The sequence below is a fragment of the Coenobita brevimanus genome, chromosome 16 (assembly GCF_032717465.1).
Source record: "Coenobita brevimanus isolate Jiangsu-jjx chromosome 16, ASM3271746v2, whole genome shotgun sequence".
In the NCBI taxonomy this organism is placed as follows: domain Eukaryota; kingdom Metazoa; phylum Arthropoda; class Malacostraca; order Decapoda; family Coenobitidae; genus Coenobita; species Coenobita brevimanus.
In genome coordinates, this window is record NC_136969.1 from 1,417,666 (window position 1) to 1,489,754 (window position 72,089).

Below are 72,089 nucleotides of genomic sequence, written 5' to 3' on the forward strand. Positions count from 1 at the left end.
TTTCTAGAGCAGCGCAATTTAGGTACTACCCTGTATTAAGGCACTGATGTAGTCAATTATCTGTTAATGTTTCGTTTATTTTTCACGTATGTTAGCTTTCATATACTTGTGTTTAATAATTATTCATATTTCATCCCTTAATTATATGGTCTGATTTATATACATAGTTATTATTATTATTATTATTATTATTATTATTATTATTATTACGAAGCTCATAAATACTCATCAGATGCACTACTCATCATTATGGCGAGGGATCAGTGCTGGATTTGTTATTAAGTATTATTTATAAAGCCGTAGATGAGAGAGAGAAAGGATAATAATGAGTAATGAAGGCAGACAAAGGCGGAAGCAAAGGAATAAATAATGGAAGGTGAATTAGAGAAAAAGGTGAAGTAAATACGAAATTACGGAGATGAAAGGCAAAAGAAAAAAAAAAAGAAAAAGAGTCGCAATAAACTGGGGATAGATAAACAGATAGATAAATAGACATAAACAGACACATATATATATAGATAGATACGGAAAAAGATAAGTAGACAGATAGATAGATAGAGAGATAGTGGAAGGGAGAGAAATGTAACAGAGTCAGCAGATGCCCGCAGCAGCCCTCACCACCACACCCCCTGCCTCTTTCAACAAAATACTCACCATTACTTTCTCTGTTGTAATAAACGAGAGAGAGAGAGAGAGAGAGAGAGAGAGAGAGAGAGAGAGAGAGAGAGACGAGTATGTGAATAATTTTTGAACAGCCTGATATGTGTGTGTGTGTGTGTGTGTGTGTGTGTGTGTGTGTGTGTGTGTGTGTGTGTGTGTGTGTATAATAGGATGTTGCCACTTCGTTTCACAAATTCCTGCTCGTCTGGAGAGTGACATCAGGGGAGTCAAGTGCCTAATATGAAAGTGTTTAGGAAGGGAAGCCAGCTTTCCTCAGCATCCCTTCACTGTTACCGCCTGCTATTAGTGTATGCATCTTGGCCTGGTTAGGGTGTGTGGGTGAGTTGCAGGATTTAGTAAAAGACCCCAAAATAATATAAAGAAAGAGTGTTTTTTTTTTTTTATCATACTTATTCTATCATTCTTCTGTAAACAGTTATTTTTTTCAATAGGACTGCTGTATTTTTCTTTATTTATTTTTTTTTTTTTTTGTAGTTTAAGAACAAAAATTTATATCTTAATGACCTTAGCATATAAGCCAGGAATTAATAGCAAAACATAAGTGAAAATAGCTGAGTATAAATAAAAAATCTGAGCCCTTGTTTGACCTGTTGTGTGAAGCTCTATTTTATTGGGCTTCCTTATTAGCTTAGTTACTTTATCATTTACCAGGGTCACAGACGAAGGTAGGGGATATAATTACGACAGACAAAAAGCATATACGGATGTGGGCAGGTCATGTCTTTTGTAGAACAGATAACAGACGGACAACCAAGGGTGGAGTGAGAGGAAGAGGCAGACAGAGGACGAGATGTCTAGGTGAGATTCGGGGATTCACTGGGACTGGATGGAACGGACTAACATCCAACATACCACAGTGGAAAAAGATGAAAGCAGCCTTTGTACTGCAGTGGACTGACTCAGCTTGTTGTTGTTGCTGCTGCTCCTGCTGATGATGATGATGATGATGTACCCTAGCTCCAGAAAGTATTGGTGCATACTCTAGTGTGAACGTTTAGAGACCAGTGAAGATAGGTATTGGGATGTGCCAGTTCTGTTAGCAGTCCTGTGCTCCTGTTGCGTTGCCAGCGTTTATGTATGGACAACATTATATTTTGTCGTAGCCATCCCATGCGTTTGTAAATACACAAATATCTATATAAAAACACCCACATATTGACCAATCCTCCCGACATGTCACAAGTTGAACGTATCTATTCGGTAGTCGTCGATCACACCCTGCACCGATATTTTCTGGAGCCAGTGCACATAGGCATACCGAAGAAGTAGAGAGAACAGGAAGACTATTGACCAATAACGAGGTTATCTGTCGGGAAAAAATGATTCCAAAAGATCTACACAACGTGTATGAGTAAAGGACAGAGAAGAGGAAGGCTCTCCCCTACTCTCCACATCATCCGGCAGAAACCGTCAGGAAAAGGATAGAAAACCACCAAGCTTGTTGAAAAGAACAAGCATAGAAACTTTTAGAGGATAGGCAGAAAGTGCTGGCTTCCAGTGGTGGCAGGGAAGTGCTGTCCATGGGGTTCGGGTAGTCAGTGTAAACTCACTGCATCTCCTTGTGTTTGGCCAAGAGCTTCTAGGGTTGGGTTGGTTCTCAATGTTGGGAGGGAGGTATATACAGTGCATGGTGGTCAGGCAGTCGATGTAAACTCACTTTATCTCCCACTGCAGGTTAAAATGCCCAGTCTCCCTCCACTAAGCTCTTAATCAATGGTAGTTGCCAAAACTTGTGATGTCACTTCCCTAAGCTCTGCTCACTACCCTAAACCAAGTGAGATGCACTAATGTTCGTGACAGTCACTTCCCTTGGCTCTCCCGCTCTTTTATTAGCCAGTGGGAGGTGCTGTCACGTACCTAAGCTCCACCAGCAGGATGGCTGCAAGTTTTCACACACAGATCGAGGTAGACACAGTAACTTGAAATGGATAGACTATTACTCTTACTGTGTAATGTAACTTTTGTCTCATTCCCGTATCCATTATGCATATCAGACTTCGCAACTGTGTGTGTGTGTGTGTGTGTGTGTGTGTGTGTGTGTGTGTGTGTGTGTGTGTGTGACAGTTATGGCGTGGGTGAGTCCGTGAATAAACTAGAAACAGCTGCTTGAATATACATGAATAACAAGAGACTGGACTAATGGCTGCAGAGGAAAATGCATATTACAGTACATAAAGCTGTAGTGCTAAAAAGGTGTCCGGGGTGTATTTTAGGTTACTTTAGTTACTGTGGTAGTAGAAGTTGTAGTAATAGTAGTAGTAGTAGTAGTAGTAGTAGTAGTTGTTGTTGTTGTTGTTGTTGTTGTTGTTGTTGTTGTTGTTGTATTATTGATACCGATATTATCATTATTATTAATTACATTATTTTTTTTTTTAATTACTGTTACTATTGCTACTATACCAATACTATTACTACTACCACTACCGCTCTTCTTTTGCTGCTAATATCATCATCATCATCATCATCATCATCATCATCATCCGGACCTCCTTTCCCACCCCAGGGCAGGGTGTGGCGTAGCAAGTCCAGAGAGCTAATATCACTAGTTATTTCTGTTACTATTGTCGTTCTTTAATAGCGGTAGTAGCAGCAGTAGTCATAGCAGCTGTAGTAACTTAGAAGTGGCTGTGGTTGTAGTATAAGTACGTTAGCCCACATAGAGTATTAGTTCTAACATTACAATAATTTTAACAATCAGTAAAAGTATTGTATCGATAGCACAAGGTGTCTCTCTATATATCTGGTTTAAATATCTACTTGTATATCTATCTACTGCCTAACACCGCATCTTGTGAGGGGTGGCCTGGACGAAGGAACTCTGGCCTTTCTGACCCCACTCATTAACGACCTTCTCCCACGACACGCCACCCTCCCTCATACGCCCTCACACTTCACCTCGTTCTCGGTCTGTCTCTCATTCTCTACAAACGAACCAGTTAGCTGGTGACGAAACAACAACAACAACAACAACAACAACTACAACTACAACTATGATAATAATAATAATAATAATAATAATAACGATTTCTGAAACTGCTGAAGCAACTCTCAAAGAACTCCACATTCCAGATGAAAATACTGTTATCACTGTAGACCTAATATTAAGGGACTTTTGTTATGAATCTAATTTTTTTTAAGGATTTTGACCTGTGACCTTCAGATCAAAGTCAAGGTCATTCATACTATGCAGATCACGTTCACTCAGGATCCACTACATTTCCACTGAGTTTGGTCAAAATCGGCCAAATATTTTCCGATTTACCACTTTCAGGCATGAGGCGGCCATTTTCATTTTCCTCAATATCTCAAAAAGTGTTTGTTGTATCTCAGTGTCAACTCCCAGGTGCACTAGTGTATGTTGACGACTGCATATCAGAACATTTGCAAAAGAACTCGATTTAGTGTCTTTTGCTGCGAAGGAGAGAGAAAAAAAAACAACATAGAGGGCGCTAATCTATCTATCTATCTCTTTCTATTGCCAGACTCCTCTATCCCGCTCGGGGTGGCCACAAACAAATCGCCCCCACGTCGCCCTGTCCCCCGCCGTTTCACTGACCCGCTCCCAACTCACACCCCCCTCTCTCATATACCCCTCCACCCCATCCCTCCATCTCATCCTCGGCACTAATGCTAGGGTAAAAAATGTACCAAAAGGAGCCTGCAATCAAGATACATCACTCCTGAAAATTTCAAGTCTCTGTCTCAAACGGTCTTGGATCTTCCCCCTCTCCCCCCAAAAAAAATCTACATTATCAAGAACTCCACAGTGATCCATCCCTCCATCATCCAATCCTACATTGCCCCATGAGGAGCATAGGAGCCCGGGGCTAGGCAAGTTGGTCCTGACATTTAAGATTAAAGATTAGAGTGAAGGAGTTCTTGGTAATAATAATAAATAATAACAACAATAATAATAATAATAATAATAATAATTATAATAATAATAATAATAATAATGTATAACTTACCAGGCAAGTATAAGTGGTGATATTAACAGCATTTGGGATGGGAAAATATTTATTCATTTGCAGCTGGTGTAAGGTGGCAGTGGGGATGGAACACTACAACTCCCCAAATACCCAATCCTCCCTTGTTCTGTGCAATTTTATAATCCCTAACCCTAATAGTTACTTTAAAATATACTTCTGTTTTCTAGCTTAAAAGGAAGAGAGAGATAGAGAGAGAAAGGGAGAGAGAGAGAGAGAGAGAGAGAGAGAGAGTCGTAGGATCAAAGGAATGTACTGGAGAAATGTTGTCAGTGTTGGTGTTGTCAGTGTTGGTGTTGTCAGTGTTGGTGTTGGCAGTGTTGGTAGTTGTGGTGGGGGTTGGCAGATAAAAGTCCGTTAATATAAACGTTTACGGCAGGGTAACTAAATTCCCCCTCTGTCGCGAGAACAAATGGAAATATATTTACCTAGGTGGAGGGAATGGCAATACCGAGGAGGGTATCGGAGGGGAGGAGGGCTGGGTAGGAAGGTGGGTATGCAGGAAGGAACAAAGGAAGGAATGTAGGTAGGTAGGTAGGAAGATTCGTAGGCAGGAAGGAACGTGAGATGTGCGGTGGGTAGGTAGGCTACGCGAGGTGGTAAGTAGGAACGGAAATGAGATTGATAGGTGGGTAGGTACTAGATAAGTAGGTAGGAACGAAGGATGTAAGGTAGGTAGGTACTGTATATATATGAAGAGGTAGGTAGGAAGGAAGGATAAAACAGATACGTGGGTAAAAAGGTAGGTAGGAAGACTGGCAGGTAGGATGAAAAGAAGGCTAATTAGGTAGGTAGGTACAGCAGGTAAGCAGGTAATGGGACAGAAGGTAGGGACCAAGAATGAAAGACCGTTTGATAGGCAGGTAGATGGGTAGGCAGGTAGGCATGCAAGGTGATAAGCAGGCTACAGGTAAGGTGCAGTAAGGTGCAAGGAAATGTAAAGGTGAGCCAAAGGTGATGGTTAGCACTGAAGATACCTAAGATGGAGATTTCTAAGTAAAGAAGAAAAAAGTATTATTTTAAAAGAAAATTTTGTAGAGATCATTGAACGGCCTGAAAACACGGTAAAAATAATCAGCATGGAGGTACAGGGTGGTTCATAAATAGCACCACACTAGCAACACGCTTGGGGGCGTAGTGTTACAAGGGCGGCTCAGTCTGCTGGTGTGGGCATGAGTGAGGCAGCGGGAGTAGGAAATAAGTAAATGATGCAAGTGAGATATTGATAGCGTTGACTAAGCCGTCCCAGCAACACAACAGAAAATGTGTATACGGGAGTGTAAGGGGAGAGCTATGTATGGACCACCCTGTATTTATGAATTTCTTGAGAAAATAAGACACGTCGCCTCTCTCTCTCTCTCTCTCTCTCTCTCTCTCTCTCTCTCTCTCTCTCCTTCACTCACACACACACACACACACACACACACACACACACACACACACACACACACACACACACACTCACACACACACACACACACACACACACACTCACACACACACACACACACACACACACACACACACACGTCTTTGGTTTGGTAAGGAGTGCAGAAGAGATAGGAGGAAAGGGAAAAGGCGTTATTGGAAGTCTGTGTTCATCTGACGGAACTGGGCCACTCCTATGAGGTTCAGTGAGCCTTTAGTTACGAGATATGAATGATTCTCCTTGGTTACTAGTCAAAATTTAACCGCCTGTCTGACTATATTTGGCATGAACTAGCCTGAATAGGAGTTGCGGAGGTTTGGCAGATGAGAAAAACGAGTTGCTCTCTCTCTCTCTCTCTCTCTCTCTCTCTCTCTCTCTCTCTCTCTCTCTCTCTCTCTCTCTCGGGTCTCACTGAGGAAGAGGTCAGCCTGTGAAGAGAGGTGGCTGTAGGGGACGCAAAAAAAAAAAACAAAAAAAAAAAGCGAAAAAGCAACTAAAATCAGTGGAAAACAAGAAAAAAATAATTGTCTAGTCCACATTATTTTGATCACTTTATATAGATTTATGCCTATCGACCAGACGTGAGTCATAAAGGCAGATAACCACTACTGAAATATACTGAAGATAAATTTTTGAGGATGAGAGACTGTGTGAGACCGTGAGATACCGTGAGATACTGTGCTAATTCTACCTTCCTTCCTTCTCTCACCATGACCGACAAAGGACGCATCTCAGGCAAAAGTCGCTGTCTCCCTCCAAGAAATCTCACAGTTATTCAAAGCCATTATAAAAAAAAATGTAATTCTGAAGTACAATAATGTATGTAGTGTACATGTACTGTAATTCTGTACAGGTAGTAATTTGTAATCTTAAAGAACGGGAAGGTGTGCAATTTACATGTACTTTGCGCAAATTATAACTTGTAATTCTGAAGAGGTGTAATGTGTAAGATATGGCTGTACTAATTCGGAGAGGGTGTACTGTGTAAGGACGTACGGGACTGTAATTTTGTGCAGGTAGTGGAAGGAAGTGCTAAAGACAAGTTGGGTTACTCTAAATATTACTAAGAGACTGAAAAGGGTCAGTAGAGGAAGATGGTCAGGAGATGAGGTCCTGGTGGATGGTAACACCGGAGCTTCTCGCCCTGCCTCTAGTACTCTATTGTGCGGGTGTGGTGCCCGTCTATCTCTTTTCTTTCTTTCTTTCTCTTTCTTTGTGTGAGCCAGCATGTAATATGAATGTGAGACCATGAGAGAGAGAGAGAGAGAGACGCAGACAGACAGACAAAGAATGAACACGGACGGATGGAAAAAGGTAAATAAAACACAGAGAAAAAAACTATCAATTAAAACAGACTACAATACCCACGTGTTCCCATACATACAGTCAAACACGTGTTACAGGGTCCTAACATTTATTCTTTTCATTTTTATCGAAATTAGTAGACTCGTGATGCAATGTAACAATTTATATGGAAAAATATTCATGCGGTTTGTAGACATTTTTTGGTTCATTTCATATTATACAGTATGTGAAATATTATTGAAACTAGTATGGTAGTAGTAGTAGTAATAGTAGAAATAGCAGTAGTAGTAGTAGTAGTAATAGTAGTAGTAGTAGTAGTAGTAGTAGTAGTAGTAGTAGTAGTGGTGGTGGTGGTGGTGGTGGTGGTGGTGGTGGTGGTGGTGGTAGTAATGGTAGTAGTAGTAGCAAAAATAATAATAATAATAATAATAATAACAATAATAAAAGAGAAACACCTGCACCCTATAGCTGATCTAAGGTCCGAGTATTTGACTCTACCGTGTGACCTTGATCTCTGACAGATTATTTTCAGAATCAAAATACCATATGCTTGGCTGACCCTTAACAGTTCCATGTCTAAACCGTACTGAATTTTGTGTTTTGACCTTAACTTTGAACTTAACGTGAATCTTTGTCCTTAACTCAAATTGCTTCATCCTTGGCTGACCTCAAACCCTTCCACCAAGTTTAGTTTAAATCGAATCAATACTTAGGTACAGAGACTTAAAACTGACCTTGCTCCGTGACCTTAACCTGTGAGTAAATGGTTTCAGAATCAAATCATTGCCTTACCCTCAACCCTTCCACTAAGTTTGGAGTACATTGAGTAAAATTTGTTTAAAATGATCTCTCACAATGACTTTTACCTTTGACCTAACGTTGTCATAAGCAATTGGTCAACCCCTAGAGTGACCCTGAACCCTTCCACAAGTTTGGCCAATATCGGATCAAACTGTTTATTTCATTCATTCACACACACACACACACACACACACACACACACACACACACACACACACACACACACACACACACACACACACACACACACACACACAACCACCCAAAACATTACACCAGCCGTACTTTCATCACGAGCAAGCGTAAGTTATCAGCCGAAATTTTCTGAACTTATCACACTGCCAAGGATGGAACAGTCCCTTGCTGCTTCCCACCCCACTGCACACACCCGGGTTAGGCCAATGTGAACTGAAAACATACCCTCAGTGCTATAATACTTCTGCTTTGACCTGGCGAAGATCCATAACTCCTTTTAGCTTAGTTGATGGCCAAGGAATCGCACTGAAGAGTCAGAGATTAAGGCCACATGTCACTCTCAACTTATGCTTTTAAACAGCTTTTATCCAATTAGACCATACTTGGTGGACGGGTTCAAGGTTAGGGAAGGATGATGCAATTCGATTTTGAGAACGATGGATCAAAGGTCAAGGTCACAGGACAAGTTAAAAGTTCGACCGTATGGCTAAAATAATCTTGATTCCATCTAAGCCAAAGCTGGTGGTCAGAAATCATGTCGTAAGTTCCTTCATTTCTTGCCTTACCTGGCCTTCTGACCTCATTAACACCTATGATACTCCACCTATCCTCTCGCAGTTCCTCAGGTACCTCTCGCAGTTCCTCAGGTAACAAAGTTCTACTCGCCAGAACGCGGTAAAGACACAGAATAATACAAAGGTCAGCTTCTAAAAATGGACTGATCGTAACTACAGATTTTTAGTATCCCTTGCCCTGGCCGGGTCTGCCTGCTTCCTCGGCCAGCTGCTCCAGTGCCATCGGGGAATACTTGTGGTCATGGGTTGCCTGGAATTGCAATGGTGGGTTACATGCATGGCTGCGTCAACACCTCGCATGGACTGGTTCGTGGTGACTTGGGCAGATGGACGTTTTAGCGGTTTTTTTTTTTTTTTTTTTTTTTAATGCTAGGAAGAAGGAACCAAAGGCCAGGAGCCCTCAAACTGTTCCTTCCAAGAAAAAAAACAAAAACAATACAAGAGAAAGCCAAATTCAAGATCAGATCGAGATGCCTGGACACACTGCGTTTGAAAGACTGGAGATCAATAAATGCGCTGGATAGGGACTCCTTCACGTGATGGCACCGTTATGACTGGGTGGGTTTCCTGCCTGGTCATACTAACGTCCTTTAATTCCCTCCCTGTCCCCCGAATGGAGGATGAGAGACTGCAGGTGGAGAGATGTAACTTCAGCCTGCTGTCCACTGGGTTCACGCTTAAGATAAACCTACAAAAACATCTACTACTACTACTACTACTACTATTAACACCAGTAGTTGTGGCCCCAGGTTCAGTCTAGATGTGAACTGGTTGGACTGCTCTTCCTATAGTCCACCATCCTCCTTTCAGGGGATAGGACACTGAGGGAGGTTTATATAACTAGACAGCTCCACCGCCTGGTTGTACCGGTGGCGCCACGTGAAGGCATCCCTCTCCAGCATTGATTCCTGACAGTTAACCCATCTAATGTAGTAAACCAGCACAGTATATTTTGCTTGCGATTTACGTGCCTTGTCCTAATGCCAAGACAGGATATCACATAACATACAGCCAGTCAATAGAGAAGAGTGTTCTGAACTGTAAACATATTATTACAGGGTAGTCCATATATAACCCTGCAATAGAAACTAATTTGGTGGTATCATATACGTTGCGAGGACGGCTCAGTCTGCAGGTCTGGGCAAGGGTGTGCCAGGTGGAGAAGGAAATGAATAAATGATGCTGGATAGACACTGATAAAGCTGAGCCGTCGCAGTAATATACACAAGAAATTGCCCGCCGTAATGGAAGAGCAGTGCTATTTTTGGACCACCCTGTGTTGTAGGGAGGAAAAGAGCAAAGAGAAAAATGGTGACTGAAAAAAACAAGAAAAAAAACAGAAAGAGGAAGGAAGGAGACACATAAAAGACAGAAATAAAGAGGAAAAAGAAGAGGGAAAAAGGCTAAGGATTAACAGAAAGAGGAGGACAGGAAACAAATGCTGAGAGAGAGAGAGAGAGAGAGAGAGAGAGAGAGAGAGAGAGAGAGAATGTAAGTATAACAAAACGTGTGTCCAAATTAAAGAATGAGAGCTATTTTTACGCCCACTAACCCTCGCTCTCAGACTCCCACTCTCTGTGTCTCTCTTTCTCCCTCTCACACACTCGCTCTCTCTCACACACTTCTCAGCATAATTTTTCGCCGTTTCTTCTTTGTTCTGAGCTGGTATACGGGACACACACACGCACGCACACAGGCTTCCTTTCACACGCACACACACGCACACGCACACGCAATGACACGATTTTCTCATACCGGGGTTCTTAAATATTCCTCGCTCTCTCTCTCTCTCTCTCTCTCTCTCTCTCTCTCTCTCTCTCTTTCTCCATTATTTGTGCTAATTGCTTTAATCACTTCCTTTATTATACCAAGTCTCTCTCTCTCTCTCTCTCTCTCTCTCTCTCTCTCTCTCTCTCTCTCTCTCTCTCTCTCTCTCTCTCTCTCTCTCCATTATTTGTGCTAATTGCTTTAATCACTTCCTTTATTATACCAAGTCTCTCTCTCTCTCTCTCTCTCTCTCTCTCTCTCTCTCTCTCTCTCTCTCTCCCTTCGTAATTGGGTCCGCTTTGATGTTATTGTATGTAATGACGAGAGAGGAGGGAAGGGAGAGAATAAGGAAAGGGAGTGAGGTAATGTGGAATAAAGATAAGGGATAGAATTAGGGCAGATTAAGGACAGATTAACGACAGGTGTAAGTCTGCCTCAGTCAAGTCATCCATCTCTCTATCTACCTATCTATCTATCCATTTATCTATCTCAATCAGTGTATGTATCTTTATGTCTCCCTGCATATCTAGCTGTCTATCTATCACTGTATCTGTCTATCTACCTATCTGTCTGTCTGTCTGTCTCTAAGTTTATGTTTTTGTGTAAAGTAACCCAAGGCTAGAGTCCAGCAAGATTGTTCCTTCCAAGAAAAAATGAAAATAAAATAACAGTGAGCCAAGTTCAAGATCCATTCATTTCGAGATGCCTGGACACACTGCGTTTGAAAGACTGGAGATCATAGGTAGTAGGAAATACAGACAGAGGAAGACTGTTCCAGAGTTGACCTGTTGCATACATGAAGGACTGGGAGTAACGGTTAACTCTCGCATTAGAGAGGTGAACAGAAAAGGGATGAGAGTTTGCTGCTAGACGGGTGCTACGCGCCCGCCGTGGTGGTGGCGAGATGCAAGTAGACAGTTCAGAGAAGCAGTGACCATTGAAGTAGCGACAGAAAAGAGATAAAGATGCAACAGTGTTGCGAAGAGACAGAGATTGAAAGGAGCCGGGAAGAGCAGAGAATGAGACGAAAAGCCTTTGACTTCACGTTGTAGAGAAAAGCTGTATGTATGGAGCCTCCCTACACGTGAGAGATGTACTCTACACAGGGGCGAACAAAAGTCGTGTAGTGTATAAAGTAAAAAAAAACTGTGCAGGGGTAAGGTACGGAGTCAGCTTAACACACCTAATCTCTTGGAAGAAGAGTTTACAGGAGAGGTAATTTTGTCTTTCCAAGATATATCCCGGGAGACTGAAACCCCAAGCATGTTCAAAGAAGATGCAGGATTGAGTTAGATGTAAATAATTAGAGGATATTCCTGCGGAAGATTCTGACGGGTTGAAAGAGGTAAGAACTGGGTCTTTTTATGCATTAAACACAGTAAGATTACTTTTAATCCAATCAGAGATATGAACGAAATCAGACATTTAAATGGGCCATAGCCTCATCCCTTGTTTGCTGAAGCAACTGCTGAGACGGATGCTGAGAGAAGTGAATGGCGTGCAGAAGGGTGGTCTTCAGCGTATGAGTGGATAGGGGTAGATATACAGTACAGCTCAGAAGGTCATTGATGTATAGGACAAACTTTGGTGACAGGACAGAGCCCTGAGGAACACAACTGTTGATAGATCTAGGAGAAGAAAGATAGCCGTCTGCAACAGCGGCTACAGAACGACCAGAATGGAAGCTAGAGATGAAGGCACAGACAGAAGGATAGAAATCGTACGAGGGCAGTTTGGAAATTAAAGATTTATGCCAGACTCGATCGAAAGCCTTTGAGATGTCAAGTGCAATGGCAAAGCTTTTGCTAAAGTCCCAAAAGGAGGATGACCAGGAGTCTGAAAGGTAGGTGGGAAGATCGCCAGTGGAGCGTCCCTGACGGAAACCATACTGACGATCAGAAAGATGGTTGTCATGGGAAACGTGCTTTATTTTATTTATTTATTAATTTTTTGTCAAGAATAAATTTAAAAACTTTATAAATATAGGATACTGAAGATATTGGGCAATAGTCAGAAGGCTGGGAATGGCCACACTTATTTGGGACTGGCTGAATGAGAGCAAACCTCCTGCAAGAAGGAAAGGTGCAAGTTGACAGACAAAGACGAAAGAATTTACCTAGGCAGGGTGTAAGCACAGAAGCACAGTTCTTGATGACAACAGGAGGGACTCCATCAGGCCCATATGCCTTGTTAGAACTGATGCCAGTGATGGCAGAAAATACATCAGCTGAAGACATTTTAATGTTAGCCATGAGGACATCAGAGGGGGGAAGTGATGGAGGAACAACACCAGAATCGTCTTAGGTGGAATGGGAGGAGAAAGTCTGAGCGAAGAGATCTGTTCTATCAGTTGAAGAAACATCTACAGAGTAATCAGGGAGGAAAAAAGGAGGGAAGGATGATGAAGTAAACTTGTTAGAAAGAATTTTGGCAAGGTGCCAGTAGGTTCGGGAAAAATCTAAGTTACAGAGTTCAGAGCTTTTAGTACGGATGAAACTATTTTTAACAGAGCGAAAAACAGACTTAGCACGATTCCGGGCAGAAACAGAAAAGATGTGATTCAGGGGTGGGTTGGCTCTGGTACCGCTTATAGGCCCTCTCCTTGTTGTGGACAGCATACAAGCGTGATTAAACCAAGGCTTTTTTTGTATTAGTGGCAGGATATGAGAAAGGAATGTAGCCTATGCTTTCATGTCTTTCTCTCAATGTTTCTATTTATTTTTTTGTTTCCTATTTTATTCATGCAAAATAATACCTATCCTACATCCATCTGTCTGTCCGTATATTTCCATCCTTCTCTTTACTGCAGGAATATAGACCCATATCCTTTATCTTTACCCACTCTTGTTTTAATTCTATCCACAAAAAGGAAGAGGCTTTCAATTGTACTGATGCCAACTGACTCCTGAATTATGCTTTATATTTCACTCTAGAATCATACTAAATGTGATTCCGTCTTCCAAAAATACTGTTACTGCTGTTGCTGCTACTATTACGACTACTATTACTACTACTACTAATGGTAATATTAATAATAATAATAATAATAATAACAACAATACTCCGTTCCAAGTGCTACAGACTCTCTCACACTAACTCCCTTGCTCCCTCAGGCATCTTACTAAATAATCTCAACAGTAACTTCACTTCCCTCCCTTTCCGACCTCTTTTCCACTCTGATGGCTCCGTTACTCTTTCCTCCGTCAAGAAATGTAATGGCTTTGCTGAACCCTTTGTCTCTCAGTCTGAGCGATTCCAGTGCTGTTTTTTCCATCTCTCCTTCCCTCTGATTTCCTCATTCCTATTATGGATAAAATTGATATGTGCTTTTCCGCCTTCTCTGGCCTCTGTACTATAAATTCGCATTTTTGATGGCGTCCTCCTCCTTGCTCTTCAGAACTGTGCTTCCGTACTGACACATACCTTAGGCAAATTCTCACCTTTGCCAAATTACACTCTCCTCCCTTCTACATGGAAACGCTCTCTCACTGAACTCTTTCCAAATAAGAGTTGCCATTCTCAACACTCTAACTATCGCCCAGTTGCTTTAAATCACTAAGTCCAAAGTCCATCAAAATATCCTCAATAGGAAAATACTGAAGCGCCTTTCCTCACAGCTTTTCTGACCGTCAGGACTGCTTTAAACAGAGGTGCTCCGGTGCTAGTTTTCTTTAATTCCCATCAGATCCCTGCTCATCCTCCTTTCGGGACTGGTAAAACTTCGACATTTTGCCTGACAAGCTTTCAACCGTTTTTTTTTTTTTTTTTTTTTTTTTTTTTTTTTAAAGGAATGGAGGACACCTGTAATCTGGCACATAGATTTTTTTTTTATGAATATGTTTTTCTTCCTCTATTCATCTTCTGTAAAATAAAATAAAATGAAATAATGAGTCTGACAAATCTCAGTTTTTCAAACAGCCGAGTTGCTATTTTTTTCCCTTCCATCTGTACCTTCATCTCCAGCTTACTTTCATCCTTCCATCTGCACCTTCATCCCCAGCTTACTTCTGGTCGCTCTACAGCTGTTGTTGTAATCGGTCACTGTTGTCCTCAAGCTATCAATTGTGGTGTTCCTCAAAGTTCTGTCCTTTCAACAACCGTCTTCCGCCTATTCATCAGTCATCTTCTGTGCTCCTCTTCCAGCCCATCCACTCATAGGATGATGGTTCCGCTCTTAAAATTTCCACCAGGTTCTCACGATGATGGCTTCTCTCTTTAAAAATGTCACCAGGTTCTCACAACGTCCCTGGCAGCACTTACGGTATTTAATTCCTTCCATCCGCTTATGTGTTTATGTTATTTTATTTTTTTTTTTTCATACTTTCAGATGATTATTTTAGCTCAGAATAGACTTTTTGAACTGGAGGGGGTCGATACAGCCATCCTGAACCCCTTCATTACGAGGGGTCGCACTTAAAGATGAATAAAATCGTCTGGGGGCTCCCTGATTAACATAAAAAATGCGTCATCGCATTGAAGGGGTCAACATTTAAGGGAAGAGGTCATGACACGCCTGGTTTCTGCCTTGCTTATTATTTTTTGTGGAGGTAAAAAAAATATATATACATTTTTAATAAATACAAAACAGTCCCTCCAGCTTTCAACTTTCCTAAATTTTCTACATTAATATCCATTAATATTCAACAATACACACCTCAGGCCTTCATTATCTCTCAAAATAACTGGGGTATTTTTCTCTAAGGATTTATTATGGAAAAATCACATCACTTTCCTTGCGAAATTCACTCTACACTGCACACTTCCTGGCTTTGTACAGGGGGCTTAGTTGACCCTGTGTGGAGTACTGTTCTCATGTTTGGGGGGCTTACCAGATGCTGCTCTTCTATACAGGGTGGAATCAATTTTTTTTTCTCTTTTCACCTCACCAAGACCCCTCGTTTTACTGGTTCCCTTTAACCTCTCCCATCACTGCTGCTAAATGTGTGTTGGCATCGTTCATCTGACTACGGCAGGTGTGCAGCATCCGTCTGGCAGCACACTCTCGCTTCTGATCCGGCCACCTCTCTAATGCAAGAGATAACTGACTCTTGGTACTTCGAGGCGGTCAAGTCTGAAGTGTCATAGTGTATCTCCCTGCCTGTGACCTCCAGCTTATTAAGTGCAGTTTGTCAAAGTACCTCGAAATCAGCGATCTAGATTTCAGTTCTCTTTGCATCTCTAGAAAGGGTAGTTACATGTTTTACTTTCTATGTGTCTGACTCTGGGCAAAGGCTTAGCAGTTCGTTCCCTTAGCCAACAGTCCCACGCACTTCACACCTTCCAGACTTTAGGTTTTTCTTTACAAATCTCAGGTCATATCTCAGAACAACTTTCCAAGACATTCACATCAGCACGAAAACACCGCCGAACTTCATGCTTTGTTAATCTGGCTCCGCACACACCTGACACGCTCCTCTCAGGTAAGTCATTTCCGCCTGTGCCACTCTTGACTTGTGTCCTTCCTGCAAACCCCAAGCCTGGAAAAATAACTGCTGTTTATTCGTCTTTCCATAAGCCATCAGTTCAGTCCATTTATCCAACTAATTAAACATGAATGATTCGTTCACCTTTTTGCCCATCTCTCTCTCTCTCTCTCTCTCTCTCTCTCTCTCTCTCTCTCTCTCTCTCTCTCTCTCTCTCTCTCTCTCTCTCTCTCTCAACCTTCCTTTTTTTAGCATTCATTCTTATTCCATTCACGTGCCTTCCCCCACTTTGGTGCTTTTATCCTTTTCTTTGTATTTTTCTCCAATTTCTCCCTCAATTAATATTCCCCTCAAGTTCCCGTTGGCTTTTTCTCTTCTTTCCTCCCTGTGGCTTTTCTCTTCGCTATTGTTTCTCTCCATTACTCTATTTGCCTTCCATCTTTTCCTCATCCTTTTAACACATCTTGCATTTTTCTCAGTTTACCTTCGTCCCCCTTCCATACCACACTTCATTTTACATTATTCTCTCATTTTCCCTCCGTTTTCTTCCACATTTTCATTATTTTTATTTATTACAAGTGTTTAATGTTTTTTGTCTGATCTTACACTTTATATTTTCACTATTCCCTCCACTTATATTTTGACTTTAGCTTTCCAACTACTTTTTCTCTGTATTTTCTTACCTTCTCTCCATTTTTCTCTCCTTGCCTTCCTTTAATTTGGTTTTCCTGTTTCAAAAATTAATCACCTACACTTTCTCATCTTTTTCTTTAGCCTCTCCATTTTCCCCATAATTTTTCCCTTTACTTCTGTTTTCCTCAGTATTTTCTTCCCTTTTCATTATTAACAGTTGTATCTTATATTTTGTTCTGTCTTTTCTCTCTTCCTTTTCATTTTTCTTTGCACTTTCTTCTGATTACTATGCACATCCTCCTCTTTTTTGCACTTTATTTTCTCCTCATGCCTCTTCCTCATCTCTCTTTCCTCCTTTACCTCTGTTCTTATTCCCTTCAAGATTTCGGTCCCTTTACTAATCTTTTCCTGGGCATTTTCTTGAAGTTTATTGCCTTCTCTTGTTCTCTCTCCTGTAACTCAGTCTGCTTCTCTCTCTCTCTCTCTCTCTCTCTCTCTCTCTCTCTCTCTCTCTCTCTCTCTCTCTTTACACAACCTCTTCTTTTCACCAGTAGCTCCTTAACTTTCTCTACTTTATTTTCCCAATTTTCTCTTTTCCTTTATTAAAGCTTTTCATTCTTTTTCCATTTCCTTCAATTACTCAGTGGTTTACTTTCATTCTCTCCCTTTCATTGTATTTTACTCAGCTCTCTCTCTCTCTCTCTCTCTCTCTCTCTCTCTCTCTCTCTCTCTCTCTCTCTCTCTCTCTCTCTCCTCTCCATTCATTTTTCTGCATCGTTTCCACATCTTTCTTTGCATCATTTCCTTCATACTTTTACCTTCTTTTCTGCCTTTTGTCTTTCTCATTCTCTTCCCTTCATTTCCTCATTAACATTTCCTCCCATTTTTTCCTTAATAAAATATGCCTTAATATCTCTAAACTCCCTCATTTTCCCATCTGTCTGCCTGTCTGTCTGTCTGTCTGTTAGCCTGTACGGTATGTCTTTCTGTCTGCGTTCTGTCTGTATGTTAGCCTGTGTCTGTCTGTCTGTCTGTTTTATATGTCTGTCTATCTGTCTATCTGTCTTATCTGTCTGTCTGTCTGTCTCTGTCTGTCTGCTTTGTTTATCTGTCTGTCTGTCTGTCCACCTTACCTTTTTCTTAGTTTATCTTCTATCCATTCCTCTTCTATAAAAATCTTCCTCCACCCACTTTATCTTTCAATTCTCTTCTTATTCCTCAGTAGCCTTGCCACTTTCTCTCTCTCTCTCTCTCTCTCTCTCTCTCTCTCTCTCTCTCTCTCTCTCTCTCTCTCTCTCATTTTTTTCCTCTCTCCATTTTTCCGTCCCCTGCCTGGCGTTAATTAAAAAGCGACACCAAGGACAGTTCAGCCGCCATACTGTCATGCTGTTTTTGTTTCTCTCTCTCTCTCTCTCTCTCTCTCTCTCTCTCTCTCTCTCTCTCTCTCTCTCACACACACACACACACACACACACACACACACACACCTGTGTTATCGTTGTTTTTGTTTAAGCTTCTCGCTCTTTTTTTTTTCCCCAAGTCTTTGTTCTCAACCCTCAAGTTTCTCTCTCTCTCTCTCTCTCTCTCTCTCTCTCTCTCTCTCTCTCTCTCTCTCTCTCTCTCTCTCTCTCTCTCTCTCGTTTGGGCACAAAAAATATATATTGGAGTTGATATGAAAAATGATAATTCTCAAACAAAGGAAAAAGAAGGAAGTTATATTAACATAAAAAAAAAAAAAAATCATATAGCCTAGGGTGGTCCATATATAACACACCCGTACACTCCGATCAGCGAATTCTCGTGTGTTGCGGGGACGGCCTAGTCAGCATTATCATAATCCACCCTGCATCATTTCCTCATTTCCTTCTCCCACTGCCACACCCACACCAGCAGATTGAGCCGTCCCCACGACACAAGAGACACCTTCAGGATCATTTTGCGTGCAGTGCAATATCTGGACCTCCCTGTAGACTCAAAATAATAGATAATAAAGTATCAGATGCTGGTGTGTATCTGGCAATCGGTAACTGGATAAATAATTTTGTTAATTCATTTTTTAAAGGGGTGATTGATTATAGAGAAATTCCTGTGATTATGACAATTTCCTGCTACTGTTTATGATGGAAAAAGATAAATAAATAAATAATATATACATACATACATACATACATATATACATTCATACTTACATACATACAAACATACGTACATACATACATACATATATACATACATACATACATACATAAACGCTTAGATTACTGCCTATCAACTGCACGAGCGGTCACCAAGGCAGGCACAATTCTCTCAGTACATCTCAACAGTCAGATTTACGAACCAGGTCCCTATTTCAGGTTTAGGTATGAAAAAGACTGCACGCCGTTCACTTTCACTGGGCGAAAAATTACCATCTCTCCATCTTGAATCCTGAGGAGTAAAAGTGGATTCACAGTGAAGTATGATGCTAGTCACGAAGAAGTGCTACGACAAGGATATATAGCTGTAGCCTTGTCTTTTTCCGCCAGTGAGCTACGGGGAATGGGCGGCAAATGGACGAATATCCCCGCCAAGTTAAAATGAACACACTAAAGGAATCGAACCAGGGACATCTCGGTTGCGGGCTGAGTGTGTTCCAGGTGGGTGAGTTGGGGGAAGGGCGGCCTGATGACGACGGACAAGGTTAATTGGAGGTGATTGGCTCTTGGCTACCGCTTCCGGAAGTGAGGCGTCTGGTTAGAGATAGATAAATAGTTGGGTAAACAGACAGGTAGGTAGATACAGACGGATAGATAAAGATAGATACGCAGATAGATAGATAGATACATAGATAGACTGTTGGATAGATAGACAAACAGACAGATATACAGATGTAAACAGATAGACAGGATTATACTTATCGTCTGCACGTGTCAGTAATGCAAGATAACCATCATTGGCGAAAGTTTTAAAGACACGAAATTCAGTGACCTTCCTACCTAACTCTGATCTGGTGTGGCTGGTTTTGAGTATGTTGTGTGTGTGTGTGTGTGTGTGTGTGTGTGTGTGTGTGTGTGTGTGTGTGTGTTCCGTGGTGTGTGGTCGTGAGTATGTCCGTGTGTGTGGGCGTATGTCCGTAGTGCGTGGGCGTGAGTATGTCCGTAGTGTGTTGTAGTGAGTATGCCCGTGGTGCGTGGGGGTGAGTATGTCCGTGGTGTATGGGGGTGAGTATGTCCGTGGTGTGTGGGTGTATGTTTGTGGTGTGTGGGTGTATGTTCGTGGTGTGTGGGCATGAGTATGCCCGTGGTATGTGGGCATGAGTATGCCCGTGGTATGTGGGCGTGAGTATATCCGTGGTGTGTATGCGTGGTATGTGGACGTGAGTATGTCCGTGGTGTTTAGGCGTGGTATGTGGGAGTGAGTATGTCCGTGGTGTGTAGGCGTGGTATGTGGGCGTGAGTACATCCGTGGTGTGTAGGCGTGGTATGTGGGCGTGAGTATGTCCGTGGTGTGTAGGCGTGGTATGTGGGCGTGAGTATGTCCGTGGTGTGTAGGCGTGGTATGTGGACGTACGTCCGTGATGTAAGCCGTGCATTTGGCAGGGATCCAGACAGCGAGAGACGTTCCCTGCCTCTCGTGTGTGTGGGCGTCCATCTTAGTCGTATTATCATGGGGTTTGCAAGCTTACTGTAATGTATCTTTTCTTCCCTGATAAACGTTCCTAACCCCTTCTGGCTTTGTGAGATTACGAAGCTTTCTAGAGTGTATTAATTCTTACCTGACAAACGCTCCTAACCCCTTTATGATTCGCTGGATTAGGAAACTTTCTGTCGTTTATTCTATCCTTGCAAACATACCTAACCTCATTCCGCTCAGTTGATGGCCAAGTGTTGTCAGATCGTAGAGGGTGATTTGACTAGTAACCAAGGAGACTCATTCGTACTTCATAAACAAGGCTCATCAAATTACACACAACCACGGCTAATTAGTCAAGGTGTGGGAGTGGCCCAGGTGTGTCAGGTGAAGACAAACTTACTTTAATTCCTTTTCCTTTGCACTGGTTTCTAATTATTACGCTTTAATTATTCTCATGTCTTTATTCATCTCTTTATCAGTACTGACGAGCGGTACTCCATTGGTTCTCGTGGGGCTGGAGAGGAACGCCTTCACGAGGTGGCACTGATATGACCGGATGGTGGAGCTGCCCAGGTATACAAACGCTCATTAATTTCCTCCCTATCCCCTGAAAATAGGAGGATGGTGGTCTGCTGGAGGAGGGCAGGTTCAGTCTGCGGTCCACTGGGTTCATGTTTCAGATGAACCTGGAGATGCAACACCAACACCAGCAAAACAACAACAATAATAACAATAACAATAACAATAAAAACAACAACAGCAACTAAATTACTACTGTTACTACTACTACTACTACTCCTACTACTACTACTACTACTACTTCTATTACCACCACTATCACAACCATGGCTTCTCGCTCTCTTCGTATCTTTCCTTCAGGGGCCCTTTAAAAAATTACATAGCCTTTTCCACTAAGATTTATAACCCCCACCCCACCGTAACACCGTAGGCCTAACACCAAGCCTACGCCCCTCAAAATATCACGTAACACAGCTCAGTCAACTCTGCATCACCCCCCACCCCCTACCCCTTTTCCTGAATCTTGATACAAGCTGAGTAAAATGCAGAAGTGAAGAAGACATTAGAGTTTGCTTTAAAGATCGTTTTTTTTGTGTGTGTGTGTGTGTGTGTGTGTGTGTGTGTGTGTGTGTGTGTGTGTGTGTGTGTGTGTGTGTGTGTGTGTGTGTGTGTGTGTGTGTGTGTGTGTGTGTGTGTGTGTGTGTGTGCGTGCGAATTTCCACGGAGCAAATAGTGTAAGAATAATAGTGATCGTCAGGTTCATTGTTTTAGGCGATGGTACGACTTCTTTCACCTTAATTTGGTCCAGATTTTCGTCCTTTTGTAGCTTATACCACGTAGCCCAGTGGCGGAAACAGACAATGCTACGCCGCTGCACCCTTCACATAGCTCCTCTTCACGACTAGCATCATACTCTAGCGTTAATCTCTTGTTACAATTCCAAGACGAAGAGATGGCAATTTTAGGCCAAGTTAAAGTGAAACGAGTATAGTAACAGGGTCGTTTTGCGTTGGGCTAGGGAGTACTGTTACCACGATCATCATATGCAGTAATACGGAATATCTGGATAATGTTTGCAGGAGTTTTGGTGTTGTGGCCAGAGAGAAGAGGATGTAATCTGTACCAGACAAGATTACATTCGATTATATAGGCTATGTTTACTGTTACAGAGCACTTCTACTTACGCCCCCCAAACCCCAGTAACACACAGTAACACCTGCCTTGATGACCCCACCACAGTAACACACACTAACACCTGCCTTGATGACTCCACCACAGTAACACACACTAACACCTGCCTTGATGACCCCACCCCCAGTAACACAGAGTAACACCTGGCTTGACGACCCCACCCCAGTAACACACAGTAACACAGTAACCCCACCCCACTCATCTTTCTCTGATCAAGTAGCGTTGTTTTTCTCTTTCATAGCTGCATAGCATTAAGCACGCGCTACTTTCATATACCTAACATCTTGCCACGCACCTAAAAATCAGTAGTAGTAGTAGCAGGAGTAGTAGTAGTAGTAGTAGTAGTAGCAGCAGGAGTAGTAGTAGTAGTACCAGGAGTAGTAGTAGTAGTAGTAGTAGTAGTAGTAGGAGTAGGAGTAATAGTAAAGGTAGTAGTAGTTGTTAATGTTGACCCAAGTTCATCGGAAACGTGAACCCAGTGGACTGCAGGCTGACGCTGTCCTCCTGCAGTCCACCATCCTCCACACCAGGGGATAGGGAGAGAGCTGAGGGATGTCTGTATAACCAGGCAGTGGAGCCGCTCGGTCATATCAGTGCCACCACGTGAAGGCGTCCCTATCCGGTGTTAGAACCTTGCATTTTTTTCTTCTAGATCTAAAAGTGTGTGGTGGCAGATACATGAATGGGAATGGGCATAATTCTTTTACTCATTATTATTATTATTATTATTATTATTATCATTATTATTATTATTTTTCTTTTCCTTCTCCTCCTACTTAACGTGGGTGGGAACGGAGCTTCTTCTCTCACGTCTGTTTTATATACTGAGAGGCGTGCAGTTGGGTGCTAGTGCTGGCTGCCTTATAATTAGAGTGTAATAAGGGTGCTGGCATCTTATTAACTGCTCTCTCTCTCTCTCTCTCTCTCTCTCTCTCTCTCTCTCTCTCTCTCTCTCTCTCTCTCTCTCTCTCTCTCTATGATGGGTGTGAGGAAGACAGAGAGAGAGAGAGAGAGAGAGAGAGAGAGAGAGAGGAAAGGGGAAAAACGAGGCAGTAAGATTAACACAAATGCAAGCCTTTTCTTAGTCTACTTTTTCATGAGAATAAAAAAATGAAAAAAAAGAATGAAAAAACAGTGCCATCTATTCCACTAGACAATAAATATTTTCCTCCAGGGGTAACTCTTCTGCTCGCGTCTAAATCGAGTACAGTTAATTCTGAATCGACACACAGCATTCTCACAACGTTGGGATTTTAAGTTAGTGTGTGAGTCTATTGCGGTGGACTGCTGTACTAAGGTGCTGGGGAGGGACGCCTTCATGTGGTGGCACCGATATAACTAGATGGTTCCACTGCCTGGTTATACAAATGTCCCTCAGTCCCCTCCCTATCCCCCAAATGGAGGCTGGTGGACTGCAGGAGAGGGGCAACTTAAGCTTATAATTCACTGTGCTCACATTTCAGATGACCCTGGGTCTAGAACTATAACTAAGCTACTACTACTAACTACAACCTCACTACTACTACCAAAAACTACAAGTATACTGCTACTACTACACTAAGTTGCCTAGCGTTAGTGCAGTATAATTGGAAGAATAACTTATCATACACAGTTTTAATTGCTGTGTATGTCCTTTATGACGCCGTCTGAAAGTAACTCAATACTTAGATTATAAGTAGAACACTCGGGATGATCTAAAACAGACACGGATTTAATGAGAGGGTGAGGCAATACCCCACGTTCACCGTTTTTCGGCAGACCAATGAAATTTTATGATATAAAATTAATGCCATAGGCAAAATATCTAAAGTAAATACGTAGTTTCACTTCCGTTTGCCCATACTAATGTAGTTCTAAGATTTAAAAAAGTAAACCTGCATTTATTTTCATTGTTTGAGTGTATGAAATGATAATCCTGGTAGGAATCACTCCCCCCCCCTTTTCCAAAGTGCTTGATGCAGCCTTGTAAAGGTAATTTCTCACCTTAGACTGCAGCTATAGTATGCAAAACACATAAGCTGCTTGTGTCTATAGAGCAGCCTTGACGACAGCAATCATGATACAAAAAACTGGCCTGAAAAACCTTAACATACAGCTGGCAGGTACAATTTGTAGTGTTATCTAATATTCTATTGGTAGATCCTCAGACAGTTAACCTTCCACCACTCCGCATCAAGTCTGGCATTAGGAGAAGCTCTGTAAAGGCGTTGAATGGTAATGGCAATGGTATCCAGAAATTCCAGTATGGTACCTCAGAGGGAAGTCTGATACAGAGATGCTGATGTTTAATTCAAGACAAGTATTTTCATTGGGCCAGAGATCCTATGCCTGGTTTCGAAAGTAAAGTAAACCTGCTTAAGTATGCAGTGCGGGAAACATTTATTTTTGCCGTGCATAACTCCCTTGGGAACCACAGACCTGAACAATACGGTGAGTTACTGAACAGCGTGCTGAAAGGCTGTTGGCTGATGGACTGTAGGATGTCTCTTAAAATGCACTTCTTAAATTCCAGTCTTGAATTTTTCCCCTTGATGATCTGGGTGAGGGAAGTGATGTGAAAGGCGAAAGGTTCCACCATGATGATTCGGTGACAGAAACTAGGTACCAAAGCCGGATCACCTCATGCAAAATGGGTGATTTGGAGAACAGTTCCAGGCACACATGCAAGAACAATTGTCTCGCGCATTTCCGAACACTTCCAAATGGCGCCTAAGCTGATTGCATGTTTGTCTTTCTTCCTTTATCTTGTTAAAGTTCTTAATTTGTATACTACACACTCTGCTCTTGAAAATCAATATCCGTTTGCTGAAATAAGGTTTACAAGCTATATGTACAGTATGGCAATATACTGTACAACCATAGTGAGTAATATAACATTCCAGGTATCATTAATGCACATACATATCTCGAACACCTGACGTGCTGCCTAATTCAGACATCAGTTATGCAGCCAGGGTCCCAGATTTTGTCAAGAACATCAGCATTTCCCTTAGCAGCAAGGGGGAAAAAAATCTTTGTTGTCCAGAGTAAAATCTTTACAAAGATCATCACCAAGAATGAAGATGTTGCTCTCCACAAAACTGTTTCATTCAGTCATTAATGACAGACCGGCATCTGTGTTACCATCGAAACCGGCTCAGCCGTGCAGCACACAGTGCTGAGGAACAGCATCACCTTTATCACTGGACATCCTGACACGACTACGACAACTGTACCAACAAAGAGTACAGTCAGTGTCAGCTGGACTCAGTCAGATTGGTTTGTAAGGTAATGTACCATCTGATGAAAACACAACTGCTGCCATTCCCATAAAACATAGCTTGTGTCTGGGTATAGATGTATCAGAGAAGTGTAGACCGCGAGTGAACATGCACAACCTGCTGCAGTGCTATGCCATGACTTAGTACTGGTGGACACCCGCCACAGCCGCCAGTTACCACGAGGCTGGCGAGGCAACTACTGAAATAGTAAGACCAGGTCTTTGTGACACTGGCAGTACAGAGGGTGAGGCTCAGAGGCTGGTGTGGAAGCGGTCGCCAACAAGGCAAGAGGCTCTTGTTAGACGATCCACTGACCAGTTCACCCTAATACAAAAGTCCATGCAAGATTATATATATTGAAACTTTACAAGTCATGCAAATTTCAGTGTAGATTAGAAAACGAATCTTCCTAATTCTGAAGCGAAAGTACTGCCTTCACAGCAGAAGTTACACAAATAATATATGGAAGATAAAATAAATAAATACTATCGGATATTCGTGATGATAAAAAGAAGACTTTAATACACTGAGCAATTAAGACGATTAAAGTTCTCATGTACGTATTAATAATGAGTTGTTACATCAGTGGCGATAATTCCTCCCTCCGATAAGCACTATGATGTTTGCTTGCCTTTTGCGGGAGGATCAAAGGTCAGGTGAGAAAGGAAGAAGTCTCAGAAACAAGAACAGACGGAACAGGTGTAAGAATTTTGACCAACACATACTTATCTGGCCTACTCAGGCGGTGGCTCGATCGGTGGAGAGGTGGCCTCGGTTCTACCGGACCCAAGTTCAAATCCCCGCTGGGGCAGGGAACAGTTTAAGGATTTGAATTTCATATAAAGCAGACTTTACCAATCTACCAGAAGACCCGCCGACATGTCGTAAAAATACCCCCGCTAATACCAATACACCAGTCCTGTATGAGACAGCCCTAGCATGTATTCAGTATGGACGGTGGGTGTTAGCGCCGAAGTGGTGACATGTAGAGGTGTATGATATGTAGGAGGACTACTGGACCTTGAGAGCAGCCTGTGAAGCCTATGCCCAGAGTCGAACACATTTAAAAAAAAAAAAAAAAAAAAAAAAAAAACTCACGGGTAAATAAGAGATAAATGACGACTATACAGGAATCCAAACATATACCCCAGCATTTACCTATAAAATGAACAAATAATGTGTTACGAAGATATACCGCAAGAAATAACACACACACACACACACACACACACACACACACACACACACACACACACACACACGCACGCACGCACACACAATCTGGTATACGTTTGTGGCGTGAGACTTCATTTCAAAGTACGGAAAACTAACAAACAAACAGGTATGAGACAGGTGAGTTTTGTCAATTATCAGAGAGTTTATTTCCACTGCGTCACTATCATTGTCGTAGTAGCGGTGATGGTAATAGTAGTAGTAGTAGTAGTAGTAGTAGCAGTAGTACAGTAGCAGTAGCAAGCCAAAGCTCATCTGAATGTGAACTCAGTGGACTACAGACTCAAGCACTCCTCGTCCTACAGCTCACCATCCTCCTTTCGGGGGATAGGGAGGGGAGTAAGGGACGTTTGTATAACCAGGCAGAGTTGCAACAGGGTTATATCAATGCCATTAAATGAAGGCGCCCTTTCTAACACCGCTGATATGGTCATGGAGTTACTAGGAACGGTGAATATTCTTTGATTCGCTATTATCATTATTTTCAGGAGACCAGACAGAAATTAGAGGATATTGCTGTTAGATGAGGGAATAATTGTTATGCTGTACACCACTTCACAGCACATTAGGGTGGAGTGGGCGTGGAGGGATGGGTGGTATCAGCTGGGTTGTGGGCGGTGAGGGCGGGGTAAGCGTCACACACAGTCGGCATCAAATTAATCCTCTCGCCGCGCCTGTAATTCCCCGCCGTGGATTTTATAGACCAGTGTGGTAAATCCGCAGAGACCGACGCTGATGACCATGATCTATAAAGTCATCAGAGTCCATTGTAGCGGACTCACGACACTGATTTTCAAAGTCCATGGAGAGAAGGGCAGGAAAAGACGATGGGCCTTTTAACGTCGACTGTAACGCACTGTGAAGATAGGTATTGTACGAAGACCAGTAAGAGGGAAGCTATGGGGCGGTGTAACACAAAATGGGTGGAGTGGGCGGAAGGAAGAGGGCGGGCTGGGTGGATAGAAGAGGGCGGGACACAACCACACCCTTAAACCCCTTCACCCCCATGACGCATCTTTATTCTTGCCATCTCTAGAAGACAAATCAGCTTACGAGGGAACTTTCCAAACTGCAGGGGTTAGATCTCCATTCATCAACTTCTTAACACACACCTTTCCAACGTTGAATCAAATCGACAGGTGGTGGACTAATATTAAAGGGAAGAATTCGTCGTTGAGGTGAAGTGGTTAAGGGAGGATATAGTATGAAGGGCAGTATTGGTGGTGGGAAGAACAGGGAACAGAAATTCGATGTGAAGGGGGAGGGGGAAGGATACAAAAAAGGGTGAAGTATGTAGAGAGCAGTGGGCAAAGTGGATTGTGATGGTGATGCTGGTGGGGGTAATACACCCTGTGAAGATGGGCATTGAAGGTTGGCCAGTATGAACGTGGAGGTGGCTTCAATAAAAACTGTCTCTAAGAATGACGAAAGAAAAAAAAGGTAAAAACACATTGCTTGGGTTTCTCTCTCTCTCTCTCTCTCTCTCTCTCTCTCTCTCTCTCTCTCTCTCTCTCTCTCTCACTCTCAAAAAGCCGTCCCCAAACCGCCCAAGACCTTATAGGAGCGGGGAGGAGCGGCAGCCAATCAGGACCCAGCAGCCAGTGCGGAAATCGACCAATCAGAGGGAGGCTTTCACTCGCCTGCCGCTCCATTGGCTCTTACGCTCGTTACAGACCACCAAAGTTAGTTGTGTGTGTGTGTGTGTGTGTGTGTGTGTGTGTGTGTGTGTGTGTGTGTGTGTGTGTGTGTGTGTGTGTGTGTGTGTGTGTGTGCGTAATTTGCTATATTTTTATGTATCTTTGCCCCTATTCGCATTGTTTTCGTTCTCTATCAACGTTTATCTGCTGTTTTTCCAGGTAATTTGCATTCCATACCTGTTTCTCTTAATTTTTTCGGTACAGTAGAGTATTTTCATCAACTCCTCCTTTTCTGACTCAGTTAAGATAGATAAATCGAAACTGAGAGTTTTAACATTGCCTCCATTAACACCTTTACTATAAAACAGTTTCCCTGAGCTGCCCAAAATAGATTCTTCGTCAATCAAAATTAGTGAAAAAAAGAGACAATACACTGAAGAGTTGAAAAGCAGATGCTTATACCCAAAATATCTTGCTTTTTTTTTTTTTTTTAATGCCATCTCACTGTCTGCCTCACTGTAAATGTCTGATCCAAAATTTTGTAAACATAAACCTGTGGATTAAATATATACGATAAGACAGATTGGAGAAAGTGAGAAAAACTACATAATATTCTTGACAGTGAGAAATAATTATAATATTATTTTCCTTGTGGCCCAGGAAAACTTATGGTGACCAGGGAGTGATTATGGAAGCTGTTCCAGGTGTATGATTGGAAGGAAAAATGCTGATTGCTATTACCTGTACTTATGAAGGTAACAAGGCACACGTTAGCGTTGATTGGTATTTAGGTAACTCGTACAGCATCAGTAATGGAGTGAGACGAGGGTGTATGGAGTATTAATTGGCTGGTCAGAATACAAATTTGAACACGGATACTAAAAAGGTCAAAGGTCAAAGTAAGAACGGCGAAGGCAAAGGGAAAGCTAGAGATTTTTTTTTTCAATACTTGGACAAATTTATTAGTTATCCTGTATTTGTTTATATTAAAATTTATTATTATTATTCTCTCTCTCTCTCTCTCTCTCTCTCTCTCTCTCTCTCTCTCTCTCTCTCTCTCTCTCTCTCTCTCTCTCTCTCTCTCTCTCTCTCTCTCTCTCAATACCCTAACAACTAGGGCGAGAGTATTTCAGGCCTCACATAAGTTAGATAATATTGCGTTGCTTGCCAACACTTAATGAAATCTTTGTACACTGCCTCTGAGCTATGTCTAAGGGCAGCAGGGTTAGAAGGCAAATGTAGATAAAATTAAAAGCAGGGTTTATAACACAGTGACAAGAGTATAGAATGAAATGAAGCTCTTGACACCGATTTTAATATTTCAGAACGACTCTCCCCTGAATGGACACAACAAGGCTCTATCGTGTCTTCCTTCCCTTGGTGCCGTCAGCCTCAGATTAATTGTTATGGTGTAGTACCCCCTTGAACTGCTACACCCTTGCTTATAAACACTACCCTCGTGGTGAATGTGTGGCTTTCTGTGCATACATGTGTGTTAATTTGTTATAACCTACTGTAAAACACACACACACACACACACACACACACACACACACACACACACACACACACACACACACACACACGAGAGAGAGAGAGAGAGAGAGAGAGAGAAAGTTTTCCTCAGTGTACAGTACTGCAGTTTGCTTCTACTCCTGTCAGGGGTATGGCTCAGATTAAGTGTTATTGGGTCAGTCAGTATTTGGGTTACGTTTGGCGACAGAAAGTACTGGAACGTGGTCTGGACTTTGACCCTAAACAACCCAAAAGCGGAAACTCCCATCCTTTCACAACCAACTCTCACCCTTCCCTGTCCAGCCGTCTGTTGCATGAGTTGACCAATACTCTCCTTCATTCATGTGTGCAGTAGGTCAACTCTGGAACTGTCTTTATCAGTCTGTATTTCCTGTAATCTCCAGTCTTTTAAACGCAATTTGTCCTGATATTCGGAAATGAACGGATCTTTTGGCGCTCTTCCTTTCTTTCTTTCTTGCCTTTTTGAGAGAACAACTGCGCGGGATTCAGCCTTTGTTTCTTTCTTCAGTGCGGAAGAAATACTGTACATTATTTCCTTTTAAAAATGGACTTCTGAATGCTAGCGGTGATATGCATTACCTGTACCATAATTAGTAGACATACAGGTATTTCCTTGCTTGAGGTGCATAAATGATACCTAATGTGGAATAAATGGGAGAAATTTATTGGTGTAATTATTTCTATTATCGCATGAAATCTGTCGTTTATATCATTGTTTTTACTGTCAATTAACAAATCTATATTACCTACAACGTGTCTTTACTGCTAATGTCAGCGAACCGAGTCATGCTTTACTGATTTGTGTCACGCGTTAATTAGATGCCACACATTCGCAATAATGCATGTAATTTTACTGACCGCTTTACTTTAGGTTAGCCCTCTCGATACGAACTTGTCTTTAAAGCTTTATTCTTCTTACCTTCAGGCGAGTTAATTGAAGTGTAGGGAAGTCCTTTGATGGTGATTTTATTAATGAAGGATATATTAAGCTCCTCCAGGTCAGGAAGTCTCTCTCTCTCTCTCTCTCTCTCTCTCTCTCTCTCTCTCTCTCTCTCTCTCTCTCTCTCTCTCTCTCTCATCCACATCAACCTACCTGTTCATCCCCACACCCACACCCACACCAATCCACCCACCCACAGAAACCCCCCCAAGCTACCCACACCCATTCCCACGCACTCACCCACACCCACACCCACCCACACCCACACGCACACAGTAGAGCACATAGGCTTTTACGGGCAGCAATGGGGAGGAGGGGTGCGTGGCGAAATATTAATGAGCGTCGAACCGAGCCATCTGATGCCCGAGTGAAAAGACTCATTTGTGCCCAGAATCAGTGAGGGAAAGAGACTGATTATTTTTTTGTTTTTATAAATGATACAGAGGACTCTTGATTGTGTGTACCTGTCTACCTGTCTGTCTATCTATTCCTCTGTTTATCTGTCTGTCTGTATCTATCAGTCTGTCTCTCTGTTTCTATCTATTTATCCATATATCTATTTTAGTTGTGTAGCGTTTATGTCGTGTCAGTCTTGAAGGGCGCCTCTCTCTCTCTCTCTCTCTCTCTCTCTCTCTCTCTCTCTCTCTCTCTCTCTCTCTCTCTCTCTCTCTCTCTCTCTCTCTCTCTCTCTCTCTCTCTCATACTCTTATTCCACAACCATCCTATTCCCTCATCTCACGCCTCCTTAACACCCTTTCATCCTTTCCCATCCATTCTGTTCCTCTCTCCACTTCCCTCCATTCTCACTCTCTCTCCACCTCCCACACATCCTCTTTCCCTCCCCCCTCCTTCTCCTCAGTCTATTCCTCTTCTTTTCCACTCTCCTTCCACCTCTCGTACGTTCCCATTCTCTCCTCCCCTCCACCTCCACCTTCCACCTACTCCATCCCACTTTCTCCATTTCCACTCTCCCTCCCTCTCTCACACACTCCAAATTCCCCCCTCCTCTCCTTCACTTCTCCCCCCCCTTCACTTCCTACACGGCCTCTCCCCTCCCCTCCGCTCTCTCTTCCTCCTCCCCTCCTTGTTACACCTCTTCTGCTCTTTATTCACTTCACTACACTTTCCTCCTTCCACACTCTCCCCTTTCCCGCTCCCCCAATCCTCAACCTACATTCCTCCCTCTCCCCTCCCCTCCCCTCCCCAATTAGCGGGTCGACAGGAGTGGACGGCCATCGATTAATAATTCACGCCGATAAAAGACGGGAAATGGCAAAAGCTTCCATTTTACACCGGCGCTCTTAATTTCTCCCTCTGACAGCTGATCAACACCTGCTGTCAATTTTTTTCTTTCTTTTTTTTTTTTTTTTTTTTAATTGTGATTTGTGTGTGTAGTTTTGACGTGAAAGTGGATCGGCGCCCCCCACCACTGCCCCCCCTATCCCTCCATCATGCCCGGCCTTCACGTGGTGGCACCGATATAACTGATATAGCCTATCTGGGTAGTGGAGCTGCCTGGTTATACAAACATCCTTTAATTACCTCCCTGTTTCCCCGTAAGGAAGGGAGGGAACCTGGGGATGCATCTACTACTACTACTACTACTACTACTACTACTACTACTACTATTACTACTACTACTACTACTACCAGTACAGTTCCGGACATAAATTACTGCTTAACTTCATTACGACAAATAAAGGAAAACTGAACAATGCCTTTCCACTCTCACTGCTACGATCTTCAGTGGTCATCAAGCCTCTCAGAATATTATGTAAGAACTTCAAACTGTTCGTCTGAAAACTGGAGCACTATTACCGTCTACAGCCATACTCGTTTAATTCACACGCCTAAGTCTGTGGTTTGTTTACGATGGTTGTGGCACTGGAGAGGGACGCCTTCACGTGGTGGCACCGATATGACCCGGGGGCTTCGCTGCCTGGTCATACAAACGTCCCTCAGTTCCCTCTCTATCCCCTAAAAGGAGGATGGTGACTACATGAAATGCGTATCTCAGCCTACAGTCCTCTGGGTTCACATCCAAATGAGGCTGGGGTTTCAACTCCTTGTACTACTACTACTATTGCTACTACTACTACTACTACTACTACTACTACGATGGCTACATAAAACTACTTCAAAGTTAGTTAATAATACTTACATACATTACCTTAAGCCATACCCACGTTAACTTTCTCCATTCTTACTATGAGTCATCGTTTCTTAAAATCTTCTCCCCTATCATTACTTTAATTACTTTCTCATTCTCTTATCAGCTTTGTTTATATGCATTTTCTAAACACTTTCATAATTCTCTTCTGAACTTTGTTTCAATCACTTTCCGTCCTCCTTATCAAATTCGCTTCTAAAATTTTCCTTTCTCATTCTCATATCAACTTTAATACCTGCCTTCCTTCTTTTCTTAGCTGCTTCTAAACACTTTGCTTTCTCACTCTCTTATCAGTTTTCCTTTAGCTCTTCCTTTCTCATTCTCATATAAATTTCACTTCTAAACACTTTCCTTTATCATTCTCTTACCAACTTTGCGTCTACACACTTTCCTTTGTCATTCTCTCATGAACTTTTATTCTAAGCATTTATTAGGCACATAACCTTATCATTCTCTTGTCATCTTTTCTTTCATCACTTTCCTTTCACCTTCTTTTATCAACATTGCGTCTATATAGTTTTGTTTCTCATTTCCTTATCAACATTACATCTAAACACCTTCCTTCCTCATTCTTTCTTCAACAGCACTTGCAAACACTTTCCTATAACCCTTCATTCGCAAGTGTTTTACATCCCAAACTACCCTGTCCATTGCTCCTAACTGCACCAATTACCCTCACCTACACTCCAATTAGCTTGTACAGTCATTCAGGTAATTACTCATACACTCCTCAAACAACTCAACTGTTCTCATTCGTGACCTACATTCTCTTAACACTCCCGCCTTCCAAGAGGGTGATTTTCTTGTCAGTCGATTCTAAGACCGGTTAGCATCTAGGACAAAGTTTGCTACTACCTTTTCCCTGTTTACCCAGCATTACATATGGGGACTGGATGTCTAGTAGTAGTAGTAGTGGTAGTAGTAGTAGTAGTAGTAGTAGTAGTAGTAGTAGTAGTAGTAGTAGTAGTAGTTGGCCCAGGTTCATGTGAAATATAAATCCAGTGTATTGCAAGTTAAATTCTCCTCTTTTGCAGTTCGCCATCCTTCTTTGGGGGGATAGGGAAGGAACTGAGGGACTTCTGTATAACTGGGCAGTGGAGTCACCTAGTTATGCCGGTGCCATCAGGTGAAGGCGTCCCTCTCCAACACCTGACCTGGATGTAGCACTGGGTATCATTCGTTGCATTGTAGGGAGAAGATTGTGACCTGGAAAAACAGATTATCTTACCTGTCTGGAAGGTCATTGTGCAGTTGACAGGTGTTAATCCAAAGCCCTCTCCTTCTATTTGTCAGGTATGAATGCATGTGTTTGTTGAGGATGGACACTTATTCCTTCTGAAATTCGCTTCCTCATCAGATCAACCTTCTTTCGTCTCCCTCCTTCCTCCCGACTTTGTGGCATTCTCCAGCAGCTTTGGGTGCTTTCCTTGTCAGTTACGCTTACGTCTCACCTCTGTAAGTCAGCTTCAGCACCAATACACCGTCATACAGAGGTTGTACTTTCAATGAGCGAGTGAACGAAGTCAACGAGTGAGAACACAGTCGGACATGTTGTAGGGTGTGGATGCCTATATACCAAAGACAGCCCAAAAATGTGTTATTCTGTAGGCTATTAAAGCTACAGCTCATCTGCTCACATCGTTGGAAAGCTTATGAAAACTGGATAGATATTTATTTAAGCGACTTGTCTCAAAATCAGCTGGGGTAGTGTGAGGTAAAAATGATAGGTAAGCTAGGGCACCTGAAAATGAAAGGGGTTGGATGTGGTGGAGACGGGTTATGGCGGGGTTATCCTACTGGGATAAAACTGACAGGAGACGTAGGGTAGAGTATGGCAGGATTTGGCGGGATGATGTAGGTTAATGGTGGGGTTGTTTGGGTGGCGTGGGGCAAAACTGACAGGTGAGGCAGAGTACAGCATGACAGGGTTGGATGAGTAATGGCGGGGTTTGAGGTGATAAGAAGTTGAAACTGACAGGTGAAGTAGGGTACCTGAGTTTGAACGGGTTAGAGAGAGTGGAGTGGAATTAAGCGGGTGTTAGTTAATTTGGTATGGGCTAGTAGTGACTGGTGAGGTGGGAAACACTATGATGGGGAGGGACTGGTTGAAGTGGAGTAACGGGGGCGTCAATGTGGTGGGTTTGGGGCAAAACTGGAAAGTTAGGTTGGGTTGCGTATGACAGAGTTGGATGGGGTGACGTGGGGTAACGCAAGGCTTAGTTGGAGCGGTGTGGGGTAAAACTGACAAGTAAGGTACAGAGCCTTAGAATGAATGGATTGGACTGGGTGGAGAGAGGTAATGCTGGCGTTGTGTGGGGTGGTATGGGGCGAAAAGTATACGAGTAAGGTAGGGTGGAGTGTGGCAGGGCTGACTGCGATGGAGTGGGTTTTTGTTGGGGTTGGTTGAGGAGGTCTTATACAAAAGTTGGCAGTTGCTGTTGGGTGGAATATAACAGATTTGGATATTATGGAGTGGTTTAACCCTGCGTTAGTCAGATAGCGTGTTTTGGTACCCCAGTTTTTTTTTAAAGGCTCATATTTCCTAGCCGGTAAATCGAATATTTCTCTCCGTCCCAGTACTCTTCTGATTCAGTGAGGGGAGGTAGCATGTGAACTGATTTAGTCCTTCCTCTGCTGTAGTGAGAAAGAGAGGCACTTCCCCCCCCCCCTTCACTTCCGGGGAGTCCAGTCACCCCACCAAACAAACCATTTAGATCATATTGTGATACGGATTGTTCTTTTTAATCTTATTTTCGCATATTGTTTATCATAATATTGATGTGAAAAATCACAAAATGTATTTTCCTGTGCGTGTTTGCCTGATGAATGAGATTTGAGTCCATTTGTTGTTTTTTACTGATAATACAATTTACTGTATTTTATTATTTTAAATTAATAAACACTAGCTACAAGGCATTCAATCTTTTCATTAGTGATTGCAGAGATATGCTGAAGCGGCAGTATGAATATGTTTTACATGTTAGTAACACTACATGTATTTTTGTATTGGAGTGTTGTAACACCCCACTGGACTAAGCACGTTTGAATACCCCACAGGACTAACGAAGGGTTAAGGATGATGTTGGTAGTGGTGGTATGGGGTAAAGCTGACAGATGAGGAAGGAGACACCATGACAAGGTTGGATGGGGTCAAGTAGTCTGGGGTACGACTAGCAACTGAGGAATGATTCTCGGTGTTGGATGGGGTGGAACTGGATATTGCACAGCTTGTGGCTTGTGTGGGTGGGGGAAATCATGAGGTAAACATTGACTGCTGATATACAGCAGAGAGTGACGCCGTTCGTTGGGATGGAGTTGGTTAATGGTCGGGTCACCTGGAGTGAAACATGATAAAAATTGCGGGTGAGACAGGGTGGAGGATGACAGGGCTGGGATGGTTATATTGGAGTAATAATGGAGTTACTTGAGGTGGTTTGGGGTAAAGCTGACAGTTAAGGTAGAGTGTCTGAGAATTAAGTGGCTGGATGAGGTGGAACGGGATAATAACAGGATTAGGTGGAGTGGTAAGGAGTAAAAGTGACAGGTCAGGTAAGGTAGTGTTGATTATGAAAGGGTTGGATTGGATGAAATTGGGGTAATGGCGGGGTTAGCTGGGGTGGTTTGGGGTAAAATTAACAGGTGAAGTAGAGTATCTGAATATGAAGGGGTTGGCTGCGGAGGGGTCATATGATAGACGAGATAAACCGGATAATACTGAGGAAAATTGGCCGGTGTTGAAGACTGATTATGACAGGGTTAGAGTGGATGGAGTGGCGGAATGGCAGGGTTAGTTGCTGTGGTTTGGATTAAAATTAACAAATGAGGAAAGGCACTAGAGTACTGACGGATGAGATGCTGGACGGTAAGATAATGGAGGGGGTGGTGAGGTAATGTGACAAGAAATTTGTGGGTGAGGTAGGGATGAGTAGGACAGGGAGGGATGGGGCGATGTGGGGTAACAGAGGAATTAGTTGGGGTGGGGTGGGGTATCTGCATGAACGGATTTGAGCTGTTGTACTGGGATAATGCCTGTGCTGGGTGGGTGGTGTGGGATAATATTTACAGCCATAGTATGAGTGGGTTGGATGGGGTGATTAGATGGAATGGAGAGGTGTAATGGCAGGGTTGGCTGTTTTTAGTATGGGGTAAAACCGAATGAGAAGTTCGTGTATTACATGGCAGGGTTAATAAGGGTGAAGTAGGGTTTTGGCGGGGTTATTTGAAATGGTGCAGTTTGAAATCGGCAGGTTAGTTAGGGGAGCTGAGTATGAAGAGGTTGGATGGGGTGGAGAGCGGTAATGGCCGATTTGTGTGGAGTGGTCTGAGGTGAAATTTATAGATGATGTACGGTAGAGTATGACAGGATTGGCAAGGGTGAAGTGGGGTAAGAAGGGGGTTAGATGAGGTGGTTTGAGGTAAAACTGATAGGTAAGGAGGGTACCTGACTATGAAGGAATTTAATGGGGTGGAGTGGGATAATGGCCGTTTGTCTTCTAGTGATATGGGGTAAAACTAACAGATGAAGATGGGTAGAGTCTGACAGGATCGGATGGGGCAAGGTGGGTTAATGACAGGGATAGCTAGGGTTGTATGGGGTAAAATTGAATGGGGAGCTAGGGCACCTGAGTAAGAAGGGGTTGGATGGAGTGGGATGGGATGGTATGGGCTAAAATTAACAGGTAAGGTAGGGTATTTTAGGGTTTAATAGGATGGGGTGGGTTAGTACTGGGGTTGGTCGGTGTGGTATGGGGTAAAATCAAAAGGTGAGGTTGGACAGAGTATGACAGGCGCGTGTGGGGTTGAGATGTAATGGTGGGGTTGGTTAAAGAGGTGGATGGGGTAAAGAGGTTGAAAAGCAGGGTTTATTTGGGTTGGCAGAGGGTAAACTTGACAGGTGAGGGTGCGTTGCTCAGAGTGAATGGGTTGGATGGGGTTGAGAGAGTTGATGCCGGGGTTGGTTGGGTTGGTGTGGGGTACAACTGATAGGTGTGGTAGGGCTGAGTATAATAAAATGAACTGGAATAAAGGCAGGGTTATATGGCGTGGGTAGGGGGTTGAACTGGCTGGGGAAGTAGGATTTCTGAGTATAAAAGGACTGGATGGGATGGAGTGGGATGACGAAGGATCTGCTTCTGGTGGTATAACAAAATTGCCTAGTAAGGAAGGAAAAGGTACGGCAGCATTAGACAGGGCTCAATGGAGTAATAGTTGTAATAATTTGGGGTAATAGGACAGGTGGAATTGGGTACCTGAGTATGAAGGGTTTGATGGGGTGGAGTGGGGTAATGTTAGGTTGGTTGGGGTGACGTGGGGTAATGTTGCGTTGGTTGGGGTGACGTGGGGTAATGTTGGGTTGGTTGGGGTGACGTGGGGTAATGTTGGGTTGGTTGGGGTGAAGTAGGGTAATGTTGGGTTGGTTGGGGTGGAATGGGGTAATGTTGGGTTGGTTGGGGTGAAGTGGGGTAATGTTGGGTTGGTTGGGGTGAAGTGGGGTAATGTTGGGTTGGTTGGGGTGGTTTGGTTAAAAACTTAACGTCAAGCAGAGTCCCAAAGAATGAAGAGGTCGGATGGGGTGGAGAGGGATAATGGCATGGTTGAGTGAGTTGGTTGGGGTAAAATGATATGTGAATTAACGTAGACTAGGTAAGAGGTGGTTGGGATGAAGTGGGGAAAGGGGGGGTATAACTACAGGTAAGGAAGGGTATGCTGAACATGAAGGGACTGAAAGGATGAACTGGGTTGATGGTGAGAAGGGTTGGGTTGATGATGGATTATATTGACAGGTGAGGTAGGTATGGCAGGGTTGAATGGAGTGAATCAGGGTAACGGAAGGGGTAGCTATAGTGGTATGAAGTAAAACTGAAGGGTGAGGCAGGGTACCTGATAATGATGGGTTGGATGGTGTGGAAAGAGGTAAAGGCGGCGTTGGGTGGAGTAACAGGTGATAATACTTATAGCCTAGATGAAGAAGACTAGGGTATGACAGGGATGGAGGGGAGGGAGTGGGTTAACAGTTGAGTTAGTTGGGGTAGTGTGGGGTGAAACTGATTGGGGGTGGGGTGCAGTAAGGCAGGGTGGGATGGGGTAGAGTGGGGTAAGGATGGGTTGTGTGGGGTCGGATGAGATAATGGTGAAGTTGGTTGGGATATTTTGGAGTAAACTGACATGTGAGGAGGAACAGAGTATAACAAGGTAGAATGAAATCAAGCTGGGTAATTTTGGAGTTCGTTGAGGTATATGAGGTAAAGCTGACAGAGTGAGGTTGAAACCTAAAATATAAAGGGGTTGGATGGGGAGGGAGTGGGGTAATGGTGGAACTGGGAAGGGAGTTAAGGGATAACACTGATACCTGACGAAGGGAAGAGTATGGCAGGGTTGAAGAGATGGAGGTAGGTTATGGCGAGGTTGGTTAGGGTGACATGGACTAAAACTGACAAGTAAGATTGGGTACTAAGTATGAAGGGATTCGATGAGTGTGAGAGGGGTAACGGCGAAATGCGGTGCCCTGGGTTGGGTGAAAATAATACGTGAAACAGGGTAGAGTATGACAGGATTGATGGGATGGAGGAGGTTATTGGTGGGGTTAGTTGCGGTGGTATAGACTAAAACTGTCAGGCGATGCAGGCTAGGTAAGGTAGTCCATGACAGGTAAATGACGAAATTAAAGGTGAGACAGCTGAGTATGAAGGGATTGGCTGGATTCGACTGGATTAATTTAAGGGATGATTGAGGTGGTGCAGGAAAAAAAAATTGACGAGTGGGGTGGGATGAAGCTGGACTGGGTGAAGTTGGGTAATGCTGGGGTTAGCTGGGGTGCTGGGGGTTCAAATTTACACAAGAAGAATATCTAAGGATGAGGGGGTTTGATGTAGTAGGAGGGGGGTAATGGCGGGATTGGATAGGGTGAACTGGAATAAAAATGACTGATAAGGTTGAGTACAGCATGAGAGGGTTGGATGGGATGGAGTAGGTTAATTTTGCGATTGGTTGAGGTGGCTGAGGTTAATTTAAAAGGGGAGGTAGGATGCAGTATGAGAGGTTTGCTAAGATGAAGCGGGATAATGGCGGGGTTGGCTGTGGTGGTTTGGGGTAAAATTGGCAGGTGTGGTAGGGTACCTGAAAATCAAGAGACTGGATGGGGTGTAGGTGGTTAATGGAGGGGTTGGTAGGGGTGGTGTTAGGTAATATATACAGGTGATGTAGCGTCGAGTAACACAGGTGATGTGGGGTTATGGCGGAGTTAAATGGGGTTGCATGGAGTAAAATTGGCAGGTAAAGTAGGATACCTGAGCATGAAAGGGTTGGATGTGGGTGAAATGGGTAATGGTGGGGTAATTAATGGTGCCCTGAGGTAAAATCACCAGGTGAGGTAGGGCACCGGAGGTATTATCTGAGGCTGACTGGGATAATGACGTGACTGACTGGGTTGGTAGATGAATTACCGTAGAATATAACAGATATAAATATGATGAAGTGGGATTGTGAAGGCGTAAGCTGAGGCGGTTTGGGGTAAAAATGACGGGTGAGGTTGGGGTGCTTGAGTATGAAGATGTTGGATGGGGTGGAGTGTGATAAAGGTGGTGATAATTAGATAGGTATGGGGTACACGTGACAGGTGAAACTGAGTATACTATTGCTGGTGAGGATGTGGTGAAGTTGGGTAATGTAGGGATTACTGGTGCGTTATGGGGTACCTGAGTATGAAGGTGCTGGATTTTGTAGAGTGGTGAAATGGCGGGGTTGAATGGATGGGATGGTATTGGTAAAACTTATATTTCAGGATGGGTAGACTACGACAAGATTGGAAAGGGTGAAGTGGAAGGATGGTGGGTTTTGTGTGTGTGTGTGTGTGTGTGTGTGTGTGTGTGTGTGTGTGTGTGTGTGTGTGTGTGTGTGTGTGTGTGTGTGTGTGAGGAGGGAGTAAAAATGACAGGTGACGTAGGGTACCTGTTTATGAAGGTGCAAATGGCGTGGAGTGGGATAATGGTGGGACTGGCTGGGGAATTATGGGGTAAAATTGATAGGTAAGGTGCAATGGTAAAAGATGGGGTTGTATTTAATGGTGTATGTTAAGGATGGAGTTGGTTGGGTTGGCATGGAGTAAAGCTGACAAGTGATGTGGGGTTGAGGACGACAGGGCTGAATGGAGTGAAGTGAAGAAACTGTGGGGTTAGTTGGGGTGGTTGGGTAAAACTGATTGACGATGAGGGCACCTAACTATGAAGGGGTTGGATGGGGTGAGAAGGGTAATGAAGGTCATGGATTGGGTGTTTGGGGTAAAACTGACAGGCGAGGTTGAGTGGATGAATGTGAATGGGTTGCATGGGTTGGGGTTGGATACTGGCGAGGTTGAATGGGGAGGGTTGGTTGCAGCTTATTACTCACCGAATGCCACTCAGGGGGTAAACAACTGGGTACTCTCACCTTACGATATGATACGTTATGTTAATACACTCACTCTCTCTCTCTCTCTCTCTCTCTCTCTCTCTCTCTCTCTCTCTCTCTCTCTCTCTCTCTCTCTCTCTCTCTCTCTCTCTCTCTCTCTCTCTCTCTCTCTCACCCATAATAGTACCTCCCAGGGTCCATGATCACCAAACCATCATCGCCAAAAAACGAAAATTTGACTTAGAAATAGCGTGTTTCATCCATTTTTCTTTTCTCTTACTTTTTTTCTTTATTTGGGGGGGAGAGGGGGTTAAGCGTCGCAATTAAATCTCCTTGGAAATTTAAAGCAACATAGGTCAAAGGTCGAGGATGGAGGTCAAGGTAAAGCTTCTCTCTCTCTCTCTCTCTCTCTCTCTCTCTCTCTCTGAAGGGGATTAACGGGGGCAAAGGTGTACGATCATCAATTCTCAAGGTAATTTGTACAGTAGTGTGTCAGTGTAGTGAGGCTGTGTGGAGACCATCTTGCATTCTCTTGGCAATTTTGGAAGTTTTTTATTCATGGGTTCATCCACACGTCCATTTACACATCCATTCATTTATTCATACATTCATCCACACGTCCATTTACACATCCATTCATTCATTCATACATTCATCCACACGTCCATTTACACATCCATTCATTTATTCATACATTAATCCACACGTGCATTTACACATCCATTCACTTATTCATACATTCATCCACACGTCCATTTACACATCCATTCATTTATTCATACATTCATCCACGCGTACATTTACACATCCATTCATTTATTCATACATTCATCCACACGTGCATTTACACATCCATTCATTTATTCATACATTCATCCACACGTCCATTTACACGTCCATTCACTTATTCATACATTCATCCACACGTACATTTACACATCCATTCATACATTCATCCACACGTACTTTATACATCCATTCATTTATTCATGCATTCACCCACACGTACATACATCCATTAATTTATTTCTTCATTCACACATACATTTATTCATCCATTCATTTATTCATCAACACGTACATTTACACATCCATTCATTAATTCATACATCCACACGTACATTTACACATCCATTCATTTATTCATCCACACGTACACACATCCATTCATCCATCCATCCACCCTATCTCCCGTTCATCCACCTCATCCACCAAAAGGAGTTGAAGAACGTGAGGCCATTAGATTAAGCACTGGAAAAAGGAGAACCGTCTTAAGTACCACATAATGACAAGGCAAAGAAGAGCAATTAAGAATGAGGGATGAGGCATAGCAATTAGGTGCCAGGAAGGGGAGGGTGCTGATGAGAGAGCCAGGGGTAATGAGATGGATACCTGGATAGATAAATGGATCGATGGGCAGACAGGCAGACAGAGATAGATAGATAGATAAGCATATAAGTAGATACAAGGATAGATAAGTACATCCACATAGGTTAATTTCTGTACCGCATCTACCGTACATATTCACTGCAAGAAAAACACTGGGGATTGAAAAGATCGTCACAAATGCTCACACCACACACTAACATGTCTTTATATCAACGGTGCTGTCTCTTTGCTCTAATTATAGCGAAAGAAGTTTGTACAGAAACTAGGCCTGATATTAATTGGTAACTGATAGATAAGAAGATGGATGGATGGATGGCAGACGAAGAGAAACGGATTATGGATGGATGGATTGATGAAGATTTAAAAATATAAACTAGTAGGCTGGTACGAGGGAGGACACAGAGACTGACAGACAAATAACAGGAGGAGGATGTTAGGTTACTAATCGTTGGAGTAAGTTAGACTTTGTTAGGTTAGGAAATTGTTAGAGAAAATCGGAAATCAGGTTAGAAATTGCTAGTGTAAGGAAGACACTGTTGGGTTAGAAGCTGCTACAGTAGGTTAGAGAGTGTCAGGTTAGGAAATGCGTACATCGACTGCCTGACCTGTGTGGCACCATGAGAGAATTTAAAAAGTGTTACAGAAAATAACGTGATGGGCAAAGGAATGGGTGGGATGGGAGGGGAGGCTTGGTGGGCGGTGAGGCTGGGGTTGGGGAGTCTACCCTGTTAAAATCAGTGCTGTAGGAACAGTAGTTTGTGTGTACTGAAGGTATATTTCCATACACCCCCCAACTATGAAAGTGTCTCGGGAAAATAAGGAAATGAAGTTGGGGGACGAAGAATGGATGTGATGAGCTTTGATTTATTTATGGTATTAATATATTTATTTGTTGGTGGTGGGTGGAGTGGTATAATGGAGGTATGCTCTGTGAAAATGGACGTATGCTTAGTTATATCAGTACTGTGGAAGTATAATGTGCAACAGTAAAGTATAGTGTGCAACAGTAAGATATCCCCGCGTTGCTCTCCTTTACCTGGTGTTGCAACGCAGGTAACAAGCACGAAGACAAATGGCATTACCACTTCATTCCAAGGAAGTGTTTTTCATTCGTGCCGCTTTTACGTTTTTTAAATTGAGTTTTATGGATATTATTCAAACTAGAGAGGTTAAATATACTCTGAATTCATCTCTTTACTACTACTGATTAATAAAGTAGTTGAATAAAATCGTCTGCAAGTAGTAAGGTTGAAAAAAAAAAACGTCATCGGACTGAAGTGGTACACACACACACACACACACACACACACACACACACACACACACACACACACACACACACGCAGATACAATAATAAAGATGAATAAATAAATTAAAAGTTATAGATACACCTACATGTAAAAAAAATAATAATAATAATGAGTGAGCAAAGTTTCAAGAGGTAAAGACAGCGGAACAGGTGGATAGGGAGAGGGGGAAAAAAAATTGATGGATGGATGATGAAACGTAGCCGGATGGATGGATGGAAGGAAGTTGGATGGGTGGATGGACGGCATATAGACGAAAAGTAAAGAGATATATATGGATAGACAGACAGACAGACAGACAGACAGACAAATATATACAACTCGCAACACACAAATAAAAGGAAAGAAATTGAGAAAGTACGAGAGAGCATGAAGTCTTCATTTGCATTCCATAAGTCTTGCGTTTTATCATTCTATCTCTATTACTCCTTCCCACCTCGTCCCATTATCTTCTCCAGTTTCCAGGGCTCTTATCTGTTCACACTATCGTTATCATCAATCTTCAAACCTCCTTCATTATCATCTTGTATTTTACTTTTCATGGCTAATTTTTCTCATTATTCTCTCGTTCCCTCTCCCCCTTCCTCTCTCTCTCTCTCTCTCTCTCTCTCTCTCTCTCTCTCTCTCTCTCTCTCTCTCTCTCTCTCTCTCTCTCTCTCTCTATCTATCTATCTATCTATCTCTCGGTCTGTCTGTTTATCTATCTGTCTGTCTGTCTGTCTGTCTATCGTTTATCTTCTCTCATTGGTCTCAGATTCTTTCTCTGTCAATCAGCCTTTGGTTCTTTTTTCACTATTCTACATTATAAACTTATCACATTTCCTCACCGCCTGTCTGTCACCTCCAATTTTCCTCTTCATATCAATCCTTCACCTGTTTCCTTTAAGACATTTCCTCTCTTCTTTTCAGGTTATTCTTATCACAATTTCCTCCCTCACCTCCTTCCCTCATTATCTTCACTTTTCTCTAATTTCTTTGCTCTTCGACTTTTATTTTCATCTCTCTCTCTCTCTCTCTCTCTCTCTCTCTCTCTCTGTTATACTCCGATTTTTTTCCGCCATTACTTCTCCTTTGTTCCTTCTTTCACTCCTCGTCCCCTCCTCTCTCTCTCTCTCTCTCTCTCTCTCTCTCTCTCTCTCACACACTCCCCTCCCTCCCTAACCCCCACCCCTAGTGAGAGAAAGGGGGGGGGACGAAAGGAGGTGGAGAAAGGTGATGGGGTAACGAAAAGATGGGGGAAGGTTGGTGGTTAAGTAGTTAGGTTTGTAATAAGGCAGAGAGGTTGTTAGGCATGGACAGGTAGGTAGGCAGATAGGTAGAAGGTTAGGTAGAGGGATGGATAATTAGGTAGGTAGGTAAGCAGATTTACATGTAGGCCAATGTAGGGTAGTAGAGAAGTAGGTATGAAGATAATAGTCAGGTTAGTAGGAAAGTGGCTTGGTAGGTGGGTAGATATCTGGTTTTCTAGGTGGGTAAATAGATAGGTAGGTAGGTAGGTAATTACTTGTCTTGGTAGGTAAACAGGTAAGTAGGTAGGAAGGTAGACTTGTTTGAGTACGTAGGTAACCTGATGGGCAGATAGGTAAGTCCTGGGTTGTGTAGGTAGGTATATTGGTAGGTAGATTAGCTGGTTGATATCCTACGCTAAAAGGCAGACACGTACACTGGCTAATAAGTAACAGGTAAGTAGGTAATTGGAGACATAAGTAGGCAGGGTAATTGGTATGTAAGAAAGCAGGAAACTCAGTAGTTGGTAGGAAAGACGGTTGGTAGATTAGCTGGTCGGAAGGCACGGTGTCGGAGAAGTACGTAGGTAAGTCGGTAAGTAGGTGGGTACTGTAGGTTGGTTGGTTGGATGGCAGGTGTCGGGAGGAGGGGGGGGGGTCGATGGAAGGGAGGAGGGGTGTTGTTAGGGCTGTTCCTAACACCTAACCACCTCCTTTCCCCCCCTCCTCTCTCCCCTCTCTCTCTCTCTCTCTCTCTCTCTCTCTCTCTCTCTCTCTCTCTCTCTCTCTCAATAAAGTATACATCAACAACTACTTATTAAACCTTCACAAAACCCTCAATACACATCTAAACAAAGCATCTCTCGGGTGACCAACGACTTAACCCTTAAACCGCGGACTTGTTTTGCTTTGACTTGCGGCTCCCGCGGGCATATTCGCGCTCCGACAGACTCTAAAAATATTTGCCAAAAATCAGTTATTAGTCCTAGAATATTAAAATCACATATACTTATGGCACATACCTTCAGCTTTCTCCTTGGATGTTTGTTGAGCCTTCGTCGAGTACTGTAGGACTTGTGGAGACCTCTGAAGTTGGGTAACGAAGTCTGCACTTTACACTTCCCGACAACTCGTACTATGATTACCACAGTCTGATATTATCACTAGAAACACTAATCTATGATTCTCAAATAGTCTGGAATCCATACTCCCCCAAAAAAACACTGTGAAAGCAATGAAAATTACGAGGGCGTATGACCATCCCACTTCCGATCGTTCGCCGCTGGTGTTGTCTATTATTCATAAAAACACTCAGTTTAAATTTCTGTTACTATATAACACTTATATATATCTACAGTCTTTATCCATAAGTTTCTTTCAGTAATAGTAGTTTATTGTCACTGTAGGGATTCAATTTCTTTCAGTAAAATACGTAGCATTCACTTTCTCGTCCTGTATACTAGCAATGAGAGTGAATGTCACTTTCACCTTCACTCTCATAACTCATAGTATTCATACATGCTAGAGTGAAACTTTCACTTTCATTACTCCTAGTATATATACTCGTATTCTTATAATACCACTCATTTACATTTCTATTTACCTTCTCTACTTTATTTACATTATTTACATTTCTATTTTATTTACACTGTGTTATGCACCGTCACTTAAAGTAACTTATAAAACTATTTTCCACTGTTCACTTATATTTACATTCAATGCTTTCTTGCTGTTTACACATTATTTACACTATATTTACAATTCCACTTGCACTGTTTTACTCAATAAAAATATCATAGTCACTCTATCAATTGTCACCCCTTTACCTCTTTCCACACGAGATTTAGTAGGAGGTAAAGGTCACAGGGCGCTTTGCATGGGGTTATAAAGCGGCGGAAGTTAGCAGGAGCAAATCAGACATACTCCCACTTTCAAAGACGACAGTGAACTGATCGTGGTGGCCTCCTGCCGCCTGGCTAGGGTAGGTTCAGTACTACCAACTTCAGCCCTATGAGACCTGCTAATATATATCAATGAAATGATTGGCAGGAAACCAAGACAATACATAATAAATTAGGTAGTTCCAGGTGAATGTAAATATCACTTAGGCTTCTCCCTTCCCTCCTTATATGTATATTTATTACGAAAATAGATTATATGGCATATTTCTAGGGGAAATAAACAGCGAAAATTAGCGAACGAGTGCACGTGAGGTGTTGTCAGGTGATAATTAGCCAATTCCAGGTGTATGGCACTATCACTTACCTTATTTCTTTTTTGTATATATTATTTGGTATAAGAATAGGGCATAGGACTTATTTCAATGGATGAAATCAGTGGAAAATTCCAGGGAAGATTTACTTAACGTAGAATACAGTGTGGTGGCCTGCAATAATTAGGTAGTTCCAGGTGAATGTAAATATCACTTAGGCTTCTCTCTTCCTTTCTTATATATATTTTTATTACGAAAATAGATTATACGGCATATTTCTAGGGGAAATAAACAGCGAAAATTAGCGAACGAGTGCACGTGACGTGTTGTCAGGTGATAATTAGCCAATTCTAGGTGTATGGCACTCTCACTTACCTTATTTCTTTCTTGTATATATTATTTGGTATAAGAATAGGGCATAGGGCTTATTTCAATGGATGAAATCAGTGAAAAATTCCAGGGAAGATTTACTTAGCGTAGCATGGCCGGGCAGGCGAGAGGATAGGGTAATTTTTTTTTTTTTTTTTTTTTATGCGAGGAAGAAGGAACCAAACATCCGATCATTTTGAGGTGCCTGGACACACTGCGTTTGAAAGACTGGAGATCATAGGCAGCAGGAAATACAGACAGAGGGAGACAGTTCCAGAGCTGACCTGTTGCATAAATGAAAGACTGGGAGTAACAGTTAACTCTTGCATTAGAGAGTTGGACAGAAAAGGGATGAGAGTTTGCTGCCAGACGGGTGCTACGCGCCCGTCGTAGAGGTGGAGGAATGCAAGCAGACAGTTCAGAGGAGCAGTGACCATTAAAGTAGCGATAGAAAAGAGATAAAGATGCAACAGTGCGGCGAAAAGACAGAGATTGAAGGGAGTCAGTAAGAGGAGGAGAGTTAATGAGACGAAAAGCCTTTGACTCCACCCTATTGAGAAGAGCTGAATGTGGGGAGCCTCCCCACACATGAAAGTTGTATTCCACACAGGGGCGGATAAAACCCTTGTATAGAGTCAACAATTGTGCAGGGGTAAAGAAAGAGCGGAGTCAGCTTAGCACACCCAATCTCTTGGAAGCAGATTTTACAAGAGATGTAATATGATCTTTCCAAGATAAGTCCCGAGTAAATGAAACCCCAAGCATGTTCAAGGATGATGCAGGATTAAGCTGAATATTATTAAACATTAGTGGGTATACCTGTGGAAGATTTTGTCGGGTTGATAGGTGTAAGAACTGAGTCTTAGATGCATTAAAAACAACCATATTATTCTTACCCCAGTCAGAGATACGAGCCAAGTCAGACATTAGGTGTGCCATAGCCTCATCCCTTGTTTGTTGAAGTAACTGTTGATGGGCGTTGCGGGAACCGAATGGAAAGGTGAAGGGTGGAGTCATCAGCGTATGAGTGGATAGGGTTAGATGTACAGCTTAGAAGATCATTGATGAATAAAAGGAAGAGAGTTGGTGATAGGACAGAGCCCTGAGGAACACCACTGTTGATAGATCTAGGAGAAGAACGATGGCCGTCTATAACAGCGGCTATAGAACGACCAGAAAGGAAGTTAGCGATGAAGGCACAGATAGAAGGATAGAAACCATAGGAGGGCAGTTTGGAAATTAAAGATTTATGCCAGACTCGATCGAAAGCCTTTGAGATGTCAAGTGCAATGGCAAAGCTTTCGCCAAAGTCCCGAAAGGAAGATGACCAGGAGTCTGAAAGGTAGGTGAGAAGATCGCCAGTGGAGCGTCCCTGACGGAACCCGTACTGACGATTGGAAAGAAGGTTGTGATAGGAAAGATGCCTTAAAATTTTTCGATTGAGAATTGACAATAAAGATAATCGATTTTCAGAAAAAGTACTCAAAGGTCAAGGTCATACGGAAAAGGTGACCCGGAGAAAGCAGACTCAGACAGTTTTACTATGATCTGAGCCAAGGTTGGTGGAAGGGTTAAAGGTTAGGCAAGAGGGAAGTAATTAGATTTTCAGTGTATTTTGTCGAAGGTCACTGCTCAACCACACAGAGAGGGATAGTTACGCCACCACCACCACCACCACCATCACCATTACCACCAACACTACCACCACCACAACCACAACCACTACCACCACCACTACCACCACCACCATCAACAACAACAGGGAGTTAATCGTAAGCGTATTTGTGGTATTTGTGGTAGGCGTATTTGTGGTACTCAGGGTGGCCTCCTACTACTACTACGATCTGGACTACGGCGCAGGATGGCAGCCTCCCCCCTGGGCCCTCCGAGATTCCCAAAGGGGTTGCGGGGGTTACCTGTCCCCCTTTTTGCTTTTGCCTGTTTACCTTACTTCCTCCGCGTGTTCACCCCTTTCCTTCTTCCCACCATCTTCCACCTTTCCTTCCCCCTCCCTCCCTCGTCTGTCTTCCACATGCAAACCTTCCATTTCCAACTCCTCTCTCTCTCTCTCTCTCTCTCTCTCTCTCTCTCTCTCTCTCTCTCTCTCTCTCTCTCTCTCTCTCTCTCTCTCTCTCTCATTCTCTCCCCCATTCTCCCCAAGTCAACACCATAGATTTCTTCCCCTCGGCTAATGATGCTCGTATTCTGTAGGGTAAACACAGCAAAGGCCTCTTCTCTTCCACCATCATTTTTTTTTCTTAACTTCCTACGTCATTTCTTTCATTTCCTTTCATTTTTTCTGATATTCTTGGCTCATTTTCTTTATCATCCTTTTTTTCTCACAATTTTTCTTCCTCTCCTGTTATTCATTTCTTTTCTTCCTCTCTTTTTCAGTTCCTTCCTTCCTTTTACACTACTTTCTCTCCTAATTTCTACGGTTTCTGTGTTGCCTTTTTCCTTATCCTTTTATTTATTGATTGATTTGTTTATGTTTGCTTTCTCCTTTTCACTTCTTTCGCTGGTTCCTTTTTCGTTCGTATAATCTATTTTTTTCCCCTTTCTCTCTCTCTCTCTCTCTCTCTGCATGTTTTCTGTCCATACCTTCTCTCCTTTCCTTCTCCCTTTTCCTTCTCTTTCTTCTACATTATTTCGCGTTGTTTTTCAGTTTTCTGTTCCTTCTCATTAGTTTCTTTCTTATTCTTGTCTCTTCTTTCTTATATATCATGAGAGGCCAAACCCTGAATGATGGAAAGAGGAGTGAATGTGGTGATGAATAACGAGAGTTGGATATTTTTCATCTCCTGTATACGGGTGACGTGCTTTTGGGCGCTGGAGAGGGACGCCTTCACGTGGTGGCACCGATATGGCCAGGTGGCTCAACTGTCTGGTTATACAAGCGTCCCTCAACTACTTCCCTATCCCTCAGAAGGAAGTTGATGGACTGCAGAAGGGCAATAATAGTCTGTTTTGTCCGCTACGTTCACATTTCGGAAGAACCTGCTACTACTACTACTACTACCGGTACTGCTATTACTACTACAACTACAACTACTATTACTACTACTACTACTACTACTAATTCTGTCGTGACACGTATCTTTGTACGCTGCTTGAGAGATCTTTAGATGTTTGTGAGAGGTAGTGTCTAAAATCACACATAGGAAAAAAAACATGAGTATAGTGTTCCTCCTCGTAACATAGGGTTTGGGTGGAGTCACCCCCTCCCTACACTATTGCCATGTTTCCTAACCCTACGATGTATAACGCCTGTGGTTTGTGTAGTAGGAATGATACATAAACATAACTCATACTAATATAACTGTAATGAAAGTGCTGACATGTATCAAGGAAGAATAAAACTATTCTGCATACTATATTATACGATAATAGAGAAACGTGGCATAAAAATTTGGCAGTGTTGCTCTAAAAATATTCTAATTATTATTTACTTCCCCAACACTTCTAACATTGCTAATTAATTTAGCAAGTATAATTGCAAGAAAATTTGAAGGGATAAAAGTGGGAAGAGGCGATCCTTTCATAATTAAAATAAATATATCAAACAGCTCTGGGGTGGCAGCACTCACGCGACACGTGTTTGTGTGTACGCTGTGGGAGGTCACCAACCCCTACAGGATTTAGGCCTATTGGGGAAACCTCTATAAAAAAAACGCGCCGTGACTTTTACCTCAAGGGTGGTGCGGAAATAAAGTCAAAATTATAATCCATACATAAAAATGGAAGTAAAAAACCATGGATGACACATAACAAAATCTAGCGAGAGAGAGAGAGAGAGAGAGAGAGAGAGAGAGAGAGAGAAATAATAATAATAATAATAATAATAATAAAACTTTATTTCCACTAAACAGTGGGTATTCTTATACATTATACAGTAGTACAGCATACAGTATGAAAGTTCTATACACAATATAATACAAGTTGATACATATGGTGGAGAATAGTGACAGAGAGGTAAATGGTTTAAAAGGTGTGGGGACACTTAGGTTAAAAATAGATCAATTAAGGGATTTAGGAACGAAGGCAGTGGGAAGGATTAAGACAGATGGGATTGTAAGATTAGGGAGTTTGAGCAATAGGGTAGAATGTATGCTCTCAATAAAAGTATAGCAATTATCAACGGCTAATTATTATACAGGTGTTGATGGTGGGGGTCTATATTTATAGGAGGTGTTGGTGGTGGAGGTATAGCGGGTGTTGTTGATGGGGGTGTTGTTGGGGGTAGGGGTATAGGGGGTGTTGGTGGCAGGGGTATAGGGGGTATTAGAAAAACGGAGATCACAAGAGGGAAACAGTGTCAAGGTCATCGCTGATGGAGAGGTCAGCTCGGAAACGTGGCAACAGTGCAGGGAGGGGGTGACTCCACCAAAACCCTACGTTTCGATCTGTCAGACTATAGAGCAATGGGGACTGATAGAGCTTTATTTCTCCTTTTATTTATTTTTTCTGATTCTGAGAAAAGGTTTAATAGCCCGTTCCCTGAGACCCAGCCGTCACCATTTCGACGCTAACGCTCACCATCGATTTTAAATACATGCTATGCCTCATACAGGACTGGTGCATTGGTATTAACGGGGACCCACGGTGTGTGTGTGTGTGTGTGTGTGTGTGTGTGTGTGTGTGTGTGTGTGTGTGTGTGTGTGTGTGTGTGTGTGTGAAAGTAAAAAAGCATGTATAAACTGCTTATTTCTTTAACGATGGTGCAATGATGGAAATGTGAGGGAAGTGTGAAAAGATGGAGAGTACGAGTAAAGCAGCTCACGAGAGATAAGCAGATGGAGGTACAAACGTGTTGATATGGAAGAGAGAACTTAGTACAGAGGCTGGAAAAGGTCTGCGAAAGGGTATGTTCTTTCTTATATTAGTAGTGCCGTGGTAGTTTTAGCTCCAGGGTTAATGTGAAACGTGAACCCAGTGGACTGCAGGCTGAAGCTGTCTTTTTTTCTGCAGTCCACAGAGGCGTGGAAAAGGAAGTGGATTGATTATAACATAGAAAAGGGTGAGCTTAGATGCTATAGGCACAAAAAGAATGGTTATGACTAGGGCGTAACAGTAGTATTTTTAAGTGATTTTGAAGGTAGAACTAGATTTAGAGAGTAAAAACGATGGTGGTTTGATGTAGTCTATTTCTTTTCACCTAACAAGAATCCATCACTCTTTTCGTCTCAGTGGATGGCCTAGTGTAGTGCTGACTTGACTTGTAACAAAGGAGATTCATTGCTGCTTCACAACAAAGGTCCGTCAGATTTTACCCAACGACGACTTAGTGTTCAAGGGATGAGTGTGACCCAGTCCCCTCAGATGAAAATATACCAGCAACAGTGAATGTGTGAGGAAGCAAGGCATGAAAACTGAGGGGGGGAAATGAGACAGAAGGGACTGAGTTAAATGCGAGGAATTGTGGTGACTGGCATAACAAACACCCAAACACGAATATCGTATTAATTGTGAGGATATAACAGTGTCGGTACAAGCTGACCCAATTAGCCTCAGGGAGAATATTCCTGCATTTATCTACTATATGTCTTTTACCTTTACCTGGCCCAGATTCTCGTCCCTTATAGCTTATTTAACGTAGCTCAGTGGCAGAAAAAGACAGTGCTCCGGCCTTACATCCTCTCAATAGCACTCCTTCGTGACTAGTATCATGCTGTGGTTTTACTCTGTTATTACGAGTCAGCACTGAAGATGGAGATACGGCAATTTTAGGCCATGTTAGACTCTAAATGAAGTACAGTTAAAAATAAGAACAAGTGAATGAAGCAGATAACTACACACACACACACACACACACACACACACACACACACACATAATTAACAATTCCACATGAACATTCTACCTCAGTTTCCATGGACTCTTCCAATCTACCCACTTTTTTTTTTTTTAAGTGAACAAAGATTTCCCTCCCCTTTCCAACTTACCCGACGACCAAATGTAGTTAAGCTGAAGGTGTGACTGAAGCAGTAACCAAGGAGACTCAGTGCTAGTACCCATCGAAATTCGTGCAACCTCAGCTTAATGGATTGGCACAGTTTCGTGAGATGAATACGTGTCATTTATAGGTCACTGCTCCCAATCGACCCATTAACGTAACACCCACCCATACAAACAGCCATTAACTATATATGCATTGCCGCTCGTTAAGTTAATTACTTGTTTAACCAAGTGACAGGTCATCCATACATTAAATTTAGTGTTGTCTCATTTACCCACTCGTCAGCGATACCCACCATTCTCTCTCTCTCTCTCTCTCTCCCCCTCCCTCTCCAGCTGCTCTTATCTCCCTCCTCTCTTTATCAATACTACTCTCTAATCCAAGTAATTCTATTCTTTCTTTCTTTACTTCATCATCTGTCTTTCTCCTCTCCACACCACTTTCTGCCGTGCACTGGATTTCCTTTTTTTTTTTGTTGTTGTTGTTATTCTTTGTCACACTTTCCTCCCCATATTCCCAGTCGCTAGTAAAAAATCTCAGTACATTAATTCAGGTATTGGGTTAGTCACTATTACCATTCTGCAGAGAGAGAGAGAGACAGACAGACAGAATTGTTGTAGCGAGAATAAAAGATGGACGATGTGAAAAATTACATCACCGTGAGAATATGGGATTTGCTTTGGTTGAGATGAAAGTGAGGGTGCTGGTGTGTGTGTGTGTGTGTGTGTGTGTGTGTGTGTGTGTGTGTGTGTGTGTGTGTGAGAGAGAGAGAGAGAGAGAGAGAGAGTGTGAGTGGATGCTGTGAGTGAAGAAATATTGTCGTGGGGAGGGAATGCAATAAAATACTGAATCAAGAAGCTGAGTACATTAGCCTGGATACAAGTGAGTGTGACTGAGGAGTGAGAGGAAGATGCAATTATATCTTTATGTCAGAAAAAGAGCGAGAGGGGTGAGTCTTGAAACCATAGAGATATTTGTTGTTGGGTGTGGTGGGGGTGATGTGTGGTGGGGGTGATGTGTGGTGGAGGATTCATTGATGGGGTGAAGAAATGAGTTGGTCCGTGAGCAAAAGATGTATTAATAAAATTTTGGCACTAAATTGTCTGGCAGGTAAATTTTTTGCAAGTGGAGAGATGGCGCCTGATAACACTGTTGGATATGAAAAATATGTGAACGCCCATCGTCCACTCACTCGATGTAGTGCAACCTCCAGATGATTACTCTGAATGACAAATCAAATGGTTTCCCATAACACAGGAAAAATTAGCTTCGTCGGGTGGTAACCATATTATCAAATTGACACTTGGTGGTTTGGTGAGTTGAGGCTCTTCAACTGGATGGGGTCCGGAAGGGTGATTAATGTCTGTTGTTCATGTAATGCCACTCAGGGGAACGCAAGGCTGGTTACCCTCGCCTTAAATTTCGGAAATAAGTATCCCAGCACTTAGTTCTTACGCTCTTGATGCAAATAAATGACAAATCAAAAAGATTTGATTATTAAATAATGGCATGATAGTGTACTACAGTTGTGAGTAGACCATCTTGCATTCCCTTGGCAATGTTGACAATCTTGCATTACATTGTTGCTGTGTCCAAACGACTTTACTCAGTTTGGGAGACAACTTGAAGGGGTTGTATATAGATGTCATTAGCGCCAGCCCCACTAGTGAGCTAAATCAAGGCGAACAAAACCGTCTGGGGAAATCGTCTGAATCATAAAAAGGCACCAGCGCAATGTAGTACTTATTTTTTCCCTCCCCATTTCAGGAAAAAGAAACTCAGTCGGCTGGTGAGGGTGTGGGTGTGGCGGTGGAAGTAGAAAATTAGTAACGATTGAGAGGAGACACTAATAACGCTGACTGAGCCGCCCCTGCAACACAGGCGAAATCCCTCAGCGGTGTGGAAGAGGAGAGCTATATATGGACCACCCTACACTACACGACCACTAAATTATTGATTATTGGCTAGAGAACACGAGTGGTTAGTTCGCCATATATATTCTTTATCAGTGCCATACCAGATAATGTTAAGAATTTCACTAGTCACAGTTCACTAGTTATAATACTTAACTTATACGTAGCCTACAGATAATGGCAAAGCGATCAATTATTTACACTGCATAGTTAAGGAATTAGGGTAAATTACTGGCTATTCATTTTAGTTAGGCTGAGATTTTGACTTTTCAGCTTATTTCACGTATCCTTTTCACAGCACTTCTGCGTGATTAGCACCATATTGTAGTGTTAATATACCGCTACAGCTGAACGTTCGGGTGCAATTTTTACGCCAAGTCAAAGTGAAGAGAGTGTAAGTTCGGTAGGTCACGGTGAAGAAATTAAGCGTTGTCCTCTTCCAAGTTTGTTTTTCCTCCTTCACTCTCCCATGCCTCCTTTCCTCTTCCCCTCTCTCCCTCCCTTCCTCCATCTATCTGCCCACCCATCCATCTCCCTCCATGTTAGGTCACTCCTCACCTACTTACCTGCCTCCACACCTCCCTCCCTCCATCCATCTCTTTCACTGTTCCCTGCTTCCCTCTTCCTTTAATGCCTCTTCTCTTCTCTCCTACTTCTTCCCCCATCTATCCCTTCCAGTACTCTGTTTTCACCTTACTTTATTGCCAGATCTCTCCTTCCTTACTCTTTCTTCACTCCATCAATCTTTTCCAATGCTCTCTGCTTCTCCCTTTCTTTATTGTCCTTTCTCTCCTGTTTTTCGTCCTTTCATCCACTTCATCCAATGTTATTTTTATTTCTCTTTCCTTTATTAATCCACATTTTGGTTCCTAATTTTTTCCTTCCTCGTCTGTCTTGTCTCTTCGTTCACTTTTCCCATCTCATTTTCCTCTTTTCCCATCATTTACTACAATCTCTTTTTTTTCCCCTCCCTCATTATCATTTCTTTGGGCACATCTTTTCCATCTCGTTTCCTCCATTCTTCCCTTCCTGTGCCCATTTTTCTCAGTTTCTATTTTATCATATATCCTTTACTTTCTCTTCTGCTCTCTCTCTCCCTTTACTGGCAGTCTCTCTTACCTCCACCACACTTCTTTCTCTTATCTCTCTTTCTTTCTCTTTCTCGCTCTCTCCTCTACTTCTTCCTCTTCTCAATTGTTCTTTATTTCTCTCTCTCTCTCTCTCTCTCTCTCTTGTTTACTCAGAGGGACAGTACTGGGGTCGGGATGGTCATGGTGTTTATTGTACACAACCTGAGATGCCAGACTCATTAGAGGTGGGGCAGGGAAGGAAGGAAGGAAGGAAGAAGGGAAGGAGGGAAGGAACGAAGGAAGGAAGGAGGGAAAGAAAGCAGGAGGGAATGGAGAGAGATGGAGGGAAGGAGGGAAATGAGAAGAGAAAGGAGGATGCTTAGAAATAAATGAGGGTCGGAAGATGAGGTGGAATTGATGATGTGAGGAATGAAGGGAGGACAGAAGGATGTAGGGAAGAATGAAAGGAGGCAATTAGGGAAGGAAAAGAAAGTGTGTGTGTGTGTGTGTGTGTGTGTGTGTGTGTGACAGACAGACAAAAGAATATGTGAATGGGAGAGAAAGGGAAGGAAAGAGGGGTACGTGGATAGAGTTAGGAGGGAAGGATGAAAGGAGAGGAGGGAAAAAAGAGGAAGTGAAAGAAGAAAGAGGAGGAGGGAGGAAAGGAAGGAGGAAAACTGGGGAGGAAGGGAGAGAGGAATGGAAGAGGAGGGGAGGGGAGAGGGAAGGGAGAGAGAGAGAGGAGGGGAGAGATGAGGAGGGAGAGAGAGAGGGTGATAATGAAAGGGAGAGAGAGAGGGAGAGAGAGAGAGAGAGAGAGAGAGAGAGAGAGAGAGAACTGAATTGTGAAAAGTGTGAAAGTGAATAAGGGAAGTTAAGAATAAAGGAACATAAACAGGGACAAGTACACATACAATGACACACACACAGACGGACTCAAACACACACACAAAAACAGACATGTAGACAGAGAGACGGGCACAGACAAACAGACAGACGTAGCCAAAGACAGACACAAACAGACACAGACACAGACACAGACACATAACCAGGTAGAGAAAAAAAAAAAAAAACAGATACAGAAGCATACACACATAAACATAAAAAACAAAGACACACACACACACACACACACACACACACACACACACACACACACACACACACAGGAACACACGTACACATAGAGACAGACACTGACTGAGAGATAAACGGACATAAAAATAGCATGTGTGTGTGTGTGTGTGTGTGTGTGTGTGTGTGTGTGTGTGTGTGTGTGTGTGTGTGTGTGTGTGTGTGTGTGTGTGTGTGTGTGTGTGTGTGTGAAAACTGACTTGCAGAACAATTGCATCAGCGAACAGTAAGTGCAAAGAAAGGAGGATGACTAATAAAGACAGTCAGAGGACACAGAAAGAACAGAGAGAGAGAGAGAGAGAGAGACGGACAGAGAGAGAGAGAGAGAGAGACGGACAGAGAGAGAGAGAGAGAGAGAGAGAGAATCAATAGCCTTCTATCCATTCTCACTCTAATTATCACTCGCTTTTCCCTCCTCCCCTTCTTTCTTATCTGACTTTCCCCTTTCCACTCAACTTTATCGCTCTCTCTCGCTCTCTCTCTCTCTCTCTCTCTCTCTCTCTCTCTCTCTCTCTCTCTCTCTCTCCCAATCTGTATTAGCACCCTTCCTCTCACCTTTATTTCTCGCTCTCTTCCTTCCCCTTGGTCTTAGTTATCCTGTTCCCTTGTTCTTCCCCTCTTTATCGCCTCCTCCTTCTCCGCCTCCTTCATTCGTCAATCGGTCCTCTCTTGCGTCGCCTTGTTTATCGCCGCTTCGCCTTTCTCTCACAATCATCAGGGTTATCTCTAGCCACTTATTTTGTTGCTTTTTACTCTCTCTCTCTCTCTCACACACACACACACATACTCAAGCGTACCCCTTTCTCTCTCCCCCTTATCTGTCTCCACTTATCGTCCAACCGTCTCTCCCCTGTGCCCTTATCTTGCTTCCTTATCTCCATCTTTATCTCTCTCTCACACAAAACACTCCATTTGACTCTGAACGGAATCAGCCAATCAGCGGGCAGAATTTTCATCACCTTTGTCTGTCGATAGTCGAGCCAGTTCAGTTCCTTTATATATGGGACGAATAAATATCGTTGTTTATGTAATATGGATTTACTGTGATTTGTTGTGGTAGTTATAGTAGTAGTAGTGGTGGTGGTGGTGGTGGTGGTGGTGGTAGTTGTGGTGGTAGAAGTAGTATATATATATATTACCAGGTAGTAGTAGTAGTACTACTACTACTACTACTACTACTGCTACGGTTACCACTGTTATTATCATTATTACTAGTATTATTGTTATTATTATCATTATTGTCATCATCACCACCGCCATCATCAATATTATCAGTGTGTATATGAATGTGTGTGTGTGTGTGTGTGTGTGTGTGTGTGTGTGTGTGTGTGTGTGTGTGTGTGTGAACTGTATGTATGTGTGTCCCCTGTTATTAAAGTGCGAGTGTGGGTGTGTGTTCTTTACTGTACAGGAACAAGTGGTGATGCATATGTACGTATGTATGTATGTATGTGCGTTCCCGGAACGCAGTTATGCTTCATCCTAGTTATATGTTTATTCATGTTTACAAGTGAGTTGATATGTGCGTGTGTGTGTGTGTGTGTGTGTGTGTGTGTGTGTGTGTGTGTGTGAGAGAGAGAGAGAGAGAGAGGGGGGGGAGAGAAGGAAAGAGAGAGAAGAATATCAAGAAAATGGAAGATTCAGAAAATGAGGATGGCCTCCTTGGGACCGTAAAGTCTGTGTAGTCTGTGTATATAAATCTCCCCCCCCCCCTCTCTCTCTCTCTCTCTCTCTCTCTCTCTCTCTCTCTCTCTCTGGTATCGGGCCTACAATCTATCCATTCGCCCCTTTAACGATCGCTTCCTCTATCTACTTACCTATCTTCCTTCCTCCCATCGTCTCTCTCTCTCTCTCTCTCTCTCTCTCTCTCTCTCTGACGTTTTTTAAGATGCAGGAGTATGTCTTAGAGGTGTTCAGTCTGTCTGTCCCCCACTAACGATATTCGGAGGCGAGGTCATTCACTTCCGTAGAATTTAGCGAGTTTAGCGAGGCCACACCACATCACACCACATCACACCACAACATACCACACAACACAACATACCACCCTCTCACACCAGGCGACGCAAAATCACCCTCTCACACCACGCCACACCACAGTTACCCTCCCACACCACACCACACCATACCATACCACACATCACACATAATGCCACCACCTACGCCACACCACACCACACCTCCCACACCACACCACACCATACCATACCACACATCACACATAATGCCACCACCTACGCCACATCACACCACACCTCCCACACCACACCACACCATACCATACCACACATCACACATAATGCCACCACCTACGCCACACCACACCACACCTCCCACACCACACCACAGCAGACCACACCTCCCACATCACACCACACCATACTACACCTCCCACACCGCACCACACCACACCGCACCGTACCACATACACACTACACCACACCACACCTCCCTCCCACACCATACCACACCACACTAAGGCCATTAACTGAGTGGCCCTGAAGCTCCAGCATCCAGTACTTATTTTGCTTATTCCTTGTACTCAGGCCACTACCAAACGATTTTAACAAGTACTTTGCATGTGAGGTGGTGCCAGGATTCCCGGGGCTTGATTGGTGAGTGAATGAGTGTAGTAGTAGGCTTGGATTAGTTTCTCTGTGTGTGTGTGTGTGTGTGTGTGTGTGTGTGTGTGTGTGTGTGTGTGTGTGTGTGTGTGTGTGTGTGTGTGTGTGTGTGTGTGTGTGTGTGTGTGTGTGTGTGTGTGTGTGTGTGTGTGTGTGTGTGTGTGTGTGTGTGTGTGTGTGTGTGTGTGTGTGTGTGTGTGTGACGTAGTCCTGCTACAGACAAAAGACACTGCTACGGCTCTACACCCACAATAGCACTTCCTCGTGACTAGTATCGTAATCTAGCGTTGATCTGTTGCAGCAGCTCAGGGTTCGAGATAAAGAGTAGGCATTTTCAGGGCAAGTTAAAGTGAAAGGAGTATAGATCAGATTTTTTACGGAGACAGTGTTATATAAATCCCCTCTCCCTCCCGTACAGAATTTCCTCCAAGCTGAATAAAATCGTCTGAATATTTGCAAGACATGTTATTAAAATCGTCTGGATATTGCAAAGGGTAAACAAAATCGTCTGGGTATTGCAATAAAGATTATTAAAATTGTCTTAATATTCCAAAAAGATGTATAAAATAGTCTAAATATTGCAAGAACTGTTAAGAAAATCGTCTGGATATTGCAAATTATAAAGAAAATCGTCTGAATATTGCAAGAAAGATTAATCAAATCGTCTGAATATTGCAAAAAATGTTAATATAATCGTCTGGATATTGCAAGAAAGATGAATAAAATCGTCTGCATATAGAAGGAATGAAATAGAAATGACGGCTTCGTAGTGAAAGGGTTAAGGATCGATTTATCAGCTATCGATCCTCCTTCCTCCCTTCATCCCTCTTATCTCTCATCACCCATCCCTTTCCTCTCTCTCTCTCTCTCTCTCTCTCTCTCTCTCTCTCTCTCTCTCTCTCTCTCTCTCTCTCTCTCTCTCTCACACACACACACACGCACACACAGACACACAAGCACACACAGAGAACATCGACTCTCCCACGAACTCACTAAGGTGCACACATACTCACATCTACACACACATCTACTCACAAACACTCTCTCACACACACACACACACACACACACACACACACACACACACACACACACACACACACACACACACACACACACACACACACACCTGCCCCCCTACAGCTGCACCAACAACACAAAAACGCACATCCGCCATCTCACCGTCACACCCTGAAGACTGTACGTGTTGATGTGTGTGTGTGTGTGTGTGTGTGTGTGTGTGTGTGTGTGTGTGTGTGTGTGTGTGTGTGTGTGTGTGTGTGTGTACGCAATTTGCTAAGTAAAGACAGAAAAATAGACAGGTACGTGACCAGACAGATAGATAAACAGATAAATGAAATGTGTTACGTATATATATTTTAGTGTCAAATGAATGAGTCAGGAAAGGAAATGGTATATAAAGAACAAAAGATAGATAAACATAGTGAATGATAGATAAAAAATGCAAAGGATAGATATATACGACGAGACAGGCTAATCTACAGGTTGGTGCAGAAGTTTTGTGCTATAAATAAGATGCGTACAAGGTGGCAGGTTCTGTTGTTATGCAGAGAGAGAGAGAGAGAGAGAGAGAGAGAGAGAGAGATTATTGATTCATTTGATTGATTGATTCATTGATTTGTCCCTAACTTGCTTCTAATCCTTCAATACAGTTTCCCTCATCTTTCCAACTTTATCAGAATTAGCTAAAAGTTGCGTAATTATGACTTGGCGAGAAATTTTCAAACGCAGAACTTGTGGTGTTATAAGTATGTAGTAGTAGTAGTAGTAGTAGTAGCAGCAGCAGCTGAATCCCAGGTCCAGCTGAAACGTGAACCCAGTGGACTGCAGGCTAAAGTTCCCCTTCTCCTTCAGTCCACCATCCACCTTTCCGGGGATAGGCAAGGAGGTGAGGGATGTTTCATAACCTAACTCCACATCTGCCCGGTTATATTAGTGCCACCACGTGAAGGCGCCCCTCTCCAGCCCTAGAATGACTAATGTGAACTAGAATTATGATATATATATAGTATTTTATCTAGTCTGAAATATATTTGCACTGATACATACATACATACATACACATACATACATACATACTTGTAGACAGAAAATTAGACAGGTATTTAGACAGACTGACAGACAGACAGGTAAATACAAGCAATTATACTGAAGAGGAAGTATACACGTGGAAGTACTTACATGTGTACGTGTAGAGGTGAGTGTGTGCGTTATGAATATTGTTGAGGTGATATGCAAAGTAGGCTGTACGGTCACTTCCTGAGGTGTGTGTGTGTGTGTGTGTGTGTGTGTGTGTGTGTGTGTGTGTGTGTGTGTACCTAATTATTCTTTATGTGTGTTCGTGAAAAACACGTATTGAATAGTATTTGTGTGTGTGTGTGTGTGTGTGTGTGTGTGTGTGTGTGTGTGTGTGTGTGTGTGTGTGTGTGTGTGTGTGTGTGTGCGCGCGCGCGCCGCTTATATGACTGTGTACTAACATATTTGTAATGACAGCTGATGTTTGAAGTCATGAGTGTTATGGATGTGTGTGTGTGTGTGTGTGTGTGTGTGTGTGTGTGTGTGTGTGTACAGCTAAGCAAGACAGCTGGTGTGCGTGTGTGTACGTATGCCTGCGTGTGGTAGCGTGTGCGTGTGTAGACAGCTGAGGGTCTTCCGGTGTGAGGAGATAAATGTACACACACACAGACATACACAGGTCAGCTGCACAAACTATCCCTTCCTCATACTCTCTCTCTCTCTCTCTCTCTCTCTCTCTCTCTCTCTCTCTCTCTCTCTCTCCTCATCCCTTACCATCATTCTTGCTCTTTCTGTTCCTTCCTATTCTCCCTTTGCTTTCCCTTATAGGATAGGAAGTGAAGAAGAGGACAGGAAGGGAAGAAGAGGACAGGAAGGGAAGAAGAGGACAGGAAGGGAAGAAGAGGACAGGAAGGGAAGAAGAGGACAGGAAGGGAAGAAGAGGACAGGAAGGGAAGAAGAGGACAGGAAGGGAAGAAGAGGACAGGAAGGGAAGAAGAGGACAGGAAGGGAAGAAGAGGACAGGAAGGGAAGAAGAGGACAGGAAGGGAAGAAGAGGACAGGAAGGGAAGAAGAGGACAGGAAGGGAAGAAGAGGACAGGAAGGGAAGAAGAGGACAGGAAGGGAAGAAGAGGACAGGAAGGGAAAAAGAGTATAGGAAGTGAAGAAGAGGACAGGAAGGGAAGAAGAGGACAGGGAGTAATGAGGAGGATAGGTAGTGTAGAGAGGATAGCAAGTGATAAAGAGGATAGGAAGGAAAGAAGAGGAGAAACAGTGAAAAAAAATATATAAAACAGAAGAGGACAGGAATTTGACGGTGCAGTAAAAACAGTGACAAGTCTTTTAAATCTTTTCATCATTTTTTTTCTCGCCACCTCCAGACGATACTATAAAGCTTGAGGGAAAATACTGCAGTGAAGGAATAAATGAAAATATATACAACCTCTCCTGTTCGTCCAAGAAAAAAAATGATATAGTTCTTACACCATAACTTGGCCTAGATATTCGTCCTTCTGCAGCTCATTTCATCCAGATCAGGGGCGGAAAAGACTCATATCACGGCTCTACTTCCTTTCCATAGCACTTCTTCATGACTAGCATCATATTCTGGTGTTAGTCTGTTGGTAAAGGTCAGAGGTCATGATGGATGGATGGTAATATCAAGACGACCGTTGCAGCTGCCTGGTTATACACACGTCCCTCAGTCCCCTCCCTCTGCCCCGGAAGGAGGATGGTGAACTGCGGAAATAGACAGGTTCAGCCTGCAGTCCACCGAGTTCACTTCCAGATGAACCAGAGGATACAGATACGACTACTACTACTACTACTACTCCTACTACTGCTACTACTACTACTATTAATGCTACAGCCACTACTACTACTACTACAGTACTACTACTACTACCACTACTACTACTACTACTACTACTACTACTACTACTACTACCACTACTACCACTACTACCACTACTACTACTACTACTTCTAAGCACAGTTTCAGTATGTGAGTTTTATTTCATAATTTACAATACTCTGATATGAAGGCAGGTATTCTAAGTGGCGTGGGAGATCTTAACTCCTCTTCTTTAGCGATTTACTCTAGACATTGCACCTTAATACCCTCTTTCATGTCCTCTTTAAAATCCTCTTTGATATCCTCTTTAATATCCTCTTTCATGTCATTAATGTAAACTATATCGACGATGAAATGATATAAGCAACGTCCAAGAAAATATCAAGGTGTAATAAGGAAAACGAATCGCTAAAGGAGGGGTGTTAAGAAGCTTCCTGGGCCACATATAAATCTTCCTGTAGACACGCATATGCCATGTAGGGAGAAGGTTGTAAGCTCTCCTCTTGCTATACTCATTTTACTAAGACTTGGCCTAAAATTGCCATCTCTCCGTCTTGAATGATGAGATGCAACAATGGTTCGACACTGCAATATGAATGTCAGTCACGAATAAGTGCTATGGAAAGGATGTAGAGCCATAGTACTTCCTTTTTTCTGAGCTACGTGAAACAAACAGCAAAAGGACGAAAATCTGGACCAAGTTAAGGTGAAAAGAGTATAGTGAGGGATCCAGTAGCACCCTTATTACTTATCTCTCTATTCCCAAACGCTTCATCCTGGGTAGTTATGACGACACACACACACACACACACACACACACACACACACACACCGCTCGCTGGTGCAGTGGTAACGTTCCCGCTTGCCAACTGGTGGACGGGAGTTCGCGCCTCGCTCAGGTTGCGAAAAGTTTCACTGACGAAGTGGGTGGTTACTGTCCCCCTTGAGCAAGGGGACGGGTGTGTGCGTGTGTGAAGGTCACAGCCTTGCCCTTAGATCGGACTATATGAGCTCTCAGCTCCCTTCCGGGAGGGTAAAAGCTGATGATCACGACCATTAAGTGATCCTGACCGATCCGGTGAATTGCACACAAAAAATCCTCTTCCATTATCACCACGCTCTCTCTCTCTCTCTCTATCTATCTATCTATCTATCTATGTATCCATCTATCTATCTATCTCATTAACTTATCTATCTTCCCATACATCTAACCCCTCCCTCTCACCATAGATTTAGACATAGAAGGGGTGACTAAGTTGGATTTAGGAAGGTGCTGAGGGTTGCAAGCCACACCCAATGAGAGGCGGGATCCCGGGGGACGGGGCAAGAAAGAGCCAATCACGCCTCTCTTTCAGCCTTTAATAGTGTTGCCGAGGGTAGAGCGAAAAATATCCGTGGTTGAGAGAGAGAGAGAGAGAGAGAGAGAGAGGGCAAAAATAGAAAGGGAGGGAAAAAAGATGAAAGAGGGATGTTTGTGCGAGTTTGTTTTTGTTGCTTGTAGCTTAATGAGGGTGAGCTATCTTTGTCTATCTGCCCATCTCTATTTATCTATCTATCTCTATCTATCTATCTATCTCTATCTATCCATCTGTCTATCTATCTGCCTATCTGTCTCATCATCGTTTTCGCTTCCTGTCTTTCCCACCCTTCCTTTCCTCTCTTTTTCTACTCCTGTCTCGTTTCTGTCTTCCTAATCCTTTCTCTTTGTTGTCATTCCTTTTTTATTTATTCATTCCCTCCTATTCCCTTATTTCACTCCTTCTTACCTTTCCTTCTCCTTCCATCTCCTTCCTTTTCTGCTCCTTTCTTCCCATATTTTCTTCTTTCTCTCCTCTTCCTCTTTGTCTTGCTCCCTACACTTGTTCCCTTCCTCCTTCCTTCCTTCTCTGCCTTCGTTCCCTCTTCTCCCCTCCTTCATTCCAACCCTTAATCTCCCTTTCCCCTCCCTTCAACCCCTTCCTCTCCCTTCCATTCTTCCTCTATTCCTTCATTCCTTCCTTCCTTCATCTTTCTTTCTTCTTGTCTTCTTTCCTTACTTACTTCTCTCCCATGCACGCCTTCATTCCCTCCCATCTTTCCCTCCTTTCCTTCCCTCTCTCTCTCTCCTGTCCTCCCTGCTTCCATCCCATCCTTTCCTCCCTCCCTTCCCTTTCTCCCTCCCTTCCTCCCTTCCTCCCTTCCGTCCCTCCGCTTCTTCCACCTCATCACCATCTCGTCTCCCTCACCCTCCCATCATCACCATCATTTCCACTTTAATTCCGCCATTTACATCACTTTGGCTCTCATCACCTCTATCATTACTCCCAAACCCCATAGCCATCTTCCTTTCATTTCATTTCCTATCATCACAACCTCATTATCTTTCTCCCTCTCCCGTTGTTATCATCACTGTTATCGCGTCTATCATCGCCTTCTGTTAAAACTCTTATCTCTGCTTCCGGGGTTCACGTTTGTTAGTCTGGAGTGAGAGAGAGAGAGAGAGAGAGAGAGAGAGAGAGAGAGAGAGAGAGGGAGAGAGAGAGAGAGAGAGCGAAGATGAAGATGCTGACGAATGAAAAAGAAAAGGAAGGCTATGAGGATTATGGCGATATTTTATGACGGTTTTTTTTCTTATCGTTACATTTACGTTCATCATCATCATCAACAGCTTAAGATAATCCACTGCGGGATCAAAGCCTTCCCGGTCTTTCTCCACTCGGACCTATTAGCATTTTCCCTGTTCCCTTCAGTCACCGCAGATTATTTATTTCCTCCTCTCTCCATTTTCCCCTCTGCCTCTTCCTCTCACTCCATCTCAAGTCTGACACTCATTTACCTGGCTGATTATCTGTTTTCAGTTCGACTAAAGACATAACCTGCCTACATTATTTATTTGTTTTTTTAGTAGCTATATCCTTTACCTTTGTCTTTCCACTAATCCAAGACACACTCCCTTTATCCCTCCATTGAACTCCTTACCCAGCCTTTTCCTTTCCTCTCCCGGCACTCCAAAGCTGACCTGCCAAGGACTTATCAAGAAACCATATTTCTGATCCATACATTAGAACAGGCTGACACACTGATTACAAGTGAGTGTGTGAGTGAGTGAGTGAGTGAGTATGTGTGTCTGTGTGTGTGTGTGTGTGTGTGTGTGTGTGTGTGTGTGTGTGTGTGTGTGTGTGTGTGTGTGTGTGTGTGTGTGTGTGTGTGTGTGTGTGTGTGTGTGTGTGTTTACTGGTGGTTGTCTGTCATTCATAATTGTTTACTAAATGCCCTGCGTTCCATTCGTAGTCTTCGTTTGATTCTTTAACACTGAACTGGAACTATATAAGCTACCCTACCTAAGAACACATGTAATTCAGCTCTTAACTTTTACTACAAAGGGCTGGTGATGGAGGGGGGCGCCTTCATGTGGTGGCACTGATATAACTGAGCTGTGGATCTGCCTGGTTAATGTCCCCCAACTCCTTCCCTGTCCCCCAATAAGGAGGATGAAGGATGGTGGGGGACTGCAGGAGGAAGACAGCTTAAGCCTGCTGTCCAGTTAAATCGTATTTTTGAAAACTTAGTGCTACAACAACATCTACTACTACTTCTACTTATATTACAACAACAACAACAACTACTACTACTACTGCTGCTGCTACTGCTACTACTACTACTACTACTGCTGCTGCTGCTACTGTTACTACTACTACTACTACTGCTGCTGCTACTGTTACTACTACTACTACTACTACTATTACCACTGCTATTACTACTACTACTACTGGTACTACTGCTACTACAGTACTAGATCGACAGGTAGATACAGTGCTAGACAGGTGAATGGCTTGATAGATAAATGAATAGATAAATAGATAAATAAGTTGTTGAAGGGAATATTGCATGGATATATTTTCGTATGGATAGAACAGACAAATTTATTATTTTTTCTCTTAGTAAATATATGCCACGGACAGAGACTCTATATAAATGTCAGGGTACTTCAACAGACCAGGGCATAATGATAACAATACTCCTTTCACCTTAACCTGGCTCAGATTTTCGTCTATTAGCAGCTTATCTCACGTAGTGCACACTGGCAGGAAAAGTGCTACGGCTCTGCATAAACTCTCCCTTGCACTTCTTCGCGACAAGCATCTTATTCCAGTGTTAATCTACTGTTGCCTCTCAGGAGTCATAATGGAAAGATGGCAATTTTAGGCCAAGTTAGAGTGAAAAGAGTATAGGCGACATATATAACGCTCCTCTTCCACTTGCTTTGCTTTCCTTGCATCATTTATTTACCCCCACCTCCCCCTGTCTCACCAGCGCCAACACCAGCAGACTGAGCCGTCCCCGCCATACATAAGATACAGCCAAGTGAGTTTCTTGTGGAGCGCTATTTACGGACCACCCTGTATATGTGGGGTTGTAGACTAATGAAGCAAAATTCAGTCCCATTCATATACATTATTCTTCATTAGTTTGACAAGATCTTTTACTGGTATCGAAATAACGGTAGTAGCAACAGTAGTAGTGGTAGAAGTAGTAGTAGTAGTAGTAGTTGTTGTTGTTGTTGTTGTAGTGGCGGTGATGGTGGTGGTTGTAATTGTAGTAGTAGTAGTAGTGGTTATTGTTGTTGGTGGTGGTGTTGTTGGTGGTGGTGGTGTAACCCAAATTTCCTCTGAAACATGAACCCAGTGGACTGCAGGCTGAGTTTTACCTCCTCCTGCAGTCCACCATCCTCCTTTTGGGGGATACTGATTGAGTTTAGGGACATCTGGATAATGGGGCAGTGGATCCGCATGGCTATATCAGTGCCACCACAAGAAGGCCACCCTCTCCAGCACCATGGATTTTTTTTTTATACAACTGCACATTTAATCTGACAAAAAATCCTTAATCCTACGGCCAAGTGTAGTCCGACTGGGTGATAAAATTTGACTAATAACCAAGGAGACTTATTTCTAGCACATACCTATGACCATCGAATTTTATGCCATCACGACTTAGTATGCAAGGTGTAGGATTGACCCAGTTCCCTCAGGTGAAGGTAACCCGACCATATTAACTCAGATTCCGTGTCTTGTACTAAGCTGTCTTCTTGGTGTGTACTGTCTCCGTGCTCCTTTCCTTATCTCTATCAAAGAGTGGTGGAGAGTGTCTGCTTCTCTCTCTCTCTCTCTCTCTCTCTCTCTCTAGGTGGGTGGGTGGGTGGGTGGGTGGCGGGGGCCGGGGGGTGGGAGTGTGTGTGTGTGTGTGTGTGTGTGTGTGTGTGTGTGTGTGTGTGTGTGTGTGTGTAGAGAGAGAGAGATGGAAGTGATGATAGGAATTCTAATCAAGTATTCTCTCCAATCTTTAATTTCCTGTTCCTTATCTCCTACCATTCTCTCCTGACCACCTGCCATTTCCGACTTAACTGCTACCATACTCGCTACCATACACCACCATACCACACCTGCCCCTACCATTACTACTACCAGACTACCACGCCTCACAACCACAACCACTGTTAATATCACTACCATCATAATTCTATATTTCACTTCCATTCAGCACCATACCACACCTTCCCCTACCATTGCTTTCATTTCTACTACCACACTCACTACCATGCAACACCATACCATACTTACCCCTATCATTGCTACTACCATACTTACTACCATAGAGCACCATACCACACGTTCCCCTACCATTACTTTCTTCACTGCTACCATACTCACTACCATACAGCACCATACAACACCATACTCTACCGTTGCTTTCTTTACTACTACCATACTCACTACCATGCAGCACCATACTACACAAGCTCTCTACCTCTGTCTCTAGCACTACCATCATACTTCCATATTTCACTACCATTCACTACCATACCAGCCAAGCATCTTAACTACACTGAGCTTAAATATGTCTATCTTTTTACCAACATTTTTTTTTAGGAATTTTTTTTTCCTCAGTCTCCAATCCACGATTTTTTTTTTTTCTTAACACCCTCGACTTCCAGTGAAAGAGCGAGTGTTACGTTACGGTCTGTGTGTGTGTGTGTGTGTGTGTGTGTGTGTGTGTGTAAACGAAGTAACTAAAACAGTCTGTATCCAATTTTACCCCAGCTTGAGGTCAATAAACGAGTATTTTTTTACATTAGGTCAAAGGTCAAGGTCACAGGGGTCAAAGTAACATAGGATGTCCCCCCTGACCCAGTTGCAGGGGAGGGGGAGGGCGGGGATTCATCTCCTCCATCCCAAGATCTACACCCAAGACAGTATTACGTTTCTACATCCCTTCTTTAGCTCTTCTTCGTGACTAGCACCATAATCCAACGTTGGTCTCTTGCAACAACTCGACATGAAAGAGAGAGATGGCAGTTCTAGGCCAGGTTAATATGAAAAGAGTATATTGATATAGAGAATAAAATTAAACATAACTTTAAAAATAACTTGCTGCGAGGGCATGAATAGCAGAATTAACGTAGAGAAAATTTGCAGTGAAAATATCCCAGGTTCTCATTTCCATGTTTTCATAATTCAAAACACTCTATAATTTTTCAAGCTCTCTATTGCTCGTTCTGTTTTTGTTGTCATTCTATTCACCATTCATTTGTCTTCTGTTTTTTAGTACTGGCGGTCCGAATTTTGCGAAACCCTATGACTATACTCCTTTCACCTTAACTTGGCCCAGATTCTTGTCCTTCTGTAGCTTATTTCACGTAGTTCAGTGGCAGAAAGGGCCATCGCTACGGCTGGACATCCTTTCCATAGCGCTTCTTCGTGACTAGTATAATATTTGAGTGTTGATCTCTCCTATAGCTTTACAGTAAGAAGAGAGAGAGATGGCAATTTAGGGCCAAGTTAGAGATAGAGTATACAGATTTGTCTCTGGGGTAAACGAAATAATGTGGTAGGTGGGAGCGCTTACCATCCACTCACTCGATTAAATTCAGCTTAAGAGACATTTCGAACTGGAGGGGTTAGAAATGGTCTTCATGAACCCCTTCAGTACAAGAGGTCTTTCCTGTCTATCTGTTTATCGGTCTGTCTGTATGTATGTCTGTCTATCTATCTTTGTCCGTCTGTCTGCCTGTCTGTCTGTCGTATCTGCTAGGGTATTTATCCATCCATCTATCTGTCTCTCCGTCCAACTATCTATCTACATCTATCCGTCTATCAGTGTATCTATCTCAATTTATTTACCTATCATCAGTCTATCTACCATCAGCCGCCTTAATCCGCTTAAGGGGGCCACAAACAAATCACCTCCATGTCACCCAGTCCCCGCCATCTGACTGCCCTCTCTGCAACTCACACATCCTTCCTCCCTCATTTACCTTCCTTCTCGTCCTCTGCCTCCCCCTCCACCTCACTCACATACACTCTTCTAGTTAGTCTCTCCCTCCAGCTCACTCACATACACTCTCCTTGTCAGTCTTCCCCTCCACCTCACTCACATACACTCTCTCCACACGACCAAACCATCTTAGAGTATTTCTCCTAATGGTCACCAGCATTGCTTCATCAATTCCACAGCGCTTGTTGTGGTGATGGTGGTAGTTGTGGTGATGGTGGAGGTTGTGGTGATGGTAGTAGTTGTAGCGATAGTGGTAGTTGTAGCGATGGTGGTAGTTGTGGTGATGGTGGTAGTTGTGGTGATGGTGGTAGTTGTGGTGATGGTGGTAGTTGTGGTGATGGTGGTAGTTGTGGTGATGGTGGTAGTTGTGGTGATGGTGGTAGTTGTGGTGATGGTGGTAGTTGTGA